General features: G+C 37.0%; 1 protein-coding gene and 1 non-coding gene across 4 annotated transcripts; both read left to right on the top strand.

The window, feature by feature from the left end:
• Positions 1-9,189: 9,189 nt before the first annotated feature.
• Positions 9,190-44,681, top strand: TGDS (TDP-glucose 4,6-dehydratase). 3 transcript variants are annotated; one of them, XM_007501395.2, is made up of 13 exons: positions 9,190-12,686; positions 12,986-13,128; positions 17,857-17,923; positions 19,701-19,769; positions 22,867-22,957; positions 24,739-24,881; positions 34,310-34,408; positions 35,962-36,021; positions 37,078-37,121; positions 37,688-37,853; positions 38,295-38,353; positions 40,178-40,275; positions 43,325-44,681. In XM_007501395.2, exons 3-13 carry the CDS (start codon positions 17,903-17,905, stop codon positions 43,396-43,398), a joined length of 924 nt encoding a protein of 307 aa, XP_007501457.1. In that variant the 5' UTR covers positions 9,190-12,686; positions 12,986-13,128; positions 17,857-17,902; the 3' UTR covers positions 43,399-44,681. The 3 variants fall into 3 exon arrangements, with proteins under 3 accessions (XP_007501457.1, XP_001377580.2, XP_056664031.1); XM_001377543.5 differs by lacking the exon at positions 12,986-13,128; XM_056808053.1 differs by lacking the exon at positions 12,986-13,128 and having other exon boundaries at positions 9,190-12,690.
• A 22,890-nt stretch (positions 44,682-67,571) lies between these two features.
• On the top strand, positions 67,572-67,644 carry TRNAF-GAA (transfer RNA phenylalanine (anticodon GAA)). The gene has a single exon. It is a non-coding gene; the product is annotated as a tRNA-Phe (tRNA).
• The last annotated feature ends 724 nt before the right edge of the window (positions 67,645-68,368 follow it).

Raw genomic sequence — 68,368 nt, 5'->3', positions numbered from 1 at the left:
CTGAACAATCTGCAGGGATCTATGAGAAAAAACACTATCCTCAAGCAGAGGACAAACTGTGAGAGTAAAAACACCTAGGAAAGGCAACTGCTTGACTACAGAGGTTGAGGGGACATGATTGAGGAGAGACTCTAAATGAGCACCCTAATGCAAATACCAACAACAAGGAAATGGGTTCAGAGCAAGGATACATTTGATACCCAGTGGAATTTCATGTCGGCTAGGGAAGGGGTGGCGGGGGGGGGGTGGGGGGGTGGGAAGGAGGAAAAGAAAATGATCTCTGTTTCCAGTGAATAATGTATGAAAATGACCAAATAAAATAATGTTTTAAAAACTAAATATATATATAATTAATTAATCTTGGAGACTTGATATTAACTTTATAGTTATTTATTAGTAAAAGAGAGAAAAAGAAAAAGAAAACTGTTACTACATCTTTCTAACTACCATAATCCCCTGGCTATAATGTTTCTTTAGATTCTGTATTCCTAACTTTCCCTAACCTGTTTTAAAAGTGATGGTAAGAGGGCCCATCGAGCCACATGCTGGGGTCAAATAAATTAAGGCCAAAAAAAGAGACAGCCTGAATTCAAGAAGGGACCAGAGCCACACAAAAAAATAAAATAAATAAAATACCCAAGTCTTTACAGCTAATGACATTACACCTACTTGGCTTCCTGATTGGGCAGTCTGGGTCATATGTTTTAACAACCAGGCATGTAACCATACCATTCCAGTGGCTGAGTCCCAGGGACTTATGCAGGCCTTTCAGGAAATCACAACTCTACAGTTGGCCATGTTCTCTCCCCCTCACATGACTTGTCATTCTTTCTTAACGAACATGTGCCAGTTAACGGGTTATATTTTTACATTAATTTCATATGATTCCTCCTTCTAATTCTTTGGGAGACCATCATGTTAAGTTACTAGGACCATAAGGAAGGGCACAAAAGATATTTTACATTGCATGGAGAGCATAACCACAATTTGGGTTATTAAAAAAGAAGGAAAAAATGATCAATAAGCACATTGACAAGGAGCCATTAGGGAACATTCCCCTTTTTTGGCACAAGAGTTTCATAATCAGGATAAAATAATTACTCATAGGAAGAATAAAAGTGAATGGAGGGCTCAACCCCTCTCAGTTCAGTTCATTATATCCAAAGATTAACTGAGAATCTCGTGATGTTGTGTTTGATTTCTGGAAACATCCTCTATTGCTGTCATCTTTGTAGTGCATTTGGAATCATCTTCTGCAGGAGATCTGCTTTCCTGGTCCAGGTTATTGGCAATCTTTCCTAAAACTACTTTAAAAAGATCTTAGACTATGGACTTTTAGGATAATTATAAGATGGGTCTTATAAAGTTTTTCTTGTTATGGTGAACCAACTCATTAGGTGGATAGAAGCCTTTCCCAGTGCTGGGGCCACAGCAGTTTTTGTTGCTAAGGCACTATTGAGGGAGATTGTTCCCTAATTTGGCCCATCTTACATGCATTGATTCAGATAGGGGAATTCATTTTACTGACTTTTAACACAGATTTGTTCTTGTTAGGGAATTATTCCCAAATTCCATATACCTTATCATCCCCAGAGCTCAGGCCAATGTATGAATAGAGAAATTAAAAACATGATATGCAAATTGTGGACTGAGACTCACTTGAAATAGCCTGAGATTCTCTCCTTAGCCCTATTTTATCTTTGTAGCTGACCTACAGGAGACTTACATGTCTAACCATTTGAAATGTTTTTTGGACATCCCCCTATGCAGGCCAAACCTTTTCTCCCTGAATACACATCATTACCAAGAGAGGACATTTCTGTTGCTTCTTATATGTAGGATTTACAGGTCAAATTATGTGAACTTCACACATCTGGAGCTGCTTTACAGGTTAGACTTCTGGACTTCTCACTCCATGATCTACATCCACGAGACAAGATGTATGTAAAGAACTTTCAGCAAAACTGGAGGAGCTCAGTTTACTCAGGAAGACCCTTTCCAAACATTTCTAACTTCTCCGACTGCTATCAAAATTAGAGAAAGGGCTCTTGGATTCATTGTTCTCATGTGAAACAGGTATCATCTACTGACAATGATTACCTGTATCCTGTCACTCACATTGTATGTTATTGCTTATTTGTTTTTGGACTTGGTTTCCTCTTTATTCTTCTCTTTTTGTGACTAAGGAGTTTATAGGTAAATCTAATCTAGTTCAATTTGCTGAGAGAGAGAGAGAGAGAGAGAGAGAGAGAGAGAGAGAGAGAGAGAGAAATAGAGAGAGAAAATGTTAGCTTCATTTAGTACTTTTTGTTTCTTATCCTTGAGTCATGTTACATTTTCCTCATTTCTACCCTTTTTCCATGACTGGACTAGGGATAAGGGCATTAATAAAGTCCATAGCTAAGTAGCCATACCTCATACCAGGGCAAGGCCATTGGACCTTATGGATGTTGGGTCTATCACCAGCTCCAGTGAAACTGTTTTGTCAGGGGCAACAATTCCAGTCCATATGAATGAGACTTTGCCATTACTTGCACCTCATTAAGGTCATGTACTCCTTAAAACCTTTTACCCCTTTTGCTTTTATTATATGTCACATAAATAATGACATGAACTCCATCTCACTTACAACCTCTATCATTGGTCTTTGAGAAATTCAAAGAGTTAAAAATCCCAATTGAGTTTAACATGTTTTCCAAGCTACTTTTCAAATATTTGGGGAACCTTCTACCTCTGACTGATCATGTGCCTACCTTTGACTTGTGTGTGAAGAGAGGTAAGGGATGAACGAGTAACAGATATATGGGTGAAAATGTGAAGTGCAATCTCATCATTCCATTCCTTAGCACAACATTTTGAAGTCAGTTTTAACCCTGACTCTAATACTTTTAACCTGTATGGCCATGAGCAGGCTTTTAACCTACCTGTGCCTTGATCTCCCACTCTGTAAAATGAAAGGATTGAAACATGATTTAAGGCCCTTTCCCGTATAAATCCATAATTCTTGATCCTCATCTCTACCTGGAATATTATCTTGTGTTTCTCTGTCTTTCTATAAGTAATAGGGTTTATGCCATTTTTTTTTCCTTTAGGAAATCATGTTTTCTATCTAGTCTTCAGGCTCTTCCTTTTTAATACTTTTGGATATACTTCATAGTTGCTCATTGATAGGAAAAACAAATGTCATTGTGAAGGGTTTTAGGTATGAATGAATTATGAAAGTATTAAAGATGTATTGAAAGCTGACTATAATGAGCAATGTGCTCATGGACCGACTTATGGATATATTTCTAATATTTCACATGATTGATTTCAGGATACTTGAATTGAATTTGGGCTCAAATTCTGTGGAACTCAAACCTCTCACCATGTCTGCAGTCTGGAAGTCTGACATGCATTTTCTATAGTTTCTTTGTAATGGCAAAGGCACTCACTCAGCATGTGTATGAGATGGTGCCAGGGTTACAAAGGAAGTAGAACTTCCAATTGAGCTACTGGTCTGGAAACCAGCTAGGCCAGTATGTTGGGATCCTTTCTTTTGTTTTGTTGCTCATTGCCAATATGATGCTAATGTCTCTATCACTCTACCTGTTTGATTGATAATCCCACATCCCCCATTCCTGAAAACCTCAATAAAACTCTGTAGGTCTCTCTCTCTCTTACCTTCAGAGGAGGACCAGACAGGCTGGACATCACGTGGAAGAATCGTGTGTCTCTGTGTCTCTTTTTTCTCTTTATGTCCTTACAACCTTAAACTTTGACCCTTCCACCCATATTTCCTCAGTTTCCAGCTTTCCTTTCAGGCGCCCCACCCACACAAGAATATATTGTAGCAGCAGGACAGTTACACATTGCATTGTATCTAAGCATAGGGAAGATTTGATCTCCACCCATCACCTCACCCCCCACTCCCCACCTCTCATGCCCCAGCTTGTGTATTAGAGGAAATAGCCACCAATGATGAAGTAGTCCCATAGATTATGGGAAGAAAGTGTTATCAGTGATTCCTTTATAAAGTACAAACAATTCTCTCTGAGTCAGAGGAGGCAAAATGAAAATTAAAAAAAAAAAAAGAAGGGGTAATATGGTAGGTTGAGCTGAAAACTTTTTCTTTTAGGGAATTTAAATATCTAAACTTGGAGATAGCTAGCCCTTGGAGAGGTTGGCAGTTTGGATGTGTTGAGGAAGAGGGCTAGAAGTTGGGGAAAGACTAAGCAAGTTTTTCACTTCTGGTTGGGGAGGCTAGAACAGATGTTTTTCTCCTCCTCCACCTCCTATCAGCTATAGTACCTAACCCCAAAATTACTCACTCAAAAGAAGAACCCCCCCCCCCAATCAGTAGCTGGAATGTCAATTCAGAAGGCTTTGAAACACACTTAAGTGGGCACAGACACATTCTCCAGGTAAATAGTGATATGGAAAGGCTCAAATAGGAAGTCACTTCAAGGAACACAACCCTTGGCAGCAGAGAAGAGAACCGGCTATGGTCCCTAGGAAAGCTTCAGAGAAGAGTGGACCCTATAAGTTTGTTTAGCAACCCAACCAGCAAAAATATTGTATCTAGGAAGGAACTTTATGAGAATTCCAAAGAAGAAAGAAGATGCTGGAGTACTGCAATTCTGGAAATGTGGAAGTATCTGCAGATGATTTGGCCAAATCTGTTCTCTGATAATGGGCTTCACTTTCATTGTATTCAAGGTTTGTTTCTATTCTTCCCAAGAACACTCTGTGTACTTATGATATTGTGCACCTTAAGTTTCTGGGGAAAATTTTATAGCTATAATTTCTGTTATGCCACCTCAGCCAATGCCATTGATTTAAGTAAATGATGTCTCTTGGCTGACTGGTAATGGGAAACACACCAATGGTAATGCATGTAAACTCTATTACAAATAGCTTCACTTCAAGACAACATGACTCATACGGGAGGAAAAAAGAAGCTCTCATCTACTTTTCTTCCTCCTCTCTACCCCATTCCATGCCCCTTCAATCCTCAGCCCAGCTGTTCTCCTTTGGTATAGGCAAAGGATGCCCACCCTTTACAATGCTTCTCCAAACTTGGACTGATTCCAGTTAATGAACGCTTGAACTGTTTAACCATTTGTAAAAGATAATTTTACCATTGTGACCTAAACTATATTAGTTATTTGTCACCATGGGATATCCCAAATAAAATACCCAAGACAGCTGGAAATTTATGGTGATTTAATTAATATAGTGGAAAGACATTAAGAAGGGAGAAGGAAAGGTTGTAGGATTTCTCCCACCTGGCTTGTGCCAGGGGGGAAGATTAGAGGCTTTAGGAAGATAAGGTTTTAGAGAGTAAAGGAGGAAGGAATCAGCCTGAACTCCAAAAGGGCTCAGCCAAGATGCTTGAACCTGAATTAGCTCAAGGGCAAACTCACCACCAAAACCCAAACAATTAGCTGCCACCACGCCAAGATACCAAATGCAATCTTTCCAGCCAGAGCCACATCTCCTGGGAAAGAGACAGACCAGAGGAAGCCCCATGAAAAAAAACCTAGACGATTCTACCTCCCTTTCCTGCATCTCCTCTGCACCAATCATAGCCTAAGCTTGACTTAGGACAGCCCAGGGGTCTGTCAGCTGTTTCTGATTTGTCAATTTCTCTATCAAAGGCCATCCTCCTAAACACTCAATCTTCAAGCATGGTTATAGACATTCCGATTTTGTTAGACAAAGTAGGGTGGAATAATGCAAACTTCCTAAGACATCTCTGATTTTGTTAGACTAAGCATCTTCATTGTTACAAATCAGGATATAGCTAAATCCAGTCTTCATACATTTAAGGGTCATCTGGGAAGAAATAGCTATTCTTTTTCCAATTATTGTTTTTAGTAAAGACTCTTCTAATTTAGTTAAGGAATTTTTTCATATTTCAAAAAGTTAACATGTATACTGTAGTAATAGTATTAAAATCAAATAGAACTGAGGCCACTAAATTGAACATAAGGATTGCTGTGGGGAGCATCTTAACTTAGAAAACCACATTTTAACATTACTTATGCTTTACTCTTTTTATTTTGTTAACTATTTCCCAATTACATTTTAATCTGGTTCAGGACATACTCCCCACATTTGACATCTCTGTTGTAGTGCAGAAGGTGTAACTCCCCACATTTGATATCTCTGTTGTAGTGCAGAAGGTATAAATTATCATTCTATGTGTGTTCATGGTATAGGAGATCTTTATGTTCACTCTCTATACTTGCTTACTTTCCAAAATTGATGACCTGTTAGGAAAAATGTTGGGAAAATATTATCTTATAAATCTCTTTGCTATTATATTCCAGAAAATGCCTTTGTTTTGAGCCAATTGTATCTCTGAGGCAACTATTGAAAGATAAACATATAAGTAGGAGCTTGCAAGCAATAATTTTAGGACTACAGACCTACAGAATAATTTGAAGCTGGAGAGGGAGAGGGGTTAGGGCTTTTACTAGCTAGGAAGAATCTGAGGTGGGAAGGTTGCTACTTAAGCATTAATTATAATATCTAAAATTTAAATAGCACTTTAATGTTTAATTTTTGTCTTTCAGCCCCTAGCATCTAGCAATGTGTCTCATACATTTTGGTTTGGGGATTGGACTTTGATTTCAATGATATAGCAAGCTCTTGGTAAAGAAATTCTTTCCCCCATTGCAGATCAGCATCTACTTTCTAACTTACAGCCCTAGAGAATTTCCTGGAGGAACACTGATAGGGTTAATTGGCTTGCCTAGAGTCACAGAGACAATTTGTGTCAAAGGGGACATTTCCCTCCTAGAAATCAGGGATGTTTAATAAATTATTATTGAATCAATGAATGGCTGGATGAATTTCACTTGATCTTCACAATCTGTATGATAGGTGCTATTATTATATCAACTGTATGCTAAAAATAAGATCAACAGGTTAAGTGACTTATCTAGGCAACAGAATAAGGCTTCAGATAAAATTCTGAAGAATGCCTGCCTGTTAGGAACAGGAAAAATAGTAAAAGAGACCTCTCTAAGTGCCACTTGATGAACATACAAAGACAAAATGAAAGAACATTTAAGAAGATGTTTGTCTAATGGATATTCATTTGATGACTTTTGTTTTTCCTATCATTGCCAAGGATATTCTGGAAAATGTTTAACTGACTCTGTAGGGGGGGAGGGACTGGAAAACAGATATGACAAAATTTTAAGCTTAATCCACATTATTAACATTCATCCCCAATAACTTTCTTTTTTTTTTATTTAAACATTATTTTATTTGGTCGTTTTCATACATTATTCACTGGAAACAAAGATCGTTTTCTTTTCCTCCCCTCCCCCCCCCCCCCCCCCCCTCGCCTTTCCCTCTTCCATAGCCGACGCATGATTCCACTGGTTATCACATGTGTTCTTGACTCGAACCCATTTCCCTGTTGTTGGAATTTGCATTATAGTGTTCATTTAGAGTCTCTCCTCAGTCTTATCTCCTCCAACCCTGTAGTCAAGCAGTTGCTTTTCATCAGTGTTTTTACTCCCACATTTTATCCTCTGCTTGTGGGTAGTATTTTTTTTTAGATCCCTGCAGATTGTTCAGGGAAATTGCATTGATACTAATGGAGAAGTCCATCACCTTCGATTGTACCACAATGTATCAGTCTCTGTGTATAATGTTTTCCTGGTTCTGCTCCTTTCACTCTGCATCACTTCCTGGAGGTTGTTCCAGTCTCCATGGAATTCCTCCACTTTATTATTCCTTTTAGCACAATAGAATTCCATCACCAACATATACCACAATTTGTTCAGCCATTCTCCAATTGAAGGGCATCCCCTCATTTTCCAATTTTTGGCCACCACAAAGAGCGCAGCTATGAATATTCTTGTACAAGTCTTTTTGTCCATTATCTCTTTGGGGTACAAGCCCAGCAGTGCTATGGCTGGATCAAAGGGCAGACAGTCTTTTATCGCCCTTTGGACATAGTTCCAAATTGCCCTCCAGAATGTTGGATCAATTCACAACTCCACCAGCAATGAATTAATGTCCCCACTTTGCCACAACCCCTCCAGCATTCATTACTTTGCATAGCTGTCATGTTAGCCAATCTGCTAGGTGTGAGGTGATACCTCAGAGTTGTTTTGATTTGCATCTCTCTGATTATAAGAGATGTAGAGCACTTTTTCATGTGCTTATTAATAGTTTTGATTTCTTTGGCTGAAAACTGCCTGTTCATGTCCCTTGCCCATTTGTCAATTGGAGAATGGCTTGATTTTTTGTACAATTGATTTAGTTCTTTATAAATTTGAGTAATTAAACCTTTGTCAGAGGTTTTTATGAAGATTGTTTCCCAATTTGTTGCTATCCTTCTGATTTTGGTTACATTGGTTTTGTTTGTACAAAAACTTTTTAATTTGATGTAATCCAGATTATTTATTTTGCATTTTGTAACTCTTTCTAATTCTTGCTTGGTTTTGAAGTATTTCCCTTCCCAAAGGTCTGACATGTATACTATTCTGTGTTCGCCTAATTTTCTTATAGTTTCCTTCTTTATGTTCAAGTCATTCATCCATTTTGAATTTATCTTGGTGTAGGGTGTGAGGTGTTGATCTAAGCCTAATCTTTCCCACACTGTCCTCCAATTTTCCCAGCAGTTTTTATGAAATAGTGGATTTTTGTCCCAAAAGCTGGGATCTTTGGGTTTGTCATATACTGTCTTGCTGAGGTTGCTTGCCCCCAGTCTATTCCACTGATCCTCCTTTCTGTCTCTTAGCCAGTACCAAATTGTTTTGATGACCGCTGCTTTGTAATATAGTCTGAGATCTGGGACTGCAAGACCCCCTTCCTTTGTATTTTTTTTCATTATTTCCCTGGATATCCTTGATCTTTTGTTCTTCCAAATGAACTTTGTTATGGTTTTTTCTAAATCAGTAAAAAAATTTTTTGGAAGTTCCATGGGTATGGCACTAAATAGATAGATGAGTTTGGGTAGGATGGTCATTTTTATTATATTGGCTCGTCCTACCCATGAGCAGTTAATGTTCTTCCAATTGTTCAAGTCTAGTTTTAGTTGTGTGGAAAGTGTTTTGTAGTTGTGTTCATATAGATCCTGTGTTTGTCCAATAACTTTCTTAAGTCTAGACAATTAGCAAAAATTTAATTTATGGCATTTATCAGTTTCTGAGATGTAAATGTTCAAATTGGGAGTTATTTATTTTTTTTGAAATTTTATTTAGTCAATTCAGAACATTATTCCTTGGTTACAAGAATCATATTTCTTTTCATCCCTCTCCTTCCCTCACCCCTTCCACTGGGTTTTACATGTGTCCTTGATCAGAACTTATTTCCATGTTGTTGATATTCATTTAGAGTCTACATCCCCAACAATATCCCTTTGACCCATGTATTCAAGCAGTTGATTTTCTTTGGTGTTTTTACTCCCACAGTTTTTCCTCTGAATGGGGATAGTTTTCTTTCTCATAGATTCCTCCAGGTTGTTCAGGGTCATTGCATTGCCACTAGTGGAGAAGTCCATTACATTCGATTGTACCACAGTGTATCAGTCTCTGTGTATAATATTCTTCTGGTTCTGCTCCATTCACTCTGCATCAATTCCTAGAGGTCATTACAGTTCACATGGAATTCCTCTACTTTATTATTCTTTTGAGCACAATAGTATTCCATCACCAACATATGCCACAATTTGTTCAGCCATTCCCCAATTGAAGGGCATCCCCAGGAGTTATTTTTAAGACCTTTCCTTCTGCCTTAGAATCAATACTAAGTAAGTATCAGTTCCAAGGCAGAAGAATAGTAAGGGCTAGACAATTAGGGTTAAATGACTTGCCCAGGGTCACACAGCTAAGTCTCTGAGGTCACCTTTGAACTCAGGACTTCCCATCTCTAGGGCTGAACACTAAGAATTTAACTATCAACTCTTTTTGAAGCCAGTGGGAATTGGTTCCAAAACACTCCTAACTGAATCTCAACTCCTTGATATTCTTATACAGTTTCTATTTTCAACAATTTTTCTTTTTCATTCTAAACCTGAAAAACATGAACTAGGATGATAGGTGGCACTGTGTTTAGTATTGGACTTGGAGTCAAGAAAACATGAGTTCAAATTCTACCTCAGACATTGACTAGCTATAAGATCCTAAGCAAATCATTTAACTCTTTTCAGTCTGTTTTCTCATCTGTAAAATGGGGATAATAATAGCACCTAGCTCAGAAAGTTGTTATGAGGGTTAAATGAAAGCATATGTAAGGTACTTTGCATATATTAAAGCACTATATAAATACTTTTGTTGTTCAGTCATTTCAGTCCTGTTGATTCTTCACATCCCCATTTGGAGTTTTCTTGGCAGAAATACTAGAATGGTTTGCTATTTCCTTTTCTAGCTTATTTTACAGATGAGAAAACTGAGGCAAATGGGGTCAAGTGACTTGCCTAGAGTCACACAGCCAGTAAGTGTTTGAGGCCAGAATTAAAATCAAGAAGATGAGTCTACCTTGACTCTAGGCTAGTTAGTCCATCCACTGCACCACTTAGCTGCCCTACATAAATGCTAACTACTCATCATTATTATTATGAATAAATAAAGCATGTATTATGTTTTTAGTATCCTTTCCTAAGGCACTATGATAAACATTGGGGACACATAAAAAAGGCGTTTTTGTTCTCAACGAGCATACACACTTTAATAAGGAAACACATGGAAAGTTTCAACTACAAATTAAATGAAAAGGTCCCACAATTTCTTGGGGTTCAGTATCAAAGTAGATGTTACCATCTCTCCTTTAATGTCATTTATACTGATAAAGTCATATTGATCTGACTATGCCAATTTGAAATTATGAGATTACAAATTCACATTAGTATTGACTTATCCACTCCCCTTTGCTCTAGACCCTGTGACTTTAGGGTACAGGGTTCATTATGTCTATATGAAGTCAATTATTTAATAAGTTAATTAATCAATAAACATTTACCAAGTACCTTTGTGCCAGACACTGTGCTAAGTGCTGAAGATGTCAAAAAGAGGCAAAGAAGTCCATTAAGGAGTTTACCAATGGGGGAGGGGGAATACAACATGCTAACACATATGTAAAGAGTAAGTTATATATAAGAAACAAGAAATAATTAATAGAAGTAAGGTATTAGAATTAGGAGAGGTTGTGAAAGCTTCCCTTGAAAAAGAGATTTTAATTGCAACTTAGAGGAAGCCAGGAAAGTCAGTAGTCAAGAGTTGAGGACGGTGAGCATTCACAGCTGGAGAAGACCTGAGAGGTGGAGAGCCTTGCTTGGGGAACAGAAGGTCAATGTCACTGTTTCAAAGAGTACATTATGAGGAGTAAGATGTACTAAAACTGGAAAGGTAGGAGAGGGCTAATTATGAAGGAAGTTAAATGCGAAACTAAAGATTTTGGATTTGCTCCTGAAGGTAATGGGGAGCCACTTGACATGATGCTCTAGGAAAACACCTTTGGTGATTAAATAGAGAGAGGATGGATTGAGTGAGGAAAGTGTTGAGGGAGCCAGACTCACCAACAGTCCACTGCAGTATTCCAAGTATGAGTACTGAATGTACTAGAGTGGTGGCCGAGTGAGAGGACAGAAAGGAGCCAGAAATGGGAAAGTGAAATAAGCAAACAGATTGGAAGGGGTTGGGGGGACGGGAGTAAAGGGGAGTGAGAGATAAGGGGAGTGAGGAGTCCGGGATAAGGCCTGACAGGACTTGGGGGTGGTGGATGATGTCCTCTAGTGCGATGGGGAAGGTAGGAGGGGGCGGAGCGGGAGATAAGGAATGCGTTCTGTTTGGGGCGTGTTGAGTTTAGAATGTCTCCAGGACATGCTGTTTAAAATGCCTAAAAGGCAGTTGGATATGTGAGATTGGAAGTCATCAGAGAGTATGGGGCAGGATGGGTAGATTTGGGAATAATCAGCAGTGATTGTAATTAAAAACATGGGAACTGATTAGTGAAGTAGTGTAGAAGAGAAAAAGGCACAGGACAAAACCTTGAGGGGTCACTTAGATTTAGAAGGCACGATATGGATAAGATGCAAAGAAAAGAATTGCATAATGAAATTGTGTACTAGTTAAAATATTTAACAAGCTAGTAACAAAGTGGCCTTGCAGTCTTCGGAATTCTTCCTTCTTTTTTCTCGTACTGTTTCACTTAATTTTTTTTTTTGCCTTTATCGTCAGCATCAGCACCCTTCCACTCTCTACTCCTCAGTGAAGGCCGCTCTGGTAACGAAGTCTGTCCAGTCAAGCAAAGCATTGTTTGTCCATTGATTTTGTCCGAAGAATCAACGACTCAACCAGAACTCGTTACTAAAAACATGTTCAATTCTTCCCCTTTTCCAACCAAGTCTCAAGTTCCTGGCAATTTACTGAGCATGTGCGAAGATGTACGCATGCTTAGTAGCCTTTGCGAAGTTCTAGCCTGGCCGGGCCAGGGCGGGCCCAGGTTGAGGCGCGGAGGGGTGAGGCTCTCTTCTGACCTAAGCGCTCAGACGCTTTTTGTTACCGTCAAGTAAGCCTGATGCGAAGGCAAGAGTGAGTCGCAAAAGGTCGCAGCGTGGTGGTTCCCGTCAGGCTCCAGGGCAGAGCTGAGTCAGAGATGTCAGGGACGGCTCGTGGGGAAGTCTCTGGTCCGTCAAGCGGCTTCGCCAAGCGAGTCCTGGTCACGGGCGGTGCTGGTTTCATGTAGGTAATGGTGGTGTCTCTCCTTAGGGTGGATTAAGGTGGTGATGGCCCCTCTGGTGGGCAACCCGGAACGAGGATGGGCGTGGTCCCCGCTTCCTTCTTGTCGGGGCTGGGAGACTGACGACCTGCTCCACAAGTCATCATCCGGGTCCTGGAAGGTATCTAGGGCTGAGGTCATCAAGGCATCCTCAAGGTCCTGGAAGGATATAGTGCTGAGCTCATCTAGTCATCTCTTCGAGATGTTGTTCTCAGAAAGTGGTTAAAAGAGAGATCTTTTTTTTCTTTACTTTTCTTTTTAGTCACTTCAGAATCCTCTAACAATTCTATCTTGGCTGGGGATGTCATAGGCATCCAATCAAGAAGGATTACATCAAGCTTGAGAGAGATATAAAGTTTAAATAAAACGACACCGCCCTCGTTTATTTTACTGTTTAAAATAAAGGTATGATTAGTAATAATAATTCATGAGAATCCTGGAATGACTTACATTAAAGAGGAACAAAAAGTGCTTTGAGCCGCAGTTAATCATGGAAAGTTTGATTGGGAAGGAGGTACATGAAAGGGGATGAAAATTCAGGAAGGGGAGAGGAAGGAGGACATTATAGGCAAGTTGTCTTTATTTATTTGAAAATCCTTAATTTCCATAGAGTACTAAAGGTTAGGCAATGGGGGTTAAGTGACTTGCCCCGGGTCACAGAGCTAGGAAGTATTTGAGGTGACATTTGAACCTAGGCCCTCCCACCTTTAGGCCAGACTTTTTATGCACTGAGCCACCTAGCTGGCCCTCTACCTTTAATTTTTTTAAAAAATAATGTTTAATTTGTATCTTTTATTCTTATATTCCCCCTGTATTTCTCCTTCTTCCCCTGTTCTGGAGAGCTATATCATATAACAAAGAATTTTTTTTTAAAGGAAAGAAAAAAAAACCTCAGCAAAACTAATCAATACCCAAAACCCTGAAAATATATGCAGTGCTCCACACCCAAGAACACCCCTGCAGAGGAATAGGGTGAGGTAGAGTGATTCCTATACAGTATTTTGAGTTTTTGAATCTTCATAATAACCCTTTCAGGTAGCTACTTTAAGTATTACTATCCCCAATTTACAATGAAGAAATATGTGTTTTAACTTTTTATAATTACAGATACAATCGGTAATCAGATTTACATACTACTATAATAATCAGTAATTAGGCCTTAATATGTGAGTTGTAAAGGGTACAAAAGCCTATTTTCATGTTAGGCGGTTTATCTTTTTTATTGTTTATATTCTTACTTTGAGCATCAGGATAATGCATTCGCTTTTCCTCTTCTGCCATTTCTCAGAATCATTTTATTGGTAGAACATTATCATATAATGTAGCACAATAATAGTACTTCTAATATGTTTAATACTTGATTAATTTAAAAGCACTTTCACATAAAAGGTTTAACTGTAAAGTAATGGCTGATTTACATAAGCCACACATAAAAACAGTTTCATAAGGGGGCAGCTGGGTAGCTCCATGGATTGAGAGCCAAGCCTAGAGATGGGAGGTCCTAAATTCAAATCTGGCCTCAGCCACTTCCTAGCTGTCTGACCCTGGGCAAGTCACTTGACACCCCCCTTGCCTAGCCCTTACCACTCTTCTGCCTTGGAGCCAATACACAGTATTGACTCCAAGACGGAAGGTAAGGGTTTAAAAAAAAAAACAAAAAACAGTTTCATAACTTCATGGTACATATGTATTACCTCATCTGATACTTTTTCTAGCCCTGTAAAATAGGGCAAATTTAATGGGAAGTTTAATCTGACAGTAGTATGTAAAATGGTGTGGAGGTAGAATAGAATGTGTTGAAAGACTTGCAGTACCTCTAATGACAACAGGAATGGAAAAGAGAGACTTTATAATGAAGAAGAAGAATCCTTAGCAGTTAGTATTTCTATGTATGAATAGTAAAGAAGATGATAGTAAAAGGTGGGAACTTTGATAGAAATAAAGGAATCAGGTATGCCTCATTTTCTGAGACAAAAAAAAATAGGCTGTTTTGTAACAATTTATTTGAAATTCAGATGGAATATGTAGATGGAAATGTTCCCTACCAAGTTAGAAATGGTGTATTGGAGTTTGGGGGAAAGTTTAGGACTAGAGAGATTTGTGAGTGATTTGCATGAAGCAGAAATTAAAATCATTGGATTAGAGGTCAAGAAATTCCCAAGTTTAACTTGAGAAAAGGGCCAAGGACAGTGCCTATGTTTAGGCTGTAGGAGAACTGGAAGAATACAGATTCCCATAGGCCAGTAGGAAAAAGTTTGAGGTTTCAATAAAGGATTAACCAGTGGTGGCCGTTGCTGCAGAAAGGTTAAAGGGATGTGAGTTGAGGAAAGGCTATGGGATTTGTCCCAAGGTGACCAAGTGGTCAGCTGATGAGAACTAAATTGTTAGAACAAACACAAGTGGAAATAGAATTCCACTTTGCAAAGATTAATCTTAATGTTTAACTTATCCTTAATATTTACAATTTAAATCTTATAAATATTTTTACAGAAAAAATTGGGTGTTCAAGCTTCTGATGAAACAAATTTTCATTGGATACTAGTGGCTTCTATTTTTTATTTTTTATTTGCCTTGTCAATCAACCAGCAAATGTTTATTATTTAATGCTTGCTGTTGCCAAGCATTGTTGTGGGAAGACTAGTACAAAAGTGAGACTGTGCTTACCATTGAGGAGTTTACATTCTTTTGGAAGAAATAGCATGTTTACTGATAAGTAAATATAGACTATATGCAAGAAAATTGCAAAGTAATGAAGGGTACCAACTGTGACAAGGAAATCACTTTTAAAAGACTGATATATATTAATTTAAGGTCGCCAAAGAATTCAGCTATGTAATTCCCAAATGAAAACTCAAGTCAGCCGTCAACCTTTTATGGAGTTTTAATTACAAACAGGTGGAAGAAAGGAATTAGAGATAGAGAGATAGAGGGAGAGAGAAAGGGGAGAGAAGGGAATAGGGCTTATACCCCTTCTGTTTAGGCTGGGCCAAAAGGCCCAAGCCCTTAGATAGCTGGGGCAATGAAAGGAGATCAGTCCCTATTACTCACGTGACCAAAAATGGAGAAACAGTCTCCGGGGCCCCCACCTTCAGCTTCCTTCAGCGCAAGCTTCTCAGAGCACACCGCAACCACTCCGACAAACTCCTCAACCCCCTCCCATCTTCAGACCCCCCTATCCTTCAGGAAACCATCCAAGTTCCCTCCCCTCAGTCCTCACATCTACCAATCACCTGTCCATCAATTTCCCTGTGCCAATGGAGGCTCTAGCTTAACCCAGGACCGCCCAGAGGCTTTGCACATGTCTGTTGAAGGTCATATTTTCAAATGATTAAATCTTTGCTCCTTTGCTACAGCCCTTTCTAAATCCTGTTAACCTGAGTAGGGTAGAGATTGGAATAATTAAATTTTGATCTAGGCTGCAGCCCTTACTCAATCCTGTTAGGACTGAATAGGGTGGAGATTGATTCCAAGTATCTCCATTGTATCAATTCTAAAATCAATCATGACTCAAAGAAATTCCTGTTCTATGCTTAAGCATAGGTCAAAGTCCTTTCCATTGTTCAGCAAAAGGTTTCTGTCCTAAAGTAATCTTAAGAAGGGAGGAGAAGGAACCTCCCATGCCAATGGGGTTCACATTCCAATAGTCAAGACCCACTATCAATAGGAAATTTTTCAAGTATGAAATTTCCCAATGGTGAAATTTCCAACATTTATAAGTCTAAGAAATTTTGAGGTTTACACAACAACTGGTGGAATCAGTAAAGATGTTTTAAAGGAAAGTTTTTTTTGTTTTTTTTTTTTTGGTAAAGGAAAATTTTTGCAAGAAAATCCATTATATGTTCTTGTTGCAAGAGAGATCAAGAAACTGCCCATGGGCTCATAAGTATTTTGTGACCAGTCTTGGCTTCTCATTTAATTTTGGTGCTAGAATATTAGAGTGGGTAGAGGAGCAGAATTTGGGAGAGAACATTCTGAGTTAGGCTTTTAAGGATCAAGTGGGCATTCAGCAGGCTAGGTTAGATTATTGTACCTTAGTAGAATCAAACTTTTTGCCATAAAGAAGGTTTTTGGGAGGAATGCTGTTTCCATAATAAAATATTGACTTAGGACCCAGCTCCTTAGTGTGAAATGTAAAACTTGGGAGGTAGAAGCAAATTTTAATTTTTAGTGGTAACCATTGGTTTGTAATCAAGATATATAACTTATTAAGTAAAGAAGATAAATAGTTTATTGTGTTTGCCTTTCTAATTGTTCTTGATTTGTAGAACTATATTATTTGTCCTTAGATACTTCTTATTCCAGTTGCCTCATTTTAATATTGGGGAGAAGGTTAAATATAAGTATGCCCATGGTCACATACCTAATGCATAATTTTATGTTCCTTCTGTTAAATCAGGTTGTTCTTCCTGCATTGACAAATGTGTTGTTCAGGGTACCTGAGCAAGTTAAATAATTTTTTTTTCTTTGTAGCTCAATATATAATAGATAGCAACACTAAAATCAACAATGACACTAAGACAAATATACTCAAACTTTGAAGTATGTCCTTCCTAACTTAAAATTGAGACTGCCTTTTTGCTGCAATCAATTCGTTGAGTTGATTTAGAATTTTTGGAGTCAAACAGAGGTTCTCTTCCTTGTTTTTATGAGTCCAAATGTAATGAATCAGGTACTAGATTAGAAGTCAAAGACCCGAGTTCTGGTTCCAGCTGATATTTCTATCAGCTATATGACTCTTCAACTTCCTGAGTCTGCTTTCTTCTTTAAAATAAGGCTAACAGGAATAGCTCTCCCTCCCAGATTTTTTAGGAGATCATATGAGATTATGCTTGTGAAATTACTATAAACTACTACAAAATTATAAAATGAAAGATATTGTAGATAAACATAGAAAGATATTGCAATGGGGAAGCTTAGCAAGAAAAAGAAGATAACTTCCAGGATCCAGTATGTAAAATTTTACTGCATTTATGTAGGAGGCAAGTCAGAAGACATAAATTGCATATTTTTCCCCCAAAGTATAAATAAAGAATAGTCTAGATAAAGGATCGATAAACCTAACATTCTAGAATTCAAGGGAAATGTCAACATTTTCTTCCAAAAATAAATTGCCCTCTTTTATTTTTCTTGTAGTGCATCACATTTGATAGTCTCTCTAGTAGAAGATTATCCAGACTATATGATCATAAATCTTGACAAGGTAAGCTTTATAAAAAATATACTTGTGCAGTATAATAAGTAATGCAGAAATATAGTTTAATTTAAAAATACGTATGTTACCATGAAGAAATGTCAGAATTTGTGGTTAATCATTTTAGCAAATAGAAAACTATTCAATATAAAATTAATATAAAGTCCTATGATCATATTTTATTGTAATGTGAACTGGGATAATAACAGATGGATAGTCTAGGCACTTAGAAAATGTAAGAAGACCTCTAAGAGTGCTTTTATCATATTGGATCCATCCTATATGGAATATACAAAGGAGAACATAAATAAGAAACAGATATGGATTGTGATTTGTATCAAGGTAGCAATTATCCATACCACTTAGGCCACAGATTCATTAAGTGTCAATTAAAATTCTCTTTATCTTGACAATGCTGCTTTTGAAGTGATACTTATCCCTCAAATCAGTTTGACAAGCACTAGTCTGATAGTATGCAATACAAGAAGGACAAGTTTTTCCTTCATTTTCAGATAAAAAACTATTCTGATTGGAGGCAATGTGATTATGGTAGTCATAAAAAACAATAGCAACTCTCTTAGGTTACAAAGATTTATTGAGGCTTGAATGAGAGCTTTAAAGGTCTAAGAAGTGTTGGTCATTAAAAGATATAAGTACTTTGAAATGGAAGGAGTGAAGAGCTAACTAACCAGGTTTTAAGCTTCATTCTTTTTTATCTTATTAATAAGAATAAAATGTTAAAAATGTGAATTATAACATGCACTTATTTTTAAAATTACCATACAAATCTACTAACTAGAATGTTTCATTTACTGTGGTATTTTAAAAAATTAAATGCCTTAGATTAAAAAAACATTGCAAACAAATCTCTATCTCTGTTCTAAATTAAATTTGTACTATAAATATAATCTAATATTTTAAATCCTTTAGTGTTAACCTATTTTTTTCACAAACTACTTTCCAAAATGATATGTGGCATTATTATTTAATTTTAAAATCAAAATAAAGTAAAATTGTTTTGAGAATTTTGCTGTACATGATTTTATAATTAAAAAGTTAACAGAAACTCAGACCAAAAACTCAGAATCTGCAATAATTGACATGATTTCTTATCTTAAAAAAAAGTATAAATGTTCTATTTGTATTTCACATATTTCACATTTACCAAGTTGACGAGTTTTTCTCCTGTAACAGTTTTCAAAGTCTGTCTACTAAATCATGGAAATACTATGATTTGTGTCAGTAAAAAGTGTGTCCAAACCAGTAAAATCACTGCTCGTTAAAACATAAGTGAAATGTAATTGTAAAACATTTATCTTTTTAGAAAAATTCATAAATCTTACTTTCCTCCTGGAAAGGAAATCTTTGCTTGTCCCAATAAAGGTATAAAGCTATTTCTATTTTATAGTGACCTAGAGAAAGGCAGAATGTAGACTACAGAAAGCAGAGGTTTTTTAAGTTTTCACAGAACCTTAGGTTTTTTGTTTTTGTTTTTAATTCAGTCATAGAGATCTTATTCATTATCTGGTTCAGCACCTGCATTTTAAAAATGAGAAAACTAGAGAGGTTAAGTGACTTGTCCAAGGCCATGTATAGTGTAAGTAGTAGAGCTGGTTTTGAGTCTTGATTTTTTTAAAATTCTAAATCCAATTTTTTTTCTCCTACATTAAAAGTTTAAAAAAGTTAGAACTGATCCTTCTGTAGTTATTGAAATAAATTGACAGTGACAGTTCTATAATGAAAATCAAGTGATTTATAATGATTTTGTTGCTTTTTTCCTCTTAAGCTCGACTACTGTGCAAGCCTGAAAAACCTTGAAACCATTTCTAACAAACAGAACTACAAGTTTATCCAGGTATAGCATCTTTCTTTTTTCTGTTCTATTGCTCTTGTATATTTTGTTTAAAATCTGATTAGTCGTAAGAGGAAAAGAAAAGTGTAAACTGGCAGCAAGGAAACAAAATTATCCTTATTTGTAAATGATATAATACCTTATTTAGAAAACTTCCAGGAATAAGTAAAAAAAAATAGTCAAGATGATTTAATTGCTTCCATAAAGTATCATGGTTCCTAAAAGATCCAGTTTTTCTACCTAGTAATAATAAAAATCAAGTGGAAGTTAAGAAATTTCATTTAAACCACCTATAAAATGTGTGAAACATTTTGGTTATTCACTTCCCATGGTACTTATAGGAATTCTATAAATATAAATTCAAAACTCTTTACATAGTATGGAAGACTTAAAATATTGAGAATTATTCATTGCTCACAGTTGGACTACATAAATAAATACAAGTGCTGGTACTACTTTAAGGCTACACTATTATAATAGTCATTCTAATAAGGGGTTGCTTTATAGAACTAGACAAAATAATTTTAAAAAATTCTTTTGAATAAACAAATGACCTGGATTCTCAGGAATTAAGATGGTATAACACTGTCACATTAGTAAAAGCTATTATAAAACAATAATCTTCAGAACTATTTGGTGCTGATTTTAAAAGAACTGAAAAGTGGATCAGTGAAACAGACTGGAAAAGCACAACCTAGAAACATCAAATATGATAACCCCATGATAAGAGAAGGACTCCTTTTCTACAAAAACTGTTAGGAAAATTGCAAAGCATTTCTGGGGGGGGAAAAAAAAGGTTTATTTAAGTCAGTATCTAACACTATATAATACAGTAAGCTTCTAATAGAAACCTAACTCAAATATCACTTCAATAAATGCTTCTTAAGCACTGTGTTAGGGATACAAAACAAAAAATGAAACAGTTCTTGCACATAAGGAGCTTACATTCTATTGGAGGAGATACATATTTTTTCAGAATTAGTTGTGGCATTTTCATAGATGCTTTTTATCATTTTTTTTAATCAGTGATACAAATAGCATAATTGCTCTCACACTTTAGGATCCACAAAACCAAATTTAGAATCCACACCTCTCTATAAGAGCATGAAAATATTAATGCCAGTATGCATAAATTAGCCTCTTTGAAAAGGATTCATTTGTAAATTGGTAGACATGACCAACCCAACAGCAAGGAGAGGTTTGTTTTAAAGTCTAAAGAATGATTGTCAATTTTAAAACTTTTGGGAATTGAGAAAAATTATAGGATTATTAAAGCAGTCTGATTTTTAAGAGAAAAATTTTACTTTGTTCTTTTAAACTCACATTTATTAAAAAACATGTTTTTTTGTTTTTTTTTAATGAAGCTATTACCAAGAAATTATCTTCAATAACAACACTTTTTAATTAATTGTATTATTTTCAATGCCCTGACTCCATCTTATGTCTTCTCAATTATAACCAACTAAGTTACCTATGTAAAGTAAGCTAGACTGGAAAATTTCTAAAGTCATAACTAGCTTAAAATTCCATGTTTCTATGAAAACAAGCTGATTCCTCTCCAAAAAGAGACTCCTTTGGGATGAGGGGCAAATACATTTTTTTTCTGCCTCTGTGAAGGCAAGATTTGTTTAACAATGGAAGTATATGTACCTTTAAATCTCTTCCTAGTTCTCACAATTATTTTATTATGTACTTAGCAGAATATAAGCTTCTTTAAGAGCATATATTCTTAGATTCAACATTGGACCAGACTTCCTGAGATTAAGTCCAGGCTCATTATATATATATATATATATGAAAACTGACGCCATAATGAAAATGCTTGCCCAGAGTTACACCCAAAAGGAAGTTTCTGAGGCAGAACTCAAGCCCAGATCTTAAGAAACCCAAATCCAGTGCTTACTATACTATGCTTCTCTGCTTCTCAGGAGAGGTATTTGCTTTTACATAATAGACCCTTAAAGGTAAGCATTTAAAAATTGTTCACAAAATTAAACAAAAAAAAGAATTTGTTGCTTCACATTTGACTAGGAATGGTAGAAAGATACTTCTAGAGAATTCTCTGAACTTGAATACAGTTTTGAATATCATTTTACCACACTTAAAAGGATTCTAAGAACCCTTATTTCCTTCTCCAATATCCTTTTGTTGCTCTGAGGAGATTACATGAAATACCTAAAAATTCTCTTTCCTAAATGCAATTGTTTCCTCCGTTAGCTTTCTCCCATTTTATGGCTTTAGACTCTTTATTAAAGTGTTAGGTCTCTGTTATGTTGAATTTAAAATTTTGATAATCTGCATTTTTGGCTACTCTAGAACCCATCATTTATTTTAACATTGTTCTTATGAAACTACTTCCTTTCATGTTTATTAGAGAACATTAACATTCTGGGAGAGGTCTCCTGACCAATTTAATGAATTCATTTATACACAATTCTAATAAATTTAATTATCTGATTCCTCTGGATACAGCAGCTTGGAAAGCAACAAATTAGAAGAAGAAGAAAGATACAAGAGGCAGGCCATTGTAGCAGAAGCTACAACTCCAAGAGCATAAAAGAAAAGTTTATTGAAGCAATAATTCATGCATTCATTATGAACTTGAGTTATTAAGAAAAAAAATATTCATTGTGTTTAAGAAAACAGGAAAATCATAATACATTAAGAAAGATTTCTATTTAAAAAGGTTAAAAGATGGGGGCAGCTGGGTAGCTCAGTGGATTGAGAACCAGGCCTAGAGATGGGAGGTCCTAGGTTCAAATCTGGCCTTAGCCACTTCCTAGCTGTGTGACCCTGGACAAGTCACTTGACCCCTATTGCCTAGCCCTTACCACTCTTCTGCCTTGGAGCCAATACACAGTATTGACTCCAAGATGGAAGGTAAGGGTTTAAAAAAAAAAAAAGTTAAAAGATTTGACATGATATTCATATAATTTGAACAATCATTATATGGTATATTTAATTCTGCAACTTTGTAGTTGTCTGCTTGTTTTGTTGTGAACTTGATATTGTATTAATATATGTAAATTCAATTTTTTTCCTGTGAAAAATAATTATGTTAATGCACAGAGAACTCATTTCTCTTTGTTTTCTTGTTTAGGGTGACATTTGTGAACCTCATTTCATAAAACTGCTTTTTGAAACTGAGAACATAGATATAGTGCTTCATTTTGCAGCTCAAACACATGTAGGTGAGCACTGTTATATGTGATAATTGACACATTAAGCTTTCTTAAAACAATTGGTCTATTCACTGTTATCTTTTTTTCTTTTGTTTGTTTTGTTCTTTTTACTCCATTTCTGGTAATTCCAAAAATCTCAAGTGAAGTTAGTTTGGCAAGATTTCAAGGTCTTTGAGCATTTTCAATCTAAATTAATTTAAGATTTGAACACTAAAAATGAAATAATTATTTGGTGTTTTAGCCAGGATTATCTTTAAACTTTCTTTTAGTTAAGTGCTTTATGAATGAAAAAAAAACCTACTTGATTATGCAATATTTTTTCAAATTAATATGCTTATTAAGCTTGTTTTTAAGCTGTGTTGAAAACCAGCTATTCTTAAATTGACACTACTATAGTATTTGTAATTTATATCCTGAAAGCTTCCCCCAAAATGTTACATTAATCACTTAATATTGATTAAGGACCTACCTACCATATGTGACAAACATTCTGCTAGGTTCTTTAGATAACAAGCACAAAGAATGAAACAATCCCTACTCACAAGTCAAATAAAGGAAACAAAAAGTACATATTAAAAAATACTGTATATATTTAAAAATGAAAAAATATACATATATACACATTTATGTATATATGTGTGTGTGTGACTATATAGTAGTCCCAAAGTAATTTGGGACACTATTGGTTGTGAGAATTTGGAAAGGTATTATGCAGATTATAGTGCTTTAGCTAAGTACTAAAGGAAGAAAGAAACTATAAAATGGAGGCAAGAAGGGAGTGCATTGATAGGCATGTGGGACAAGCATTCTTAATGTTTTCCCATCCCACCCCTGTACTTCCCCTACTGATGAATTGACTCTTACTGTACCAAATAGCAAAAGACATTCAGTCAAATTAGAAGAATAAGTTACCAGATAAATACCTCTATGGAGATAAGAATACAGAGTCCCACAGGTTACCCTGTTACCACTGAGGAGAGACTATCTGGAGGGACTCATACATAGGGAATATTGATCAGATGACATGTAGAAGGGCACACATGTTGTGAGGGTGATTTCATCAGGTGAACTACTGTCTAATCTCCATTGCTGTTGCTTGATTCAGTTTACTGCTGCTGTTTGGCGTCATTACCTGCTTTTCCCCTGTAGTATCGTGTCTTCTAGGAAGTGATAATAGTCTAATATTCTTTTAGCTTGTAGTAATCCAGACACTTGAACTCTGCTTGCTCACTAATAAAAGCCCTTAGGCATTTAAGAAGATCAGTCTTTTGAAAAATATTTGGTCCCCTCAACTATCCTTTGAATCATTCAGTCCATCTCTTAGCTAACTTTTGATCAGAAAATTCAGTTTAATTCCTATCATTCTATGGTTCCCTCCAATCATTTCATAGGAGTTCCTCTTAGCAAAAGTACAGAAGAACTGTTGAAGCTGTGGGAACCATAGTCTTTATTTTTTATACAAACCTCTAGATTGAAAATACCTAAAGAATTAGAAGCTTTTGTCTTACTTGCTTCCAGAAGCAGAATTGATACTTTCTATTCAGTAGAAATGATCATCATATATTTGATTTTTATTTGTGAAACTATTAAAATGGTGATTGGAGAGAATTTTTCTCTTTGCCCATTATTTTCAGGTCTAATTCTACTATTTCCATATTTATAGCTCCTTGGTGTGATTCTACCCTTTTAATCCCTAGAAATAACATGGAAAAATTTGATATTCTGATGCTCTCAGTCTATTCTGTATTTAGTTCTAAATATAATAATTTTACTTTAACTTTTTTTTAAAGATCTTTCATTTGTTCATGCCCTGGAGTTTACCTATGTCAATGTTTATGGCACCCATGTTTTGGTGAGTGCTGCTTATGAAGCCAGAGTAGAGAAGTTCATTTATGTGAGCACTGATGAAGTATATGGAGGTAGCCTTGATGAGGTGAGTATGGAAAACTTGATATTTCATCTGCTTTATTTTAAAATTCTAAAAGATATACTTTATTTCTTCCCTTTTTTATTTAGAAAAATTTTCCATGGTTATATAATTCATGATTCCCTCCCTTTTCTTTCCTCCCCCCCTCCTAAAGCTAACAAGCAGTTCCATTGGGATATACATGTATCATTGTTCAAAACATATTTCCATGTTATTCATATTTGCAGCAGAGTGATCTAAAAGATAGACTTTTAAAAATAACCAAATTTCTTAGGCTGCGAGATTTAAAAAAAAAGCAGTTCTAAAAAGCATAAGACATGATAAAAATTGTCATTTATAAAATCCAAACTATTTCTTTTATCAACAAATGCCTTTTCTGGCTGTTATGTATTTGTTAGATTGGATGGAAAAGAGGCTGGAAATAAGAAGACCAAATGAGTGGTTGCTATTACTTTCATTAGATCCCAGGTTTTGAACTGGAATGAAACCTAAAAGGTCAGCTATTCCAGACATCTTACAAATGAGGAAGTAGATCCAAAGAGGCTAAATAACTCGCGCAGTCTCATAGGGAGTAAAGTGTCATGCTAGGAACTTGAACCCAGATCATATAGCTCTATATCTGGTGCCCCTTCCTCTGTCCCACACTTATCTTTGTTTAGCATATAATAGGCACTCTGTGAACATATCATAGACACAGAGCCTTGAGAGAGAGCTGATAGAGACAAAAACAAGATCTGACAAAAATATCTTGGTGGGCAGGAATATGACCCATAATGTGTAAGATGAAATAATTCTGTATAAATGTAAATTAGGCTTGTAATGCACTTGACTTTTAATTGATTCTAAATTTAAAATGAGCCAACAATGTGATATAGATGCTTAGAATGTCATGTGATCTCAGGCTATATCAGTGCAATACAGGGTTCAGGTCAAGAGAAATATTAAATCCATTGTACTCTGCACTGGTCAGACCACAAATATAATATTGTACCCAGTTATGGACCATTTTAAAAGTGTAATTTACAAGCCAGGATGCATCCAAAGGAGAAGAATGAGAATATTGAGGAGGATTTGGATTGGAAACCATGTCTGCTGAAGTAACTGGGAATATTTATATTGAAAAAGGGAAGGCTTTGGCGGGACATAGTAATCATCTTCAAATGTTGGGCTGTGTAATAATTAGATTCCTAATCGCCCACCCCTTTTTGGCTTCAGAGGGCAAAACTAGAACTAGTAACCTGAAATTGAGGAAATTACATTTTGACTCTTTATAGAGAACTTTCAAACACATCTTTCTGATGATACAATGAGCTACTTCCTTAAGGTATTGAGCTCCTGGTGGTCAAGCAGCAACTAGAGAGCCACTTATTGGGAATGTTGTGTTAGGGATTTAGTCATCAGAACTAGATACCAGATAAACTTCAAAATGCCTTCCATTCTGAGATTTTATGGTCTTGTGGTACCTGTGCAATATGCTAAATGATTCTTCATTGGTGGGCAACAATCTAGAAGTCTTAATGATAAAACATTGACATGATTTTGTAACATTTGGCTTGAGTTGTCAGGTTTTACGGGCAAATAATTACTCTTAATTTCTTTGCAAAGTGTGATGATCAGAGCCTGGAGACCATGTCCCTCCAAAGCCTGCTCTCATCACTGTAGACTGGTCTTGCTCTACCTATGTTATACAGTTTATAAGAATAATGTTTTTAAATGTTGAGTTTTAAACATTTACTGTAATTTAGGAGGTAGCTTGTCAAAAATATGATCTTGGAGGCAGGAAAACCTGAGCTCAAATTCTGCCACTGACAAATAAAAACTTTGTGAATCTAGACAAATCACCTATCCATTCTCAGTACCCTAAAGCAGCTCTCTTAAGACTTAAGTTGTAGAGGAAGTGCCAATCTATAATCAGAAATCTCATTGAAGGACTTCTGGGCTAAGATGCCTACAGTGTAGAAAGAACTTCATGACTCTTCCTACTATAAATCATAATAAAGCATCTCAAAAGGACAAAAATCAAAATCAGATGAGTAAAAGAGGCACACACAACCTTAAAGGTAGGCAGGGTTTGGGCATTTCCACGCTATAAGGGGGTAAAATTAGACCTACCAAAGCATGAGCTGATCACCCCTCCCCCATACCACCTGTTGGGCCAGAGACAGAGCAAGAGCTGGGACAATCTCTAAATTCTCGGGAGCTGACTGAGGGCACCACAGTCTTACCTCAGAGGACAGTGCAAAGCCTTGGCAGAAGGACTTGGAACCCGAGGCTGAAGAGTGTGGAGCCTAGGAATGTAGATAGCACAGGTTCAGGCTTCCCATAGCAGAAGCCTCAGAGACTAAAAAACTAGCCTCAGGGCAAAACCACTGATGCTCCATACGCAGAGAGCTGCCTACTTTCCTCACTCAGATTTCTGGCTGGGAAGGGAAGAAAAAACAAAGTATTGGCCACCAACACCCAAGAACTACAATCTACAACTACCAAAAAAAAAGCCTCTCACCCTTGTATTAAAAAAAGATAAAAGAGAGAAGTTTGCGCCTCGATGGAAGTTTGGACTTTCAGTATGAAGAGGGAGAAAGAGAGGAGAACCCCCTTCTCAGAGTGGGGTTTAGAGGAGACAGCAGATGTAATGGGTTGGCTCAGAGAGAGGAGAGGGGGTTTGAAAATTTTCCTCCTTCTGCCTTCCCTCCTTAGCTAAAGCTGCTCTCCCCAATTTGTTCTTGTCCCTCTTGTCCCCCCTCCACTACTCGAGACCAAAAGGTCTCCCCTTGATCCATTCACTCACACTCAGCTTGGGGAACAGATAACTTTTAATGTTAACTCAATCAGATAATACAAAAGGAATAATGGGCAGGAAAGAATGGGAAAAGGAAAGTGGGAAGAGAGGGTCCCTGTATCTAAAGCCTTTCCCCTCCCTCCTTGAGTTTGGGGGGGGAACTCAGACCTTGGCAGCCTGAGCCCCCTGAGAGAAAGTCAGGTTGACTCACCCCTGGGCAACAGGAGCTGAGGTAAAGTCTGCTCAGGTTTCTCTTCAGAAAGTCCCTTCAATTGGGAAGTGTTGGGGGGAAAGATTTCCAGTCACCAGTAGGAAAAATGGGTAACCCTCAGGAGAAAGTCTTTTTCCCAGCTTCTCTCTTTGGCTTCTCAAGACCGAGAGACTCACTGCTCTCCCAGCCAGAGTCTACTCCTCCTCTGGATTTTCATTCCTGGGGCTCCTCCCCCATTGTGAATTTAAAAACTATTCCACCCTAATCAGACCATTCTTTAGAATATCTGATTTAGCTATTTCCTAATCAATAACAATGGAGATACTTGGAATAACAGAATCAGGTCTTGGAAACTCCACATTCTCCACCCTACTCAGTTTAACAAGATTTTGAAAGGTCTGCATCAAACTTAAGATTTAATTATCTGAGGAGATGGCCTTCAACAGACATGTGCAAAAAAAGGACAGACCTCAGGGCTGTTTCTAAGTCAAGCTAAGTCCTCATTGGTACAGATGAGACGCAGAAAAGTGATGTAAAAACATCCATATAAGGCACGTCCTACTATTTCCTCTTACTCTGTCTCTCTCCCTTCCTTTTAATTCCTTCATTTGTATTAATTAAAATCTCCATAAAACACAGCTGACTTGGGTATTTCATATTTGGGAATTTTTCCCATGGTGACCACTTATTTTTGATTGAATTCAAAACACTAAAATTATCTTTACAGTTTTGGCAATTCACAGTCTTGAAACCCACATTTTTCTCGGTCACAAATTGACCATATCAACAACCAAACCAACAGAAATCACATGATTATCTCAACAAATGCAGAAAAAGCCTTTGACAAAATAACACACTCATCTCTATTGAAAACACTAGAAAGTATAGGAATAGAAGAGCCTTAACTAAAAATAATAAACAGTATATATTTAAAACCATCAGCAAGCATCATTTGCAATGGGGATAAATTAGAAGTATTCCCAATAAATTCAGGAGTGAAGTAAGGATGCCCATTATCACCTCCATTATTTAACATTGTACTAGAAACACTAGCAGTAACAATTAGAGAAGAAAAAGAAATTGAAGGTATTAAAATTGGCAATGAGGAGACTCAGCTATCACTGTTTGCAGATGATATGATGATCTACTTAAAGAATCCTAGAGAATCAACTAAAAAGCTAGTGGAAATAATCAACAACTTTAGCAAAGTTTCAAGATACAAAATAAATGCACATAAATCATCAGCATTTCTGTATATTTCCAACACAACTCATCAGCAAAAGTTAGAAAGAGAAATTCCATTTAAAATCATCCTAGACAATATAAAATATTTAAGAATCTATTTGCCAAGACAAACACAGGAATTATATGAATACATCTACAAAACACTTTCCACAGAATTAAAACAAAATCTAAACAATTGGAAAAACATTAATTCCTCATAAGTAGGATGAAATAACATCATAAAAATGACAATTCTACCCAAATTAATTCACTTATTCAGTGCCATATCTATCAAACTACTAAGAAACTTTTTTACTGAACTAGAAAAAGTTATAACAGTTCATTTGGAAGAACAAAAGATCAAGAATATCAAGAGAAATAATGAAAAAAATGTGACAGAAGGTAGCCTAGCAGTACCAGATCTTAAACTGTACTATAAGGCAGTGATCATTGTAAAAATAAATGGTGAGGGGACAGCTGGGTAGCTTAGTGGATTGAGAGCCAGACCTAGAGATGGGAGGATCCTAGGCTCAAATCTGGCCTCAGACACTTCCCAGCTGTGTGACCCTGGGCAAGTCACTTAACCCCCATTGCCTAGCCCTTACAACTCTTCTGCCTTGGAACTAATATACAGTATTTATTCCAAGATGAAAGGTAAGGGTCTTAAAAGTAAATACATAAATAAAAGGCAAACTGCAAAAACATAATATAGCAATGGATTTTATTTTATTTTATTTGGTAATAAACTGATTTCAGACACTCTGCTTGCTGTGCTCACATAGTATCCTCAGTTTCTTTCAGTGAAGTGAAGCTTATAAATGAACTTGTATTCAGGGCCAGGTGCAAGGATGCTAAAGAGACTCTGGTTATAAAAAATAAAATATTAATTGAAATATGCATAACGATAAAAAAGGATTTCTAACTCTTAAGGGATTCTAACTCCTCCCAGATAAAATTCCCTGGTTCCACAAGGAACCGCTTCTCCTATTTTTCATAGGCTATACTTAAACTTCCTTATCTGACTAACCAAGATTTTTACTATTCTAAATAAAACTAATAATATTATCCTTATAATTTTTAATTCGCCTCCAAGTTATAAAAATAACAAAGACTAGCTGATTGAGTCTCAAAAAGAATCAAGTTAGGACTCTGAGCCTTAGCAAACTCAGAGTCCAGACCAAAGACAAGGTCTTTTCTTTGGTCTTATCAGAGCTAAACAATCTATTAAGACAGTAACAGATAGTCAATAGTGTTTCTCAAATTGGAAAAAGAAAACACTTAACTCCTTCAGGTCTTTACCTCAGACAGTGAGAGAGAGAGAAAGGTAAAGATATTACCTTCTCAAAGCCCTCAGAGCAAAAGTCTCTGTGTGACTTTGCCAACTGCCAGAGAAAAACCATTACAACTGTTAACAATTGAAATTGACACTCTCAGCTCTTCTTGAAACTCCAATTCTCTCTAAAGCCAGCTTCTCTACTTATCTATAAACTACTATAGCAAGACCCAATTTCTAATATCATCCTTATATCATCAAAACGGTATGGTACTGGCTAAGAGACAGGAGGGATGATCAATGGAATAGACTTGGGATAAATGACCTCAGCAAGATAGTGTACAATAAACTCAAAAGATACCAGCTTTTGGGACAAAACCCCACTATTTGACAAAAACTGCTGGGAAAATTAGAAAACAGTATGGATTTAGTGTAGAGGGTGCTCTGTGAAATCTTTCAAAGTCTATTTTGCCCCCTTGTTCAAGAACATCAGGGCAGTTTTCTTGGATAATTTCTTGTAGTATGATGTCAAGATTTCTGTTTATTTCTGGATTTTCATATAGACCAGTGATTCTCAAAGTGTCTCTTCGTGATCAGTTTTCCTGATCTGTCATCTTGTCAGTGAGATATTTTATGTTTTCTTCTATTTTGTCAGTCTTGACTTTGCTTTATTAATTCTTGCCGTTTTGAAAAATTATTGGCTTCCAGTTGCCCAATTCTGGTCTTTAAGGCCTGGTTTTCTTCTATAATCTTTTGATTTTCCTTTTCAGTTTGGTCTATCCTGCTTTCCGTGGCTTCCAGCTGTTTCTGCAATTGGGAGTTCTTGTCCTTTAAACTGTTATTTTCTTTTTGAACTATTTCCCAATTTTCTTGCCAGAAGGCTTCCATCTTTTTTATAAGCTCCAATTTAAATTCTTTAAGAGCTTATGACTAATTTCCATTTTTGGGAAGGTTTTGGTGCATTTATTTGTATTTCCTCTATAGTCTGGGTTTTTCCTCCTTAAAAATTATCCAGGGTCAACCCCTTCTTGTTTTTCTTGGTGTTGGGAAGTTGTTCCTGGGCACTGTTTGCCATTACTATAGTGGTTTTTCCTTCCCTTTCCAGTCAGAAATCTGAGTGAGGATGACAGACTATGTATGGAGCTAAGGAGCAAGGATTTCGTCTGAGGCCACCTCTCCAGTCTCTGCAGCTTCTGTTTGCTGCTCTTCTCTCTGCTATCTCCCCTCTGGCACCCATGGTCTGTGCTCTTCAGCCTGCTGGGGTTTCAGGTTTAGCTGCTCTCAGAGGTAGGTCTTTGGTGGTCTTAGTCAGCTGCCAAGGACCTAGAGGTGCCCCTCACTTGCTCTAGTGGTGCCCCTCGCTCATTCACTGATTCTAGCGCATGCTGGCTTTGACTCTGGCTCTGTAGGTGGGGTTGGGGAGGGTAGATCAGCTTGTGTTTTGGTGAAAGCTTTTTCATCCCCTTATAGTGTGGAAATGTCCAAATCCTGCATACCTTCAGTGCTGCACCCTACTGTAGAGTCCCTTCCTACATATGAATTTGTGTTTTTTTTGGCTTTTTGAGGTAGTCTGTATCGGTAGGTGGTGAGGAGAGGAAGAGTCCTGTGTCTAGACTGTTGCCATGTTTACCCAGAGGTCCCAGAAAACAGTATGGGAGAGATTAGGTTTAGATCAACATCCCACACCCTATACCAAGATAAATTCAGAATGCATGAAAGACTTAAATCTAAAAAAGGAAACTGCAAGTAAATTAGGTGAACATAGAATAGTATACCTGTGAGATCTATGGGAAAGGGAAGAATTTAAGACCAAGCAAGAGATAGAGGATAGTACAAAATGTAAAATGAATACTTTTGATTACATTAAATTTAAAATGTTTTGTACAAACAAAACCAATGCAATCAAAATTAGAAGGGAAGCAACAAATTGGGGAAAAAAATCTTTATAACAGAAACCCCTGACAAGGGTCTAATTTTTACTCAAATTTATAAGGAGCTAAATCAGTTGAACAATAAAACAAGCCATTCCCCAATTAATAAATGGGTAAGGGACATGAATAGGCATTTTTCAGATAAATCAATATATCAATAAGCACTTGAAAAAGTGTTCTAAATCTCTTATAATTAGAGAAATGCAAATCAAAACAACCCTGAGGTTCTACCTCACACCCAGCAGATTGGCTAATATGACAGCAAAGGAAAGTAATATATATTGGAGGATATATGGCAAAATTGACACTAATGCATTGCTGGTGGAGTTGTGAATTGGTCCAACCATTCTGGAAGGCAATTTGGAATTATGCCCAAAGGGTGCTAAAAGACTATCTGCCCTTTGATCCAGCCATAGCACTGCTGAGTTTGTACCCCAAAGAGATAATAAGGAAAAAAACTTGCACAAAAATATTTATAGCCACACTCTTTGTGGTGGCAAAAATTGGAAAATGAGGGGATGCCCTTTAGTTGGGGAATGGCTGAACAAATTGTGGTATATGTTGGTGATGGAATAGTATAGTAGTAGTCTCTTGGTAACCGAGGATGACGATTGTCTTTGTGCGTTTTCATCTATGGTGTATAGATGAGTGTGCACAAAGACACTTGTGCGTGAAGGAGATTTAAGTGGAAAAGTCAATGCACAGAGACAGTCCCACTCTCTCAGCGTTGGAAGCCTGGGTCCAGTGGCACGAAAAGCCGTTACACCTGGAGACTTCCTCAGCTGCATTGGATGGCCCTGTTGTCCTTTGTGCTCCAACACACCCTAAGCACTCCACAGTGCTTTGCTGCGTCGCCATCTCAGCCATTGAACCTTCTTGTTGGTTTCTTCCGTCTGTTCCGCCAAAGCAGTCTTCACATGCTGGGTGAGCAAAGCCCTGGTTCACCAGGGGTTGACGACGACGACCCGATGGCTACCCTCACAAGGTTTAGCCGGCCTGTTGAAGCCTTTGCTCGGGGTGTGGCCGCTGCTGCATGCTAGCAGCTACTAGGAGCCACAAGTGAGAGCTGGGTGTCAGGTGAGGGTCAGAGCCTGGAGAGCTGCCCTAAGAGGGCACGACAAGCCCTCCATACCAGAGATACTACCCGTCCCTGAGCACCCCATATACCCCAAGAGTGGTAAGGGCTAGGCAATGGGGGTTAGGTGACTTACCCAGAGTCACACAACTGGGAAGTATCTGAGGTCAGATTTGAACCAAGGATCTCCCATCTCTAGGCCTGGCTCTCAATCCACTGAGCTACCCAGCTGCCCCCCCCCAGTGATGGAATACTATTGTGCTAAAAGGAATAATGAAGTGAAGGAATTCCATGTAAACTGAAACAACTTCCATTAAGTGATGCTGATTGAAGGGAGCAGAATCAGGAGAACATTGTACACAGAGATGGATACACTCTGGCACAATCAAATGCTATGGACTTCTCTACTAGCAGCAATGCAACGATCTAGGACAATTCTGAGAGACTTATGAGAAAGACTGCTATCCACATCCAGAGAAAGAACTGTGGGAGTAGAAACACAGAAGAAAAACAACTGCTTGATCACATGGTTCGATGGGGATAAGTTTGGTGATGTAGAATCTAAATGACCACTCTATTGCAAATATTAATAATGTGGAAATAGGTCTTGATCAATGACACATGAAAAACCCAGTGGAATAGCTTGTTGGCTATGGGAGGGGAGGGAAAGAACATGAATCATGTAACCATGGGACAATATTCTAAATTAATTAATTAAATAAACTTAATTTAAAAAAGAAATTCCAATGAAATCACTATTACCTCTCCCTATAATAATTTCTCCTCGAACAAAAGCTAAAACTATTTTGTTTCAGTCCAATTAAAGTAAACTTACCTATTTCATTACTCTGATGAGCATGTCAAATTTGTGTTGTGCTTCATAATTCTCTTGGATATATCTTATATATTAAAAGCTCCTTGATAATCCTTTTTAACATTAGGAATTTGATGAGTCTTCACCAAAACAACCTACAAATCCTTATGCATCATCCAAAGCAGCTGCAGAATGTTTTGTACAGTCTTACTGGGAACAATATAAGGTAAGTGCTGATTTCAGAGATTTAAGAAAAAATCTGTATTGGAAACCATTAATCTTTCACTTGTAAATTAAAAGACAGGTGCTGAGCAAAGTTATGTATTTTAAAAAACCAAACAAATCTAATTTTCTATATTATGTAGACAAAGTAGGGACCATATGTTCTTCTACATGTCAGCATACTAACTGCTTACTTTTTAAAAACAGAAATAGAATTTGATAAATGTTGCAAATACAATGGGATATTTAAGATATTGGGAAAGTGAATGTTCTATAAAAATAAAGAGGTATCAGTGTTTTCAAAAAATGCATTAATTTTCATCATGATTTGGAACTGATTAATAAACTGGCCATGGCATTTAAAAAGATAGAACATTTAAAGAAAAAAAATAAAATGAGGCCCTTTGTACATTACTTATTGTTTAGTAGATGGTTGCTTTTATGCTTCATGGTAATACATTTATCACAAAATAAATATCCATATGGATAGAGTACTATGTCCTAAAGTACTTTTTACATATACCATCTCATATAATTCTTTTAAGAACCTTGTCAGGGAGGTACTATAGGTACTAAAGGATTTATTATTCCCATTTTACAGATAATGACTTAAGGCTCAGAGTTTAAATTGTAACAAGTATTGTTAAATATTCATCTTACCACAAAATGTGTACCTCATTTTGCATTTGTGGTTTACTAGCATTAGGCATGCTTCACCATTAGCATCTTAAAATCATGATTGCCCACTAGTTCTGAAGTCTTTCAGTGTTTACTTCTTCAAAATTGTGATCATTATATAGTTTTCTAGGTTTTCCTTACTTTACTTTGAATAGGTTCATACGAGTTTTCACAAATTTGTCAGGATCCTTCATTCAGTCATTTCTTAAGTCTTATTATGCTCTTTTACATTTATATACCACTGTAGTTCATCTGTTCCCCAGTTGAGGGAAGCCTACTTTTTTCTTGTTTTTTTGTTTGTTTGCTTTTTTGTATTTTACCACCAGCATTCTTTCCTCTCTGCTCTCTGGTCTTTATTTTCTGGACTCTGAGATAGATTTTTCATATGTGAAAAGATTTGCCTTCAAATATTTTAAAGTAAAGAACAGTATTTCCCCTTTTTTTCTTAGACAAGGAAACTTGTGTAGCACATGTAAAAATCTAGAAGTACAGTGTGTAATAGAAGAGTGATGTCAAACTCAAGTAGAAGTAATTCCCTGCTGCAACATAGTTATTTAGGAAACTTCAGATGAACATATTCTATTTTGCATTGTATTATTAATTTTTGTAAAACATTTTAATCTGGTTGGAGGACTGGTTTTGTAGTAGAAGATCATTGATTTTTTGGAGTCAGGAGCTAGGTTCAGATCTCTAGCAAGTCACTTAATTTCACCCAGCCTCAGTTTCCTTTTTGACAGTTTATCCATTTACTAATTTATGATATGCAGGGAGATTGACCTAAAATCAGATACCTTTAACAAACATACTTAGCTTTATAAAGAAAAAAATGCCTTAAGCTTACAGTATCTCTTTAATAACTGCACCTTTTATATTTTGAAGTTTCCAGTTGTTATCACACGGAGTAGTAATGTTTATGGACCACATCAATATCCAGAAAAGGTTAGTTTAAGTTCCAATTGACATATTTCCAGTAATGGTTTTGCTTTTCATTGTTAAAAATAAATTGCTTATAACTGTGTTCAGTCCATGTCCAGAAATTCACTGTTATTTTTCTCTCTGCCTTTATTGCCATAATCTTGATAGATATAATGAGAGGATGCACTGTTGAAGTACTGAGGGCATCCAGTATCTGCTCTAGTTTAAGGATCCTAAAGTAGGGTCTGAGCTGTTAAACCCTAAAGTTTCTTCATTTCTCACATGGTTGTATTGGCCATATCGAATATAAGATTAGACACATTAGGCAGAGAATAAAGTCTAGTCAGCATATTTTATTTGATATAAAATTTAAGACAGTTTACAATCATTAGAGATTGATTAGCAATTTCTTTTCGTACCCTATACATTGTCTTTCTTTGACTTATTATAAATTCAGAAATAAAATTTTTGATAGAAGAAACCATATTTATGTGTAGCATCCTGTGAAATACTTATCTTTGAGCTTTTTAGAAGTCTTTTTTTTCTCTTTTGTCCAACAAAAATTGGGCATATTAGAGGATATGCTATAGTTACTATCTATTATCTGGGACAAATCAGTGTTTTGATATAGTCTCAGGGATGCTCAGGGTTCCAAGAAATATAAGGTGTATAATAGTGCCTTTTCATGGATTTAACACAAAAAGCAACAACAACAACCCCAGAATTTTTTTTTTAAACTCTTACCTTGGAGTCATTTTTCAACTTGGAGTCAATACTGTGTATTGGCTCTAGTGGTAAGGACTAGGCAGTGGGGGTTAAGTGACTTGCCCAGGGTCACACAGCTGGGAAATGTCTGAGACCAGATTTGAACCTAGGACCCTCCTATCTCTAGTCAGCCACCCAGTTGCCCCAGAATGTCTTTTTTTTTTAAATACATACTTTACATATACAAATACATACTTTTAGTAATGCAGCAGACATAATGATGTTAATCCTCTGAAAGGGAATCATAACAGCTTATCTTATGGAAAAATGTGACCTTATTCTAAAATCAAAAATAATGGTAAATATTCCTTTTAGGTTATTCCAAAATTTATATCTTTATTGCAACACAACAGAAAATGGTATGTAATTTCCCTTTTTTAAAAAAAATTTATCTCCCCCTGTATTCGGGGTATATGTTGGTATCTTATGACTTTTGTTAATTATTGATAATAGTTTCCACTAATTGTCATTGTCCCTTGTTATTTCTTTATTTGGAACTCAGAAATCAACTATAATTTGGGTTAAATTTAGTTCTCAAATGTATTTTGATCAATAATATCAGAATTTGACCATCTCTGTACCAATAACTTAATTTTATATTCTTACTGTAGATAGAATTGGATGAATTTTCAGGAAACATTTCTAATATGAAAATAGATGAGTAACTCTCAAGAGATATATTTTCCCTAAAGAGTGTCCTGGAATTCTGATGTGATTTCAAAAAACCTGGGGTAGCCATTCAAGACTTAATAAGTTCACAATGGGAGGAGGATTATCACATTGGGATATATGGTCCCTGGCTTCTTTCTTAATGTAGGGAACTCAAGAAAATGTCTAGTTCCCCAATGAATCAACATCCAGGAATTTTATAGTAAAGTGTTCAGTAAGTTATGGCACATGATTGAATTGAATTTAATCTTTTTAGTTGCATTCATGGTTCAGGGCTCCAAACAAGAAATTTCCTTTATGCTGCTGATGTAGTGGAAGCCTTTCTCACTGTTCTAAAGAAAGGAAAACCAGGTGAAATTTATAACATAGGAACCAATTTTGAGATGTCAATTGCACAACTTGCCAAAGAATTAATACAATTGGTAAGTATATATTATAAAACGAATTTTTACAATTGAGTTCCAACTTGTTAGAATTAATATAAAAATGAGCATTTGAATAAACCATCTGAAAGTATATTTATAGAAGATATAATTATAGCTATTAAAGTCACCCCTTTGTATTATAGATACTTATTTGATAATGGGGAGAAACTTGAGTTAAGAACAAAAACCAATCAAATTTTTTTCTTCCTTCCATTTATATGTACTTGAATTGAAGATGAGTTAAAAAGCAATGTGTCTCTCATTTTGCTATATCCAACTCTTTTCAGGGTACATACATAGTAAATGTTTCAGATGTTTTGCACTATGATATAAACTCCTTTTTTTTGTCTTTGTTTTGGAAGTGTGTCCTTTTTTCAAATTAATTATGTACTAAGTTCTTTTATGTTATATTTTGACTTAAATCCTTCTCTTTGACAGATCAAAGAAACCAATTCAGAGTCTGAAATGGAAAATTGGGTTGATTATGTTGATGATAGGTAAGAAATGGGTTAAAATACTGGTAGAGTTAAAACGTCTTCAGCATTTATAAAGTCCTAAAATTTTAGGACTTAAGGCATCTGATTTCTTTTAAGTAGTTTAATCATCCCAGGTTAAAAAAAAAATTGTCTGACTCATAATGATTGATTTTGTGCTGCATTGAGAGGCATAGCTTCTAGGAATAAGGAACTTGAACTCTGCCCTGTTCATTCCACATCTAGAGTAATGTTTAGTCCTAGGCTCCCTATTTTAAGGACATAAGCTTAGAAGGTGTCTAGAGGAAGGTATCCAGCATGTTGAAGAGATTTGAGTTCATATGAAATGAAGAAAGGTTGAAGAAACTAGGTAAATCTGTAGAAGGGAAGACTTGTAATATGATAGCTGTCTTTGAGTATTTGAAGATCAGTCACTCAAATTAAGACTCTTGACCCTTTTAGCAGAATTAGGAGCAGGAAATAGAAATGACAAGGCAAATTTATTGGAAATGAGAAAGAACTTCTTTAATTCTAAAAGCTGCCTCACAGTGAATAGGCTGCTTTGGGAGATAGTAAGGGTTCCTTCATTAGAGGCATTCAGAAATGGGCTGGTTGATCATCTTATGGTTGACTCAGATATTTTATAGTAGCAATTACTTTTAGATGAGGTTGGACTAGTTAACTACTAATGTAGGTGTTTTCCAACTCTAAAATTCTGTAAAGGAACTCAGAGGATCAGGTTTAAGTAGAGAGAAGAGAGAGTGGATAAAAAGAAGTTGTGAGAGAAGAATTTGAAAATGAGCTAGGAAGGGAGACCTTGAAGAAACAGATAGAGGACTCAGCAAAGTATAGTGCCATAAAAGCCAAAGTCAGGAAGGAAGGGTGGATCAGAGAGTAGTGGTGTAATTAATGTTCTTTGATCACATTACAGATATCTGCACTATTGCCAGTTTTTAGAAACTGAAAATGTGCATTACAATTTACATAAAAATTGCTCTGGTTTATTCTACTGTTTTTGCACTATTTCATAGTTATTAATGCATATATATATATATATATGTATATATATATATATATTCACTTTTGAGATTTCAGTGGTTTCATTGGTATGTATACCACCTCTCTCAAAGCAGATTGCAACACCTTTACAGCCTTGTTCTGTGTAGTTAATTCTCCATGATTCTCCATAAAGTCTACATGGATCTAACTAACCTAATAAAGGCCTTCCTTTTGTTTGTTTTACATTTTGTAGATACCAATCTACTGCTCAGATTGTTTTTATCTTGTTCCTCATTCCCTCAAGATCAACTTTATTTTATGATCATGCTAATACCATGGTGTCCTTTATACCACTTCTTTTATTACTCTTTTCGGTAATGTTACATTCTGTTGATCTCCACCGTGAATCTTTCTTGGGTTATCTAAAACAGAAATGATGCATAGCATCCTATGACTTTCTCTTCTTCCATCAGTCACTGTGGAGGCCTGGAGGAGCTTATATCAACATATTCATTACTTAGTGCTTGTTTCTCTAGTAAAGGGGTACTTTTCATAAGTTTTCTTACATGCATAAAATACATTGTTACAACAGGCCCCTGATCCCCACATTAAGAATTCCTGCTCTTTTACTTAACTCCTTGGACAATAATTATAGTCTTTTGTCCATAAATAAATGCGTATATACAGGTAAAATTTTGATTTAAAAAAATATCAAGAATGTTAATGTTACTTAAGTTTCTGAGTTCATGGTGGTGTCATCATGGGCATTTTATATCACTTGAAGTTATAATTGATAATTCTGTATGAGGTTTAAATTTAAATGTCTTTTTCGTTAATTTTGTTTTTTAGACCTTCCAATGACATGAGATATCCTATGAAATCAGAAAAAATGCATGGTTTAGGGTGGAGACCTAAAGTTTCCTGGAAAGAAGGAATAAAGAAAACAAGTATGATTTTGTTTTGTTTTTTATGGCCTTGGGGTTAGGAATTTAAAGAAAAGGAAGATGTAATATTAGCAATGAACTAGATTTTAATATTAAAATATTAGAATTTTAGATGTTATACATCCTTGCACAAACAAGTATGCTATAGCATTTGCCAACAGGTTGTCATCTAAATTCTGCTTAAAGACATCTAATATGATTTTGTGACCCAGGGCAAGTCACTTACCCTTCATTGTCTATCCCTTACTGCTTCTCTCTCTGTCTTGGAACCAATACATAGTATTGATTCTTTTTGTGTGTGTATGTGTAAATATCTTCATATTTATTTAATTATCATGCAGAAAACACTTCCATATTGATCATATTGTAAGAGCACACTCATATAAACTTAAAACCCCCAAATAAAACTGTAAAAACATTGATGTGAAAGATAATATGCTTTGATCTGCATCCATCCAATTTCAGCAGTTCTTTCTCTGGAGGTGGATAGCATTCCTTGTCATATAAGTCTTTCAGGATTGTCTGAGATTATTGCATTGCATTGCAAAGAGTAGCCAAGTTTTCACAGTTGTTCATTGTACAATATTGCTATTACTTTGTGCAGTGTTCTCCCAGTTTTGCTTATTTTGCTCTGCATCAGTTCATGCAGATCTTTCCCAGCTTTTTCTGAATCATCTTTCTTATCATTTTTTTTATAGCCATGGTATTGATTCTAAGACAAGAAGGTTACGGATTAAAAAAAAAAGACATCAGATAAAAGGAAACATACTATATACCTCTCCTTTCACCTTTCCTCCTCCAACTATAGGATCCTCAATTTATTCTTATTAAATTTCTTCTTTTTATTTCTTATAAAGGACAGAATAATGAGCTTAAACTTCTGGGATACTAAAAGTGTTATCTATCATATTAGCAGGTCCTCCCAACTTCATGGCAGCCATAATTTCAGTGTTTGCTCTGTTTTCACCAGAATCATTTATTTATAAAAATGTTGAACAGAAGCTGACCAAGGGCCAAAACTTATGATATTCAACTAAATCTTATCCTCCAGATCAACACTGATTTATTCATTAATCACCACTTTATGAGTCCGATCCTTCAGTCAGTCCCACCATGTACTTTAAACATTAGAAGGACTTTGTCAGATGGTTTGCTATAAGCTTTTTCCTTGAATGATGAGATGGTTGGGGGAAATCTGATTTTATTGATGTGAAGAGGTCCCCATTGCAGATCTCAAGGATGGTTGCTGATGGTTTTAGATATATACTGTTTATTATTTTTAGGAAAGGTCCATCTATTCCTATACTTTCTAGTGTTTTCAATAGGAATGGCTGTTGTATTTTATCAAAGACTTTTTCCTGCATCTATTGAGGTAATCTTGTAATTTTTGTTGGTTTGCTTGTTTATCTGATAAAGTAAATTATGTGGATGGTTTTCCTAATATTGAACCATATTTGCATTCCTGGTATGAATCCTCCCTGGTTATAGTGAATAACCCTTGTTATCACTTGCTGGAGTCTTTTTGCTAGTATCCTATTTAAGATTTTTGCATCTATGTTCATTAAGGAGATTGGTCTGTAGTTTTCTTTCTCCGTTTTTTTGACCTGCCTGGCTTTGGAATCAGTACCATATTTGTGTCATAAAAGGAATTTGGTAGAACCCCCTCTTTGCTTATTCTGTCAAATAGTTTGTATAATATTGGGATTAGATGTTCTTTGAATGTTTGATAGGATTCACTTGTGAATTCATCTGGACCTGGTGGTTTTTTCTTAGGGAGTTCTTTGATGGCTTGTTCAATTTCTTTTTCTGATATGGGATTATTTAAGAATTCTATTTCATCCTCTGTTAATCTAGGCAATTTATATTTTTGTAAATATTCATCCATATCACCTAGATTGGCATATTTATTGCCATATAGTTGGGCAAAATAGTTTTTAATGATTGCCTTAATTTCCTCTTCATTGGAGGTGAGGTCTCTCTTTTCATCTAGGATACTATTAATTTGGTTTTCTTCTTTCCTTTTTTTTTTAATTAGATTGACCAGTACTAGTATGTTGTCTATTTTGTTTTTTTTCAAAATACCAGCTTCTAGTCTTACTTATTAGTTCGCTAGTTCTTTTACTTTTGATTTCATTAATTTCTCCCTTAATTTTTATGATCTCTAATTTAGTTTTCTTCTGGAGATTTTTAATTTGTTCGCTTTCAAGTTTTTTGATTTACATGTCCAATTCATTGACCTCTGCCCTCCCTAATTTGTTAATATATGAACTCAAGGATATAAATTTTCCCCTGAATACTGCTTTGGCTGCATTCATCTTTTACCTCTTTCTTTTTATTTTTTGATTTTATTTATCTAAATTCAATAGTGGTAGGTTCAGGTCTCCCACTGGTATAGTTTTACTACCTATTTCCTCCAATATCATGATTGCAACTCCTGCCTTCTTTCTATCAGTTGAGGGCCAATAGATTTTGCTCCAACATTTAATTCTAACCTTGTGAGTATCTAACCGCCTCAGATGTGTTTCTTGTAGACAACATATAGTAGGATTTTGGATTCTAATCCACTCTCCTATTTAAAAGTCCACTTTTTAAAAAAGGTTATTAGGTTAATGGAGATAATAAAAAGATAACTTTTGAGGACTTGGTTTAAAAAAATGCCAACAAGATTATTTTGAACTATTTTTCAACTTATTAAAAGTGTTTATAAATGTTAATTTATTCCTAATTCCTGAATAATGTTATATCCTATAATTGGACAACTCACTTCCCAGTTTGGAGATGCATAGGCTAAGAGACACACACAAGTACTCACACAGTATGTATTGCTTATTATATACTTGCATATATTTATATAATATGGAAACATATCAAATGTAGATATTTTAAAAAAATACTTAGCAAGTTGATTTATCCCCTAATTTTTCTTTGATGTAAAGAATTTTTTTCAAGACAGTAAATAATTATAGCAGTTAGCACAGTAACCTTCAAGCATTATGAACTTAAAAGAAATGTACAAGAAAAGTTAAAATTCTTTTTTTCTTTTTCATATTAGTTGAATGGTATAAAGAAAATTTTCACAACTGGAAGAATGCAGAAAAAGCTTTGGAGCCCTTTCCTGTGGAATAAACATTTTTACCACAAGAAACATTTATGGGAGAGAAAGGAAGAAAATCATTCTACCTCATAGATACTTGATATGATTTCAAGTTTCCAGTCAGAATCTCCTTTCCTTTGGAAGTAGATTCAAGTGTTTTTGCACAAAATCTCAAAGGCAAAATTATGTTATAAATGATAGCATTCTCCATTCTTGGTAGAGTTAAATTAGGAATTTTGTCTTACTCATGTCAACCATGTTCTCCTGAAAGGATAATATTACTTTCCTGCACAATAGGAAAAACAGTGGGCTATAAGGTGAATGAAGTGTGGAGAAGCACACCTTACAGATGTATCTCTTGAAAATTCCATCTGCTAGAGGCCTGCTTCCCAATGGTATACTGACCCAGAAATGAATCATGGCAGTGGGGGAGGTATTACTTGAAGGGCCGTGACCGCTAGTCTTACACAGTGAATATATTACAGATCTACTTCTTACAAATTTCAGGCTTTAGTTAATACAGAGTAAATTTTTATCTTAATTAAAGTTTGAAATTCCATTATATGATTTGCAATAAAATGGGAAATACCTGTCTGTACACAGCAATAAAGATATGGGACAAGATGAAAGCATTTCATGCACTTTTAAATTTTGGTTCTTGATTTTTAGTAATTCATTAACTTCTATAAAGTTTACAGTGGCATTTGAAAATTTCTAAAAGAATATATTTTTAGAAATAAGAATGTAACATTTGTATAAGTTTTTAAATTTGTTATTTTAACTGCAAAAAAATGAGAAAAAGGAAATATATTGCAAGTCTAGCTTTCATTTTGTACTTATGAAATTATGTCATATAATTATGTCATATTAATGTTTTAATGAGACATTCATGCTTTTATTCTATTTTCTGTTTGAAATACAATGAACCTTTTGTATAGATGTTCACATAACATTTTATATATATTCATGACCAAAAATATATAGCTTTGCCAACTTAGGTTAAATGATTCTGGAAATTTAAAACATTTATTCAACAAATATTTTTGGAATATACTTTGTACATATTGAACTTAAATATTACAAATCAGTGTTATTTTTAAAAAGCCAAATAATTGTTTTTGTTTTTAATTTTTAGAATTATTTTTATACTTCTTTAAGTTCAATTCTTTTGCTATCCTGGTTAACATTAAGTCTTGTAATAAACAAAATTTGCTTATTACAAAAGAAACACATTCATTATAAAATTATTTAGATTTTTAACATTTATAAAATTATGTTCACATAAATAATTTTCTATTAAAGCATTTTACCATTTCTACTGTGTCATTGAATTGTTTTTTTAAACATCATTTAGCATTTATTGATTACTTAATACAATTGTAAGTTATAAAATAACAAATGTAAATAAGGCAAATAATACTCTTCTATTGTGAGAGTTGGGAGTATGATAAGGGAAAAGGCATATAAAAAAATGGGAAAAATGTCTGCATCTACCTGTGATGTAAATCTAGCATATCCTGACTTCTTATGCAGATCAGTATTGGGTGCAACAATCTCATGAAGCCATTTCTGAACTGTCATCCAACTATGGCTGTTTTGAAGGCATTTTATTCTGGGGATTTCATTTGAGAAGTGAGAGCAGCAATTGGTGACTCATACTTTCTATGAATACTTGCCTTTTTTTTTTTTGGTAAATATCCCAAAGCTCTTAGAAACGTTTGCTCTCAGAAGCCATCCAAACCGATTAGTTTATAAATGAAACTGGATGGTATGATGTGGATACTTCCTAAACACTACCCCCCAAAGCACTGTGCATGTGGACAGTTCAGATATTGAGGAAAAAAGGGTATTCTGTCTTTGACCCCAGCTTTACATAATATCTTCAATGAAGATGCAAAGAAGTTTGGCTGGGTTACTGTCATATCTACACATAGGACGCAAATACCCAAACCTACAAAGCTGGTCTTGTATTAATCTGGTATCCTAACCACTTATTTCTTCGGGTTGATGTGAGGATTAAATGGGATGATTGTAAAACTCTCAGCACAGTGCCTGGTATGTAGTAGTAGGTGCTATATAAGTGGTAGCTATTATCGTTAGTCATCTGCCTCACTCAGCCTCTATCCAAAGGTAGTCTGGGCTCATTTCTTAATGGAGAGCATAATCCCACCACCTCATTACTTCCTCATCCTAGTAATTTTGAACTCCAGGATACTGATGGGAAAATACTACTCATCCCCAGCTGCCTGCTTCCTTGCTTCCATACACCTCAAACCTATTCTCCCTACTCAGTGTCCCATTCTAGATCTATGTACTTCTACTGTGCTCTTTGGAATGCCCTCTCCATAATTAATAATTTCCTTCCATTCTAAGCCTCTCCCTTTCTCATTTTCATCCGGCAATCACTGAGACCTGGCCCCCTCCTGATATCTCCCTCTCATATCCTTGACCATCCTTTCTGGTATCTTATGATTACAAATACAAAAGAAGCATCATTTTGGTCATACTTCACTGATCATGGTAGAGGAGTTGGAATATTACTTGTCCTGTAGTGAATAAAATAGAAATTGAAGAATAAATTTGGATAGTATAAATCTCACAGGAGATGGGGTTGCTGAATGAGGGTGTTAAAGCGAGTCTGGGAATGGCAGTGGGGAACAAGCTGTCAAAATCCTTGATCCCCTTCCATTTCTAACAGTGTCCCCACTGTCAGCTCCATTCTCTTGGTAATCTTTTAATTTCTCTGTTATATATCTGCTCCTTCCCTACTCCCTGAAAACACACCCATGTTTTCCCCATCCTTATTAACAAAAAAATCTCATCTGGCCCCAAGTCCTGCCCACTTATTCTCCCTCTCTGGCTAAAGTCCTTGATGACATCTGTACTCAGTGCTTTATCTCTTCTCATTTGACTGTAAGTGTGCCTCCCCATCTCTCTTTTGATTTTAAACTCTGTAATCTGGCTTCTAACTAATCTCATCACTCCACTGAAACTTGTCTTCAAAGTTCCCAGGGATCTCCACCTCCAGATCTTTTTCTGAATTTTGACTCCTTTTTTACCTTCCTTGTAGCCTTAGACCCTGCTGACTCACCTGGAGATTCTCATCACTGTAGGTTTTTATGACATGGCTCTTGAGCTTCTCCTTCCTGACTGACCCTCAGTCTCCTTTGTGGGATTTTCAGTTTTTTCCCACTAACTTTGGTATTCCCCAAGGCTCTATCTTGGGACCTCTTCTCTTTTCATCTATTTTCCCTAACTTGGTGATCTAATCAATTCCCCTGGATTCGGTTATCTCTAGTCTAAATCTCGCATCTATTTATCCAGTCCCAAACTCTTTTAAGCTTCATTCTCACATGGCTAACTTTCTCACATCACCAACTGCCCCATGAACATCTGGAATAGATTACATGTCTCACAGACATTTCACATTCAACATGCCCAAAAAAGAACTTGTGTTCTTTCTCACAACCCTGTGCTTTTTTCCTTCTGGGTTATACATGTATTATCACACAAAACATTTCCATATTATTCATTTTTGTAAGCAAATAATCTTATAGAACCAAAACCCTAGAATATCGACCCAAATAAATAAGTGATAAATCATATGTTTTAATCTGTGTTTCTACTCCCACAGTTCTTTCTCTAGAGGTGGAGAGCATTCATTGTCATAATTCCCTCAGAATTGTCCTGGATCATTGTACTGTTGTTAGTTACAAAGCCTATCACATTTGATCATTCCATAAAATTGTAGTTACTGTGTACAATGTTCTCCTGGTTCTGCTTATTTCAATCTGCATCAGTCTATTAAGGTCTTTCCAGCTCTTTCTGAAATCATCCTGTTCATCATTCCTTACAGTATTCCATCACCCTCATATACCACAATTTGTTCAGCCATTCCCCAGTTGAGGGACGTCCCTTTAGTTTCCAATTCTTTGCCACTACAAAAGGAGCAGCTATAAATATTTTTGTACAAATAGGTCCTTTCCCATTTTTAAAATTTCTTTGAGATACAGACCCAGTAGTGGTATTCCTAGATCAAAGGATAGGCATTCTTTTTTTTTTAATTTTTAAACATTATTTTATTTGGTCGTTTTCATACATTATTCACTGGAAACAAAGATCATTTTCTTTTCCTCCCCCCTTCCCCCCCCCCCCCAGCCTTTCCCTCTCCCATTGCCAACGCATGATTCCACTGGTTATCACATGAGTTCTTGACTCGAACCCATTTCCCTGTTGTTGGAGTTTGCATTAGAGTGTTCATTTAGAGTCTCTCCTCAGTCTTATCTCCTCCAACCCTGTAGTCAAGCAGTTGCTTTTCATCAGTGTTTTTACTCCCACAGTTTATCCTCTGCTTGTGGGTAGTATTTTTTAGATCCCTGCAGATTGTTCAGGGACATTGCATTGACCCTAATGGAGAAGTCCATCACCTTCGATTGTACCACAATGTATCAGTCTCTGTGTATAATGTTCTCCTGGTTCTGCTCCTCTCGCTCTGCATCACTTCCTGGAGGTTGTTCCAGTCTCCATGGAACTTCTCCACTTTATTATTCCTTTGAGCACAATAGTATTCCATCACCAACATATACCACAATTTGTTCAGCCATTCTCCAATTGATGGGCATCCCCTCATTTTCCAATTTTTGGCCACCACAAAGAGCGCAGCTATGAATATGATAGGCATTCTTTTAGAGCCCTTTGGGCATAATTCCAAATCGTCCCCCAGAATGGTGGGATCAGTTCACAATTCCACCAGCAATGCATTAGTGTCCCAAGTCCCATGCTTTGATGATAATAATAATAGTACCTACCTTCCAGAGTTATGAGGATAAAATGAAGTAATATTTATAAGATGCTTTGCAAACCCTAAAGTGCTATATAAATGCTACCTAACAGTTACTAGTAATTCCCCACATCCTCCCATAAAAAATCAATTCTTTGACACACTTTCTGATATTCTTACCAGAATCCATGCAATACATGATTTATTATTCAGTCATTTTTCAGCCCTGTCTGACTCTAAATTACCTCTTGGCAGAGATGCTGTAGTGCTTTGACATTTCCATCTCCAGCTCATTTTATAGATGAGGAACTGAGTCAGACCTGAGTTAAGTGACTTGCCCAGGGTCACACAGCTAGTAAGTGTCTTGAGATCAACTCAGAAAAGGCCCAGGGCTCTCTACACACTTCATCACCTAACTGTTCAAACAAAGATGCTAGTATTAAACATGTGGTGGTAAAGTAAGATATTAAGATTTGGTTGCACATACATAAGAAATTTGGTGTCCAAACTCTGAAACAACTGATCCTCTTGCTTAAGTCTGCCAAAGCAACATAAAGTTGGAAAGAATTCAGAGACCAGTTAAGACAGGCTTATTTGGGTTGTATGGGGTGTTTAGGGAGGGGTAGTATCTCTGGTATGGAGGGCTTGTCGTGCCCTCCTAGGGCGGCTCTCCAGCCTCTGACCCCCACCTGACACCCAGCCCTCACTTGTGGTTCCCAGTAGCGGCTAGCATGTGGCAGCAGCCACACCCCGGGCAACGGCTTCGACAGGCTGGGCAAACCTTGTGAGGGTAGCCATTGGGTCATCGACCCCTGGTGAACCAGGGCTTTGCTCACCCAGCATGTGAAGACTGCTTCGATGGAACAGGCGGAAGAAACCAACAAGAAGGTTCAACGGCTGAGAGGGCGACGCAGCAAAGCACTGTGGAGTGCTTAGGGCGTGTTGGAGCACAAAAGACAACACGGCCATCCAATGCAGCTGAGGAAGTCTCCAGGTGTAACGATTTTTCGTGCCACTGGACCCAGGCTTCCAACGCCGAGAGAGTGGGACTGTCTCTGTGCATCGACTTTTCCACTTAAATCTCCTTCACGCACAAGTGTCTTTGTGCACACTCATCTATCACAGATGAAAGCGCACAAAGACAATCATCCTCGGTTACCGAGAGACTACTACTACTAATTCGTCTGTCTATATTCTGGAGAGAGAAACGTTTCTTTTAAAAAAAAAATCTCAAAGGGAAAAATGACAGTGAAACCTTCATTGGTCACCCATACCAATATTTAACTTTGGGGTCATTATTCCTCATGTAGGAAAATTAAACTGTTGCTTAGTGAAATGCATTCTCTTTTTCACATGTTTCTACTTTGGAATCTAAAATATTCTTGTTTACTGGTCTTGCTTTGTTAGCTTCTTGATAATCATTGTTCTAATGTATTGATCTGGGGTTGATTTCTGGCAAGGGAAGAGAAATTTGAATCACCAAGTTCAGATGATAATCTCCATCCTTTTTCTAGTCTGCAAACAAAATCCTGTATTAGGGAATTACTCTGAGAGGGAGATGATGAATTAAGGATCAGATCTGCCCACTTTCTCCCTTCCTTCCCTCCTCCCTCTCTTACCTCCCTTCTCCCTTCCCCAGTCAAATTAGTTTACAGTTGGGATCACTGGAAATCTGCTTTGAGTATCTTGATATAACAGACAAATAACTCTCTCCTAAATAACTTTCAACAAACAAAAGGGGTTTATTTAGGATAAGGGAAATGTAGGGGAGTTGAGGGGAGAGAGCATTTGAGGTTTCCCTATTCCTAAAATAATTCCCAAGTTGGAGGATGGTGGAATAGAGTCTAGATTTTGGGAAATTGGCCAACAGGTTTGAAGATTCAGTCACTTGAATATTGTAAGGAGAAAACCAGAGAGCAGGACTTTTCTGCCCTTCCTCCTTTCTGTCCCAAGGGCAAGAGACCAAGTTCCTCAGCTTGGCTGTTCCTTCTTCAAGGGTTCTTCCTGGTCCCCATTCTATTTTAGAATGTCCTCCTTGATTGACAGTTTCTGCAGTCCTTGGTGAGCCAGCACTGCTGCAGGCTTTTCCCATCTCATCTACAACATTACAATCTCCTATCCAATTTCTGACAATTATGCATTTTGTTTGGTCTTAAAGACCAATCCATGCCTGTATTTCTTTATCTTTAGTCCAGGAAGGAAAACACTGCTGAAGAATAACTATGAGAATTAAGAAATAGAAGAAAAAATAATGCTGACTAATGAATGAAAAAACTACAAGGAACGTAACCAAAAAGAGCCCTTAAGAAAAATTTTAATATTTTCAGCAAGAGTTTAAACATGACAATTCTTTATAACAGTCACACAGTTGAAATTATTTCCAGGAATAAACTAGAAATGGAAATATAACAAGGACTTTCTCAAAGAAATTAGTAGTAGTAGCTTACCATAGTGTTCTAAATGAATTCAACATCTTACATTACAAATATTTCTGTTATCTTTAGGGGGCAAGAAAGAATAACATCTTATAGCTAAAATGAAATCAGTTTTAAATTCTCAGTAGCTGAAATTATAGTTTGCTAAGCTAATGAACTAATCAAGCCACAGTTTTAAATGGTGTTTCTACAGTATTCTAATTACTACAATCTGATTTTCCTCATCGCCTGTGAAGGTCAAAATTGAAGGTCTGAATCAACAAGAAATTTAAATGTTGAGTGGAAAAGCCATGTGAAACACGTCGTCTTGTGAATACCAGAATAATAGAATCCTGGAGTTGAGAGCAAATTCGAGGTCATCGTCTGCTCTCTTACTCTATGTGGGAATTGCCTTTAGAACAGGAATTCTTTTTTTTTTAAACATTATTTTATTTGGTCATTTCCAAACATTATTCATTGGAAACAAAGATCATTTTCTTTTCCTCCCCCCCACCCCCATAGCCGACGCATGATTCTACTAGGTATCACATGTTAGAACAGGAATTCTTAAACCTTATTTTGTGCTGTAGATCCCTTCTCAGAACAATGCTTTTAAATGTATAGAGTTATGAAGACAATCAATTTTATCAGAATAAAGATGTACTTTTTCCTACCCAAACTTACTGATCCCATTATCTTTCCATGTTTCTTTCCTGTTTATACTGACCTGAATTGACTAATTAGGGAGAATCTTGTGCAATTCTACCAACTTTTGTAAACCATGAATGTATAGTTTCTCCTCTAAACATTCTCCCCACAGATATCCTTTATCCTTCATCAGACATAATAAAAATAAAAATAACAATGCTAATAACCAGCATTTATATAGTACTTTATAGATTTATAAGTTATGTATAAATATATAGACATAAAATAACTTAATTAGGTATGTATAACTAGAATTAGGTATAATGAGGTATAAATAACTAGTATCTAAATGGCATATATTTATTAAAGTACAAAGAGCTTAACAAAATACCTCATTTTATCCTCACAACAACCCTGAGTGGTAGATGCTATCATTATTTTGCAAATGAGAAAACGGACAGATGTTTGCCTAAGGTTACACAGTAAGTAAGTGTCTGAGGCAAGATTTGAACTTAGGTCTTGCTGACTCCAGATCCAGCACACTCTTCACTATGCCACTTAGCTGACAGAACTGTGGCTTTGATTTCTTTCACCTTTTTTTTCCTTCCTAAATTAATGTTTTCTATGAAAACTGATCTCTAAGCTTGAAAATCTGTTCTGGGATATCTATTGTGTATACTGTCATATGTGTGAAATTAACAGAAAAATAGAACTCATTAGCCGGCACGTACACATTAAGAAAGAACACCAAGTCAGGTGAGGGGGAGACCACGTGGTCAACTGAAGCACTGACTTCATGAATGGGTGGGCAGAAATCCCTGACATGATGAGGAGCGGTGGGTGGTGTGGCATAGTTGGTTGCCTGGACATCCATATATAGGACCCAGCGTGCCCAATTAAAAAGCCAACTAGGTATAACATCCTTGGCCATATAAGAGCCGGAGAAGCGGAGAAGCGGGAACTGGGTTTTTGTTTGTTTGTTTGTTTTTTGCTTGCTTCCTGTCCTGAACAGAAGCAAGAATTTTTCTGTCCTGACCACGTGCCAGGACTGGTTGGGAATCTGGGACTTGAAGAAGAAGCATGGCTGGAAGACTACGGTTCTTAGAAAGATCTGGTAATATTATTCTTTCTCTCTCTTTTACAAATAAATAATTATCAATCTAATATGTCTCCAAGATGATTTTTATTATAACATCTATTATCTTGCCAAAACATTCTAGTGTTAGCAATAGAATGATAAAACATATAGACTATAAATAGTAAATACATATAATAACATGAATATATTTCATATATTTATATATATTTTACATGCTTACAAAATAGATACAGTAAAGAAATCACAGAAGGTATTAACTGGAGACTGGTGGTTGGATGGAAAACCTAGGAAAGGGCTCTTGCTGAAGGTAGGATTCAGCTGAGTCTTGAAGAGAGCCAAGGAAGCCAGGAAGTCTCAGAGGTAAGGAAGGAGAACATTCCTGATAGGAGGGAACTTTCTAGGACACTGAAAAGGCACATGATGTCCCTGGACAGTGTTACTGGACTATAGAATTTATTAAAGGGAATAAAGTATTAGAAGACTGGAAAGATAGGCATGAGAGACACTATGAAGGGTATTAAGAGCCAAATGGAGATGCTTATATTTGCTTCTGGAAGTAGTAGGCTATTGAGACACTGGAATTTATTGAGTGGCTGGTAACATAGCCATCCTTATGCTCTAGGAAGATCACTTAAGCTTTGAAGTAGAGGATGGGCTGGAGTGGGGGAGAAACATGAATGAGGGGGGACCAAACAAAATGCTACGGCCCAGGTCTGAGGTAATAAGGACCTGTACTAGAGTGACATCTGTGTGAATGGAGGGAAGGTATAGATCATAGATGTCAGGGTGGAAACAAGACTTGGCAATGGATAGGATATGTAGAATGAGTGCAAATAAGGAATCCAGAATGACACCAAGAATGGGGCAGACGGGACTGGGCGCAGTGCTCTTATTAGTAACAGGGAAGTTTAATAAAGGTAAGATTTTTGGTTAAAGGGAGATCAGAGGAAGATAAGTTCTATTTGGATGTGTTGAGTTTGGGATGTCCAATATTTAGTAAGAAGAGGCTAAGACTGGATAAATAGGAGAATCATCTGTAGAGAGATCATCAAATCCTTGGAAGCTGATGGAGATCACTGAGGATGATAGTTTAGGAAGAGAAGAGGGTTGAGGACAAATCTTTGGAAGGACATCCAATGGGCTTGACCTGGATGAAAATCCAGCAAAGGAAACTGAAGGAGAAGTTGTTCAAGGTAGGAGGAGAACCAGGAGAAAATAATTTGAAAACCAAGAGAGATGAGAGTGTCAAGGTAAATAGTGTGATCAACTCTGTCAAAGGCTGCAAAGAGGTCAAGAAATACAATGTTTGAGAAATCAAGCAGTTCATCATTCCTTTCAGAACACAATATTCCATCACCATCAGATACCATAATTTGTTCAGCCATTCCCCAGTCAATGGACATCCCCCTCATTTTCCAATTTTTTGCCATCACAAAGAGTGAGGCTATGAATATTTTTGTACAACCTCCCAAAAAAGAGGTTTTTAATATGCTTCCATAGTTGCAAAACAAAATGGTAAGATTAGGCTTGTGGGACTGGCATAGTTATTGCTGATCTGGAGGAACAGGGAAAGCTTTGCAGAGGAAGTATTTAAGTTGGACTGAAAAGGTGCATACGAATTAAACAGATGGAAGGAAAAAGGGTTGAGGGCATATTAGACATTGGGGAAAGCAGCAAAGACACTGAGGTAGTACAAATAAAGTAAGCAGTCCAATTTGGCTGGAGCATAGAGGGCAGTGATGAAAATAAGATGCAATAGAGCAGGAAAAGGAGTGTGGTACCAGATTATGCTCGGACAATTTGTTGTTCAGTTGACTCTGACACTTTGTTGACCCTACGTGGGAGTTTCTTGGTAAAAATACTGGAGTGGTCTGCCATTTCTTTCTCCAGCTTATTTACAGATGAGGAAACTGAAGCAAGTAGATTTAAGTGCCATGCCCAGGCACATGTAGCTAGTAAGCATCTGAGGTCAGATTTGAACTTGGGTCTTCCTGACTCTAAGCCCTATCTGCTGGGCCATTTCACTGCCCTTTCAGACAACAGGGAGCCATTATAGATATTTTAATACCCAAGGACATAGTCATGTCTATGCCTAAGGAAGATTATGCCTATAATCATCTAAAGGACAGCTTGGAGGAATAAGAATAGAGGAAGGAAGACTTATTTTCCTATCACACGAATACAGGTTGGTAACAATGAGGATCTCTAATGAATATGATAGAAGTGTGGATCCAGGGGACAGGATAGATGCAAGAAATACTGTGAAGATGAAATCCACAGACGTTGGGAACTGGTTGGATAAGAGGTGAAAACAAATTGAGTGTCAAGTATAACCTCAAAATTTTGAACATTGGAATTGAAAGATTGCTTATAATCCCGACACACCGTAAAATTAGAAGGAGTGAGTTAAAGGGGAATGGCAAATTCAGTTTAAGGGATAGAAATGCCTCAAAGTAGGTGGAAATGTGGGTCTAAAACTCAAAAGAAAATTCAGAACAAACTTGGAAATCATCTTGGAAGTAGCAGTTGAAGCTGTGGCAATGGATGAGATTGCTGAGGAAAAGAGTGTTGGAAAAAGCCGACCAAGGATAAATGATTGGGATTAGGGGGTTGGAAAAATACACAAGGAGACAGCAGAAGAGATAGGGAGAGAGGAATAGAAGGAAAACCAGAAGAGTTAACATCTCCGAAGTCAAGGGAGGAGAGAGGGAGTGGTCAAGAATGCCAAAAGTTACAAAGAGGTAGATGAAGATGAAGATTTTGAAATACCCTTGGGAAAACGTTTCAGCAGAGCAGTGAAGGCAAATCCTAGAGATTTGCTCTTAGAGATTGAGTCAAAGTGGAGATGGTGAGGTTTTGGAGTTCTTGGCTTTTGACTTTTTCAAGATGAACACATGGAGGAAGAAGAGAGATAGATGGTAGTTAGAAAGACTAAGTAGCATAAGGGGGTGCTTTTTAATACTTTTTTAACTGAGGAGACCTGATAGCATTCATATAGAGATGGGAGGAAGCCAGGAAAAAAAGGAATTTGAACATAGATAAGAAGAGTGACTGCTATACCTGGCTCCTGTGGTCGGCTTAAAAGAATGGATTCAATCGGTTGACCAACTAGCATTTATTAAGTCCCTATAGATGTGAGACAGATTTAGAAACAGCAAGATACACACAAAAATAAATAATTCCTGTCCTCAAGGGGCTCACACTGTAATGGGGAAAACAACATGTACACATATATGGGAAAATATTCCTAATCAAATGTAAGATAACTTCAGGTTCGGGTCAGACACTCCAACCTCAGGAAAGGTCCCATCTAGGAAGGGGCATTGAGTTAAACTCTGAGGGAGGTGAGGGATTCAAAGAAGTGGAAATGAGGAGGGAGCACATTCCAGGTATGGGGTACAGTCGACGTGCAAAAGCCAAATGACCTGAAATGAGTGGAGGTCTGAAAATAGGATAGTTTGGTGAGACCACAAAATGGGTGGAGGACAGTAATGTGTAATAAGTGTGGGAAGGTGGTCTGGAGCTAGATCAGGAAAGACTTTCAGTGCTAGATCTGGGAATTTATATTTGATTTTGGTTGCTTGTTGCCCTTTGTTTTGGAAAAGGACCAAAATGATGTCGCTAGAGATGTCTTTTGACTTGAGCTTGGATTTAAGTGAGGCAGAATAGCACAAAGCCATCACCTCACTCTCCCAGAATCCTCCAAGGCCAGAGGCGAGACAAAAGTCAGGATGACTAGGGATGACTCGGGGTGCAGTGGGTTCCCTTGGCTTCTTTAGTGTCAGTCCAAGTTTTAAGCTTGTACCTGCTTCTACAACCTTCGTGGCCATTGGAACAAATCATTTTCATCTTCCCCTTCCACTAGGGGACATCTTCACATGCCTGGGGTAGGCATCCCCTCCTCTCAATCTCCCAAGTCACTGCTAGGTTTGAGGCACATCAGTTCTCTCAACCTGGATTGACTGGTCATTTGAGACAGTTTGCCAAATTGTGGCCACTGCGCTTGCTACAGCTTTTTGGAGCCACATGCTGAATGGCAGGTGAACACCAAAGGAAGAAAGCAGCCCTGAAAAGGACTTGCAAGCCCTCACACCAGAGGTACTAGTCTTCCTTGAACCCCCGCTACACCCTATTCGATTCCAGAAGCAATAGGGAGTCATTGTTACTTTTTGAGAAGGAGAGGAACATGGTCAGACCTCTGCTTTAGAAATATCCCCTTGTGGGATACTATTGTACTCAAAGGAATAATGAACTGGAGGAACTCCATGTGAACTGGAATGACCTCCAGGAATTGATGCAGAGTGAGTGGAGTAGAGCCAGGAGAACATTGTACACAGAGACTGATACACTGTGGTATAATCAAATGTAATGGACTTCTCTACTAGCAGCAATGCAATGATCCAGGTAAGATATCATCCTGTGATGTCAATAGTTCTCTGAAAATGAAGGAATGAACCACAGCTACATCCCAGCACTGTGCTAAGAAAGGAAATACATATACAAGCAGAAAGAAATACACCTCCTATCCTCAAGGAGCTTACATTCTAGAAAGAGAAAGAGAACACAAAAAGGAAGCTGAAAATGGGGGAGTATACCCAAGTGGGAGGCATGGTGGGGAAAGCCAGAAGAGTCAGGAGTGCCTACTAGAGAGGAATGAAGACTTGATTGGCTTAGACGTTTTCTTAAAATGGGAAGTCCTAGGAAGAACCAGCCAATCAAGGGAAGAGAACACAAGGGCAGAGTGAGTCAATTGGGTGGCAGAGAGAGAGAGACAGACAGACAGACAGACAGACAGACAGACAGACAGACAGACAGAGACAGAGAGACAAAGACAGAGAAAGGAAGAGAAGGAGTGATGGGGGGGGGATAGATAGATAGAGGGAGGGATAGAGACAGAGAAATAGAAAGACAGAAAGAGACAGTGGGATAGAGAGACAGAAAGACAGAGGGAGAGAGAGACAGAGAGGCAGACAGAGATAGAGGGAGAGATAGAGGGAGGGAGGATGAGAGAGAGAGGGATAGATAGTTAGACAGACAGACAAACGGACAGATAGATAGAATGGTCACTATATAGAGCCCTGGGCTTGCAGTCCTTAATTCAGATTTAGACTACTAGCTGTGTGACCTTAGGCAAATGACTTAACTGGTATGTGTCTTCATACAAAATTTGCTTGGCATAACCATTTCTCTTTTTGAATCTTAAATTGGCAGAGGGGAGGAAGGGCCCTTTCTTAGTACCCTTTTTGAATGGACACAGGATTTGGGAGCTGTTCTCTTAATTGATCTGATTATGAAGGGTGCCATTTGAATAGAGCTTGCCTCCCTTTTTTTTCAAGGGGAGAGCTCTTTTTTAGTGTATGATTAAGCTTATTAAGCTTGTGAACAAGGACTCTTGCTTTCAGGGTCAGACACACTTCATTAAAGGGAAGACTGGGGCTTGAGCCAAGACATTTTAAAGAAGAGTCTTTGCCTCTGGGACTCATCTTCTAGAATCCAAGTTTTCTGGCCTTTCGGGCTTTGGGCCAGATTCGCTTGGTTGTCAGGCATTTGCTTGATGGATGTGGGAGTAGTGCATATGGAAAAGTTGGTTGCATATTCTGGAGGATAATTGAGTTAATTGTTTTTGGCTTGGCAAACACACACAGAAGCTTTATGTTGATGTCTACCAAGACAATAAAAACAATAAGATCTTCATCAACATGTGATTTAAAGACTTTAAGTACAGACATTTCCCTAGATGAACAAGCCACATTATTTTTTGTCACTTACTTAATTCTTTAAACTCTTAAAAACCACAATTTTAATGTATAGCTGAAGAGAAATCACTTTATTCACACCAGCCAAAAATTGTCAAACAAATCGCAAGCATTTGTGAAGCCTGTTATGTGTCAGGCAGTGTATTAAAGCCCAGAGACAGTCTCAAACTTCAAGGAGTTTATATTTTTACGAGAGGGAGACATGCCCGCCAAGAGAATAGTCACAATTATTCAGAGCAGATCCACAGTATCCTCTGTTGGGGAGATGCTATCCGCTGGGAAGGTCTCGGCAGAAGGTGGCTGAGCAGAGTCTTGTAGGAAATCAAGGATTCAAAGAGGTGGAGGTAAGAAGTAAGTCTATCCCAGATGTGGGACACGATCAACATAAAGGAACATAAATGGCAATGCTTGGCACATTAGAAATGACACGAGGGCGTGCATGAGCCAGTGTGGTGGTGCACATCTGTAGTCCTGGCTGCTGGTGTGCCTACGGATAGTGGATCTTTTGAGCTCTGGAGTTCTGAGCTTCAGGAAGTTTAAAGTCAATAAAGTATCTGCACAAACTGTAGTACCAACATGGCAAGTCCCAGACCCTTAAGCAGGGTGGTAGGGGTTGGTGTTGGTGCCAGGGTGCCTAAGGAGAGGCAAACCAGCCCAGGTCAGAAAAAATGAGCTCAGTGAACCTGCCTAGAGGTAAATGGCATTGATTAGCAGGAGGGTTGTGCCTGGGTGTCTGGGAGACTCAGTCTCTCAAACAAAACAAAACAAAACAAAACAAAACAAAAAAACCCTGTATGACTGTGCAACGAAGTGCAAATCCTCCATCTTCAATAGATATTTCCTCAAGAGAACTATTTTTCTTAATCCGAAATGATGAGCAAGGAGTAGCTAGGTTGCTCAGTACATAGAGACCCAAGCATGGAGACAGGAGGTCCTAGGTTCAAATTTAGCCTCAGACACGTCCTACCTATGTGATCTTGGGTAAGTCACTTAATCCCAATAGTCTCACTCTTCTGCCTTGGAACTGAGACTAGGACAGAAAGCAAGGGTTGAAAAAAAAAAAAGAAATGATCAGCGAGTTAATTTTTTTAAAAACATGGAAAACCCTATATGAAATTATAGAGTAAAATGAGCAGAATCATGAGAATATACAATAACAGAAATATTGTTTGAAGATTAACTGTGAATGTACACTTCAAGAGAAGAAACATCCATTACATAGCTTGTATGTATGTATGTATGTATGCATGATAGTGACCACAATGGAGCTAAATATAAAATACTCCTCAAACACAATTCTCTGGAAATGGATATCCTACCCATCACTCCTCTTTCCATCAATATCACTGTCGAGGTGGTGATCACTGTAGGGTCAGGGATCTCCAAGATGGAAAGCTGACATACATGTTGCCAGAGTAGCAGATTGTAACCACCGTAATAGATAATATTGGAGGGCATATATTTGATGAATACTAAATAACTAATAGATCAGGCAGTTATCTTCCTTTTTGCCTACCCTCCTCCCTCTATACCTCTCTTCTTCCCTCTTCCAGTCTCCCTTCCTCCCCTTTGATTCCCTTCAACTTCCTCTCTTCTTCAACTTCCTTCTAAGTCACTCAGAGTGAGCTATGATGTTTCAGAGGAAATACTCTTTATCTTCTTTATCTTAAGTAGAAGTTTATTGAAGAAAACAGGAAAAGATGGAGGATGGACTTAAGAGTGTTGGAGGTTTCCTATTATCTATAGTGAGTCTTAGGTTGGAGGATACTGAGGGAAATGGCAATTCAGTCACTACCATGAAACAGAGCAAGTCAGAGAGAGATATAGGGACTATTGTCCTTCTTCTTCTGCCTTCAAATCAGCCAGGCCACCTCCAACTTGATTATCCCAAGTCCCAGAGATAAACCCAGCTTCTTCTTTCAAAATCACCACCATCAGCCAAGAAGCCCAGAAATCAGTCAGCAGTTGGCTCTTGCCTTCAACTGTTTCCTGGTAACATTCCAAATGGAATCTTCCTTTAATTGACAACTGATCAACCTCCAGCCATTGCTTCTTGTCTTGCTGCATGCCTTATAATTCACACCACAGAGGCAAAGAATGATGAGGCAGCCCATATGGTAGAGTTGTGGTTGTCCCTCTCCCACATCCACAATGGTGGCAATAAGGTGTAAATGGAAGGCAAAGGTCCATTGTGGTCCATGGCACCAGGGAAATCTTGGTGTAAGTCATTGTTCTGGAGATGATTAAAAAGAAGACTTGTGAGGACCCAGTAAAATACTGCAACAAACATCACCCAACCAAAGGCAGGAACTTGAAAGTACTGTGTCCTAGTGATCAGAGTCCACACAAGAAAACAAAGGATCCTGGCCATGATGAAGATTCCAGGCAGGGTGCACAAGTACTCATTGTTATAATAGTTAATTTTTTGGGGTCAAATGTTGCCTTTTTTAGTGTGGGGAGGGAAGGGAGGGTGAAGACACCTGGGAACATTAATGTAATGAACATATTTTTAATTTTTTAATTTTTCCTATAGGTATATGATTATGTTTTCTCCCCCCCCTTCCCAGAGATGACAAAGAATTCCACTGGGTTTCATATCAATCTCTCAAGCCCATTTCCATATTATTCATTTTTGTTAAAGAGTAAACCTTTAAAACCAAAACCCCAAATCACATACTGTGAATCTTAAAATCTATCAGACTTGTGAATCTTAAAAAATTCTCAGACTCTACCTTAGAACATTTGGTTAAGACCATTCCCCATTTTAAACAATGAAGATATTTGATCAGGAATGTGAGAACTCTAACATTACTCCACCCATACTTAAGCATACTTTAGAGGAAGATAAAATTGTAAACTCCTTACTGAACAATGAAAAGTACTTAACCCATACTTAAAGTAAAGCTAAAACCCTTAAGCTGGGTCTATTTTTAGATCTAATACAAAAAAGGTGCTTAGTACCTATAAAGGTCAAATTAATCACTAAAAGTTCAAGCAAGCTTAGCAAGAGGTGTGATGTTTTAGTCTACTCAGGTGTGAATTACTCAAAAGTTTAGTCTACTCAGGTGTGAATTAAGAATGGTCAGTCCTGTGAAAACGTCTACTGTGATTGGTAGATGTGAAAACTTAGGGGAGGTGACATAGGAGAAAATTCTCTTTAAAAGAAGTCCAGAAGGCCTCTGAATGGGAATTCAGCTATGGAGCTGAATTGGAGGCTGGTCTCTGTCTCCGTGGCTGAAAGGGGATTTAGCCTTGGAAGCTCAAGTGGAGCTCAAGAGCTGAACTGGAGGGTCTCTCTGAACACTAGAATCTTGCTTTGTAAAGATTAAAATTTAGGTGAGACTGAGGCAGGTAGAAATTAGTTTCTCTCTGCAAGGAGTATTATATTTTATGAGGTTTATTAAAGGTTGAAAATTTAAGAATATACAAGTAAGAAAAAACATGTGCCTAGGCCAGAGGCCTAGACAAGACCTCACTTACATTATGGAAAGAGTCACGTCTGTCCCAAAACGGAAGTCCAAGAACGACCAAAAGCCTTTGTAATCAGCTTAAATACCTTCTCGATCTCGCCCACCTCAGAATTCCGTGGGATTACAAAGCATTTTGGGGAAGTGGAGCAAGGGCTTGTGGGGATTGAAGTCCAGAGTTCAAATCTCAATTTTACAGCTTGGGACAAATCTTGTGGTGAGTTGATAAAAGACTGACTAGTCTCTCTCTTAACGCTCAGGTATTCTCTCTCCTTTTTCTTAATTCCTTTATTTGTATTAATTAAAATCTCCATAAAACCCAGCTGACTTGGGTATTTCATATTTGGGAATTTTTCCCATGGCGACCACTTTATTTTTAACATAAAATCAAGACAATAAAACTTATCTTACAGTTTTGGCAATTCAAAGCCTTGAAACCATATTTTCACGGTCACAGTTTATGGCAACCACTCTTTTGTCTGTAACAATACACATATAAACAAATGATAAATCACATGTTTTCTTCTGGATTTCTACTCCCCCAGTTCTTTCTCTGAATGTGGATAGCATTCTTTCCCAAAAGTCCCACTGAATTTTCCTGGATCTCTGCATTGCTACTAGTAGCAAAGTCCATTTGATCATCCCACAATGTTAAAGTCTCTGTGTACGATGTTCTGCTGGTTCTGTTCATTTCACTGTGCTGTGTGTTCATTTTGGTCTTTTCAGTTCCTAAAGAAATCCATCAATTCATAATTGCTTATAGCACAATAGTATTCCATCATCATCATAGACCACAATTTGTTCAATCATCCCCCAATTGAAGGCATCCTCTCATTTTCCAATTTTTTGCCACTACAAAAAGCATAGCTATAAATATTTTTGAACAGGTCCTTGCCCAGTTTTAAAAAATCTCTTTGGGATATAAACCCAGTAGTGGTATTACTGAATCATGCATTCTTTTTTTTTTTAAATTTAATTAGATGATTTAGAATATTTTTCCATGGTTATAAGATTCATGTTCTTTCCCTTCCCTTCCTCATCCCCTTCCTGTATCTGATGCACAATTCCACTGGATTTAATATGTGTCCTTGATCAAGACCCATTTCCATATTATTAATATTTGTACTAGAGTAATCGTTTAGAGTCTACTTTCCCAGTCTTAGCCTCACCGACCCATGTGATCAAGCAGTTGTTTTTCTTCTGTTTCCACTCCCACAGTTCTTCCTCTGGATGTGGATAGTGTTCTTTCTCATAAGTCACTCAGAATTGTCCTGTATCATTGCATTGCTGCTAGTAGAGAAGCCCATTACATTCGATTGTGCCACAATGTATCAGTCTCTGTGTACAATGTTGTCCTGGTTCTGCTCCTCTCACTCTGCATCACTTCCTGGAGGTTGTTCCAGTCTCCATGGAATTCCTCCACTTTATTATTCCTTTTAGCACAATAGTATTCCATCACCAACATATACTACAATTGGTTCAGCCATTCCCCAATTGAAGGGCATCCCCTCATTTTCCAGTTTTTTGCCACCACAAAGAGCGCAGCTATGAATATTCTTGTACAAGTCTTTTTCCTTATTATCTCTTTGGGGTACAAACCCAGCAGTGCTATGCCTGGATCAAAGGGCAGACAGTCTTAAAGAAAGGTATTAAAGGAAAAAATTTAGCTCCTTTTGGCAATTTATTACATAGAAGAGAAAGCTGACCTGAGTCAAGAAGACCTGGAGTAAGGCCTGTTTCTGAGTGACTATGTTATCTGAGAAAGTTATTTCAGTGTTGGTTATTTTCTCATTTAATCCTCATGATAACCCTAGGGAAGGAGGTGCTATTCTTATCATCATAATTTTAAAGATGAGGAAACGGAGGCAAACCAGTTTAAGTGGCATGCCCAGAGTATAATGGTAGTATCTAAAACTGGATTTGAACCTGGGTTTATCTGTGAATCATGCATTCTTTTAAAGCCCTTTGGGAATGATTCCAAATTGTCCTGTAAAATGGTTAGATCATTTCACAACTCCACTAGCAATTCATTAGTGTCCCAACTTTGCCACATTCCCTCTAACATTTCTTATTCTCCTTTACTGTCATATTGGCCAATCTGCTGTAAGGTGGTACCTCAGAGTTATTATTTTGATTTGCATTTCTTTAATCAGGAGGGATTTAGAACATTTTTTCATATTATTATTTATATTTTTGATTTCTTCATCTGAAAACTGCCTATTCACATCCCTTGACCATTTGTCAATTGGGGAATGATTTGATTTCTTATAAACAACCAAATAAATTTTAAAAAATTAAATAAAATGAAAAGTAGATATGTTATTTCATTCGAATTGGGAATTATACATGAGGCTGGCAATATTGAAAAAGCATGCAAGGAAAAATTTCAAACACTGAAATTATCTATGAAATGATAAGTCTACGATTAGGTGAGAGGTCTTGACTTTATTAGTAAAGATGACAGATTGCTGCCATTTCGTCAAACTTCATTTGCACAAAGATGTACAAACAACACAAAGGAATGTTATCAACCTATCTATCTTCCAAGTTACTATTTAGTTGATTTCTACTTGGATTATTGCAATAGAAAAAGCCTCTCTCTCTCTCTAATCCTATCTTTACCCTCTGTCTTAAAATCAATTCTAAGACAGAAAAACAGTACAGTTTAAGTGACTTGCACAAAAGCATGCAGTTAGGAAGTGTCTGAGGCCACATTTGAACCCAGATCCTCTGGGCTCCAGGAGGCTTGGCACTCTATCCATTGTGCTGCCTAGGTGCCACTTGCAATAACCTCTTAACAGTTTTTCCACCACCCCTCTGTCTCAGTCTGACTCTGTCTTATCTCTTTTTTCAGGGCTTGCTTTCTCTTCTCCTCATAAGATCCTATACTGATCCACATAAATTAGTGGGATAGACCTTCTGAAATTCTCTTTTTTAGTCTCAACTGTTTGCATTTTGACCCTTTCTTATTGGGGAGCATATTTTGTCTTCAATCAATAAATATTTTTCAATCAGTGTTGATTTATTATATATAAGACAATGTCCTAAAGAATGCAAACATATAAAATATCATTTTTGCCTTCAGTGAGTTTATAGTTTAACTGAGTGAAAGGAGACACAAACACAAGAAAATTTAAGTAGTAATTTTGTTGTTCAGTCCTGTCCTTTTATGACTTCCTTTGGCAAAGAAACTGGAATGATTGGCCATTTTCTTATGCAACTTATTTTATAGGTAAGGAAACTGATGAAAACAGGATTAAGTGACTTGTCCAGGGTCATACAGCTAGTATCTGAGGCTGAATTTGAAGTCAGGTCTTCTGACTCTAAGCATGGCACTTTATCCACTGTACCACCTAGCTGATGTTATGCTTCCACATAACTTCTAAGGAGTAATAGAAATGACAAACAACAAAAGAAGGCTAACACAAAAGAATTGTGTTTGTCACAGGATATACATTCAATAAATAAACCAATTGATTCTTTCCTGTACAACAGTATCAGCTGACATTTACATAGTGCTTTAAAGTTTGTAAAGTTTTGACTGATGTTTTCTCATGAATTCTTGTCAGTAGAAATGGTCATCTAAAACTGGTGATTTCAAATGCGGTTGCCAGGACCCTCAGATTACTAAATGACCAAGAACTATACTTAAACTAAGAGTCATGAGGATTTTTCTTTTTTAGTTTAAGAACAAATAGTACATGGGATCATAGACTTAGAACATGACATTTAACCCTGAGTTACAAACTGAGTTTACCAAAAAGGCTATTATGATATCTCATAGGGTTATTGTAAATTTCTTATGAGATGTAAAATGCTTTGTAAACTTGAAAGCGTCATATAAAATGTCAGTTATTATTACGAGAGCTGGAAGCAACTTAAGACTTCATCTACTCCAACTCTTTATTTTACAGATGAGGCAGTTGAGGCTCAGGAAGGTTTTGCCATTTGTCCCAAGTTAAATAGTCAGGAGAGGCAGGGATCAAAACCTGTCATTTACCTCCAAATTCAGTTCTCTTTCATTCAGTTTTATTAATTTCCATTCCACTCTATAAATAATTATTGAACATACTATATATTGGTGAAATTATATTTGGTAACTCATTGGTCAAGAAGGAGTTGAAATATTCTATGTTTTCTTTTGCCATTTCCAGGCTCTTTCCCTATCCCCGCCTCGCAGTAACCTCTCCACTTTTGAGATTCACTCGATTATAATATTTTCTAAAAATAATTTCCTTGATGTCTGCCCTTTTACATCACTACATTTCTTGCCAGTATTCCTTCTCCCTCCCAAAGAGCCATTCCATGTACCAAATAATATTTTTTGGAGACCAAAAAGAAGAAAAAAATCTGCCTACCTGATAAAAGCATCAACAAAATTTGAATCATTGGTACATGGTACCATATTCTTGGTTCTCCCATCTCTGCAAAGGGGTGAGCTGGGGATGTTTTCTCATAACTTGTTGCAATCATATTTATTCTTTGTAATTTGCAATATTCATTTTAGGTTGTTTTTTAAAAATTCTTTCTATTTACTTTGTCACAGTCATTTTATACATTATTTTCTCAGCTCTGCTTCCTTCTCTCTGCATTAGTTCATGTAGATCTCTCCATGTTTCTTGGAATTTGTCATATTTGTTATTTCTTAAAATATAGTAATATTCATATTTGGTATTCATCATTCTGGTAACTTATTTTCTCTCCTCAATGAGTTCAGTGCCTGGTCCATAGTCTCCTTCTTAATTCTTACCCTGATACTAGGGAACTTCAGTTAAAAAACTCTTACTTTCTGTCTTAGAATAAGCCCAAGGCAGAAGAGCAGTGAGGGCTAGGCAACTGGGGTTGAGAGACTTACTCATCAGGATCACACAGGGAGGAAATAATTGAATTCACATTTGAACTCAGGACCTCCTGCCTCTAGGTTTGGCTCTCTATCCATAGAGCCACCTGGCTATCCCTATTGATCTCATTATTAACTACAACTTTTATAGTTCTGTTCTTAAACTATGAAATTCCCTTTTCTGATCAAAATCTATCACTTCATATCTAGTTCTGCTTTCTCATCCCAAACTCTGTTCTTTATCTTGTCTATAGCCTCCAATCCTTCAATTCCACAGTTCTTTCCGGATTTATACTTCCCTATTTTCCTCCTTTTGACCCATTGTTGAACGAGTTCAACTCCAAGCTGCCTAACCATGCCACCTCTCTATAATAATGGCTCCCTATTACCTCCAGTATCAAATTTTAGTCCCAAGCCCTTCAAAACCTAGCTCCTTCCACCTTTACAGTCTTCCTACATCTCACTCTTCTCTCCTTTAATCTGGGATCCAGTGACACTGGCCTCCTTTGTACACCTGGAACCAAAACGACATGTCCCTCCTTCCGAAGGGGACTTTCACTGACCCCATGCCTGGAATTCTCTAAGTCCTCATTCCATCTCCTGGTCTTTGCTTCTTTCAAGGCATAGCTGAAAGAGCGTTTTCTGCATGAAGACTTCCCCAATCAGTCTCCTTTAATACTAGGGCCTTTTTTCTCTATAGTATCTGCAGTTTATACTGTATATATTCTTTTTGAACATAGTTATTGTTTTTTTTTTTATATTGTCTCTTGCATTAGAGAAGCTCCTTATTAGCAAAGACTGACTGTATGAACTTCTAATGTTTTCAAGCGTTGGGGTCTGAGATTTAAGTTAATCTATAGCAGGGTTTGGAGCACTTAGGAAATTGTAAAAAGCCTTTAAAAAAATAAGAAATTATAGAAATGTAAGCTATTACCGTAATAATGATCAGATTAATAAAGGTAAATGTGTAGTTAAAATAATAACTAACAACAACCTCAAGCATTATAAAGCGGTAGATAGTGTATACATACAAATGAGTTTGACAACTATACTGTAAGATTTTTAGCATCGCCTTTTGAGATTATGGAAAAGAAATATTGTTTATTATACCAAACGAAGAATTAGAAAAACTGATTACAGAAGCAAGACAAAGGGGTTAAAGGGTAATATATTGAGTAACTGTAAGCCAACTTTCGCGGTCGCCGAAATAGCTCAGTTGGGAGAGCGTTAGACTGAAGATCTAAAGGTCCCTGGTTCGATCCCGGGTTTCGGCAGAAGATTTTGGGTTTCCTATCTAAATGTAATTCTTGAGCAGCAACCTTCCTCGATCTCTCTCTCTCTTAATTGATACTGCGGTTAGGAGTTAGGGACTACAATAAACTGCTTTGGGGTGCCACCGGGACGTCGGATAAAATGCAACCCGGAAGCACCGTTAATTTTATCTCTCCTCCGCTTTCCCCAGATGAAGTCGGGTCTTTTCTCCACTTTGTCGCTTTCCCTTGCCTTTAGCGGTTTGTTACACACGCGGAGTTAATTTGTTTCCTGGCTAGTTTGCAGGTGAGTCCTAGGACCTCAAACCGACCGCAGGGCTGACACGGTGGACCTTAAATCCACTCAGAAATTTATTAGCTGTGTGACTCTAGGAAATCACCCAGTAACTGCTGCCTGCCTCGGTTTCCTCATCTGTAAAATGGAGATCATAGCATCTCCCTTCCAGGTTTGTAGTGAGGATAAAACTAAATATTTGTAAAGCGAATCGCCAACCCCAAAGCGTTACATAAATGTTGGCTACTATTATTGTTAGCGGTGACAGTGCTGAGGGAGGGGATGGGGCCAAAGGGAGGAATAGGTGGTGCATCTCGGCGCGGAGTGAGAGAAAGGGAATAAGAAAGTTGGAAGTCAGGAAAAATTGCGTGCCTTGGAGTTATTCCATTGGGCGCTTCTTCTCTGGCTCGCTTGGAGCCTCTGGGGCTGGGGTGATCTCCTGGATGGTATTTT

The sequence above is a fragment of the Monodelphis domestica genome, chromosome 8, assembly GCF_027887165.1.
Source record: "Monodelphis domestica isolate mMonDom1 chromosome 8, mMonDom1.pri, whole genome shotgun sequence".
Lineage (NCBI taxonomy): Eukaryota > Metazoa > Chordata > Mammalia > Didelphimorphia > Didelphidae > Monodelphis > Monodelphis domestica.
Note: the sequence above shows the minus strand (reverse complement) of the source record. Positions and strands in the feature narration are given on the sequence as shown.

Coding starts and splice junctions, on each gene's coding strand:
- TGDS (XM_001377543.5), top strand. CDS start 12,601: ATGTCAGGGACGGCTCGTGGGGAAGTCTCTGGTCCGTCAAGCGGCTTC. Junction 19,770..22,866: donor AGAACTACAAGTTTATCCAG/GTATAGCATCTT, acceptor TTTCTTGTTTAG/GGTGACATTTGTGAACCTCA. Junction 34,409..35,961: donor CTTACTGGGAACAATATAAG/GTAAGTGCTGAT, acceptor TATATTTTGAAG/TTTCCAGTTGTTATCACACG.